At 35.8% G+C, this 72089-nt stretch overlaps 1 protein-coding gene across 3 annotated transcripts; it reads left to right on the plus strand.

Annotated features, from left to right (window-relative positions):
* The first annotated feature begins 32076 nt into the window (after positions 1-32076).
* Positions 32077-47725, plus strand: ETAA1 (ETAA1 activator of ATR kinase). 3 transcript variants are annotated; one of them, XM_068565103.1, is made up of 7 exons: positions 32077-32492; positions 33584-33712; positions 33985-34061; positions 37163-37275; positions 37538-39582; positions 45019-45173; positions 47121-47725. In XM_068565103.1, exons 1-6 carry the CDS (start codon positions 32186-32188, stop codon positions 45144-45146), a joined length of 2799 nt encoding a protein of 932 aa, XP_068421204.1. In that variant the 5' UTR covers positions 32077-32185; the 3' UTR covers positions 45147-45173; positions 47121-47725. The 3 variants fall into 3 exon arrangements, with proteins under 3 accessions (XP_068421204.1, XP_068421203.1, XP_068421205.1); XM_068565102.1 differs by lacking the exon at positions 47121-47725 and having other exon boundaries at positions 45019-45452; XM_068565104.1 differs by lacking the exon at positions 47121-47725 and having other exon boundaries at positions 32077-32408; positions 45019-45452.
* The last annotated feature ends 24364 nt before the right edge of the window (positions 47726-72089 follow it).

Consider the following 72089-nt stretch of genomic DNA (forward strand, 5'->3'; position numbering starts at 1 on the left):
TAGAGAGAGAAGAGCAGTTAGTAACACACTATAAAAAGAAACTTTCAAGGAACAAAAGAAAGGTCATGAAATTTAAAATAGGAGAGTATAAGTTTTTAAAAAAACTAAATAGATTTGTTAGGAAGTTAAATTTAGGAGAACTTTAGGAAATCTCCCAGAAAGAGGAAGAAAAATAAAATAGAAAGGAGGAAAAAAATAAGAAAGCTTGTGTGTTTGGTTTAAATATTGTCTTGTTTTCATCAATAAATAAATGTACAGGTTTTAAAAAGACAAATTGTACTAAAAGTTTTATACCAACAACAAAAAAAATTATCAGTTCCCTTACCCACTTTTTCCTCCTCCCTACTTGGTGATTTCACTTTGACTCTTACAGCTGTTTCTTGTTGGCATTTACCTAACTTTCTGTGCTTAAATAATATGCATATTTTGCTGTGTTTAGATACATCAATTTGGGACATAATCTAATTACTTTCTTATTATGGTAGTGGGGCATTTTATTCTCTTATATTCCCATCCTCTCTGCTTCTCCTGCTCCATGATTCCAATGTAGTTGTATTCATTTTTTAGATTAAATCGATACCCAGTTATGTCTATGTAAATATTACTCACAGCTGAGCACTGTACAATGAATATATTTCCTTTCTTATATTTTTCTGAAGTTAATTATCACCATGTTTTTTTTTTTATTGAGGTACAACTTACACACCATAATATGCACCCATCATTACAATTCAACATACAACTCAATGAATTTTAGTAAATTTATAGGGTTGTGCAACTATCACCACAATCTAGCTTTGGAACATTTCCATCACCCCAGAAAACTCTTTCGTGTCTGTTTACAGTCAGCCCCTGCTCCCACTCCCAGCCCCAGGCATCCACTCATCTGTTTTCTGTCTCTATAAATTTGCCTTTTTTGGAAACTTCATATAAATGAAATCATGCAACATGTAGTCTTTTGTATCTGGCTTCTTTCACTTAGCGTAATATTTTGAGATTCATTATGTTGTAGCCTGTATCTGTAGTTCGTTCCTTTTTATTGATGAATAGTATTCTATTTTATGCATATACAACACTTTGTTAATCCACTCACCAGCTGATGGATATTTGGATTGTTTCCACTTTTTGGCTACTATAAATAATGCTGCTGTTAACATATGCATGCAAGCCTTGTATGACTTGTGTTTTCATTTCCCTTGGATAAATACCTAGGCATGGATTTCTGAATTATATAGTAAGTTTACATTTAATGTTTTAAGAAACCGCCGATCTGTTTTCCAAAGTAACTGTCTAATTTTACACTCACACAAGCAACGTATGGGTGTTCCAGTTACTCCATCTACTCACCTACACTCGAAATTGTCAGTCTTTTTGTTTAAAGCCATTTTAGTGGGTGTATAGCAGTATCTCATTTTAATTCATATTTTTCTAATGACTCATTATTTTGAGCCTCTTATCCTGGGCTTATGATCTTTTTGATGAAATGTCTATGCAAATCTGTTGCCTACTGTATTAGTTTTTCATTGCTGCCATAATAAATTACTGCAAATGTGGCCGCTTAAAATACTACATTTATTATCTCACAGTCTCTGTAGGTGAGAAGTCCATTCTGGCTCAGCTGGGTCTCCTGCTTAGGGTCTCACAAGGCTGTAATTAAATTATCAACAGGACAACAGGATGTGTCCCTTACTGCATGCTCTAGGAAAGAATCCTCTTTCAAGATCACTCAGCTTGCTGGCCAAATTCAGTTCTTAGTGGTTGTAAGACCAAGGTCTCTGTTTCCTTGTTAACTGTCATCCACGGACCAGTCTTTGCTTCTAAATGCTGCCTGAATTCCTTTTATTCTTTCTCTGTGGCCCCTGCCAGCAACAAGGAGTTTCTTTCCCCTCACACTTCAAATCTCTCTGCCTCTATCTTTTCTTTCTAGCTCATCCTTTTTTTTTTTTTTTAGAATATACCAAATGCATAAACTTTTATTCGCTAAACAATTTCAGTGCCTGAATTTTTGCGATAGTTTTTTTTTTTAACATCTTTATTGGAGTATAATTGCTTTACAATGGTGTGTTAGTTTCTGCTTTATAACAAAGTGAATCAGTTATACATATACATATGCCCCCATATCTCTTCCCTCTTGTGTCTCCCTCCCTCCCACCCTCCCTATCCCACCCCTCTAGGTGGTCACAAAGCACCGAGCTGATCTCCCTGTGCTATGCGGCTGATTTCCACTAGCTAGCTATTTTATGTTTGGTAGTATATATATGTCCATGCCACTCTCTCACTTTCTCCAGGCTTCCCCTTCCCCTTCCCCGTATCCTCAATCTCATTCTCTAGTAGGTCTGTGTCTTTATTCCCGTCTTGCCCCTAGGTTCTTCATGACCTTTTTTTTTTTTTTTTTTTTTTGATTCCATATAAACGTGTTAGCATACAGTATTTGTTATTCCCTTTCTGACTTACTTCACTTTGTATGACAGATTCTAGGTCCATCGACCTCACTACAAATAACTCAATTTCGTTTCTTTTTATGGCTGAGTAATATTCCATTGTATATATGTGCCACATCTTTATCCATTCATCTGTCGATGGACACTTAGGTTGCTTCCATGTCCTGGCTATTGTAAATAGAGCTTCAGTGAACATTGTGGTACATGACTCTTTTTGAATTATGGTTTGCTCAGGGTATATGCCCAGTAGTGGGATTGCTGGGTCATATGGTAGTTGTATTTCTAGTTTTTTAAGGAACCTTCATACTGTTCTCCATAGTGGCTGTGTCAATTTACATTACCACCAACAGTGCAAGAGGGTTCCCTTTTCTCCACACCCTCTCCAGCAATTATTGTTTGTAGATTTTTTGATGATGGCCATTCTGACCAGTATGAGATGATATCTCATTGTAGTTTTGATTTGCATTTCTCTAATGATTAATTATGTTGAGCATTCTTTCACATGTTTGTTGGCAATCTGTATATCTTCTTTGGAGAAATGCCTATTTAGGGTTTCTGCCCATTTTTGGATTGGGCTGTTTGTTTTTTTGATATCGAGCTGCATGAGCTGCTTGTAAATTTTGGAGATTAATCCTTTGTCAGTTGCTTCATTTGCAAGTATTTTCTCCCATTCTGAGGGTTGTCTTTTCATCTTGGTTATGGTTTCCTTTGCTATGCAAAAGCTTTTAAGTTTCATTAGGTCGCATTTGTTTATTTTTGTTTTTATTTCCATTTCTCTAGGAGGGGGGTCAAAAAGGATCTTGCTGTTATTTATGTCATAGAGTGTTCTGCCTATGTTTTCCACTAAGAGTTTGATAGTGTCAGGCCTTACATTTAGGTCTTTAATACATTTTGAGTTTACTTTTGTGTATGGTGTTAGGGAGTTTCTACTTTCATTCTTTTACATGTAGCTGTCCAGTTTTCCCAGCACCACTTATTGAAGAGGCTTTCTTTCCTCCACTGTATATTCTTGCCTCCTTTATCAAAGATAAGGTGACCATATGTGTGTGGGTTTATCTCTGGGCTTTCTATCCTGTTCCATTGATCTATATTTCTGTTTTTGTGCCAGTACCTTCCTGTCTTGATTATTGTAGCTTTGTAGTATAGTCTGAAGTCAGGGAGCCTGATTCTTCCAGCTCTGTTTTTCTTTCTCAAGATTGCTTTGGCTATTCGGGGTCATTTGTGTTTCCATACAAATTGTGCAATTTTTTGTTCTAGTTCTGTGAAAAATGCCAGTGGTAGTTTGATAGGGATTGCATTGAATCTGTAGATTGTTTTGGGTAGTGTAGTCATTTTCACAGTATTGATTCTTCCAATCCAAGAACATGGTATATCTCTCCATCTATTTGTATCATCTTTAATTTCTTTCACCAGTGTCTTATAATTTTCTGCATACAGGTCTTTTGTCTCCTTAGGTAGGTTTATTCCTAGATATTTTATTCTTTTTGTTGCAATGGTAAATGGGAGTGTTTTCTTAATTTCACTTTCAGATTTTTCATCATTAGTGTATAGAAATGCAAGAGATTTCTGTGCCTTAATTTTGTATCCTGCTACTTTACCAAATTCATTGATTAGCTCTAGTAGTTTTCTGGTAGCACCTTTAGGATTCTCTATGTATAGTATCATGTTATCTGCAAACAGTGACAGCTTTACTTCTTCTTTTCTGATTTGGATTCCTTTTATTTCTTTTTCTTCTCTGATTGCTGTGACTAAAACTTCGAAAACTATCTTGAATAATAGTGGTAAGAGTGGGCAAACTTGTCTAGTTCCTAATCTTAGGGGAAATGATTTCAGTTTTTCACCACTGAGGACGATGTTGGCTGTGGCTTTGTCATATATGGCCTTTATTATGTTGAGGAAAGTTCCCTCTATACCTACTTTCTGGAGGGTTTTTATGATAAATGGGTGTTGAATTTTGTCAAAAGCTTTCTCTGCATCTATTGAGATGATCATATGGTTTTCCTCCTTCAGTTTCTTAATATGGTGTGTCACATTGTTTGATTTGCGTATATTGAAGCCTCCTTGCATTCCTGGGATAAACCCCACTTGGTCATGGTGTATGATCCTTTTAATGTGCTGTTGGATTCTGTTTGCTAGTATTTTGTTGAGGACTTTTGCATCTATGTTCATCAGTGATATTGCCCTGTAGTTTTCTTTCTTTGTGACATCTTTGTCTGGTTGTGGTATCAGGGTGATGGTGGCCTCGTAGAATGAGTTTGGGAGTGTTCCTCCCTCTGCTATATTTTGGAAGAGTTTGAGAAGGATAGGTGTCAGCTCTTCTATAAATGTTTGATAGAATTCACCAGTGAAGCCATCTGGTCCTGGGTTTTTGTTTGTTGGAAGATTTTTAAACACAGTTTCAATTTCAGTGCTTGTGATTGGTCTGTTCATATTTTCTATTTCTTCCTGGTTCAGTCTCAGAAGGTTGTGCATTTCTAAGAATTTGTCCATTTTTTCCAGGTTGTCCATTTTATTGCCATATAGTTGCTTGTAGTAATCTCTCATGATCCTTTGTATTTCTGCAGTGTCAGTTGTTACTTCTCCTTTTTCATTTCTAATTCTATTGGTTTGAGTCTTCTCCCTTTTTTTCTTGATGAGTCTGGCTAATGGTTTATCAATTTTGTTTACCTTCTCAAAGAACCAGCTTTTAGTTTTATTGATCTTTGCTATTGTTTCCTTCATTTCTTTTTCATTTATTTCTGCTCTGATCTTTATGATTTCTTTCCTACTGCTAACTTTGGGGTTTTCTTGTTCTTCTTTCTCTAATTGCCTTTAGGTGTAAGGTTAAGTTGTTTATTTGAGATGTTTCTTGTTTCTTAAGGTAGGATTGTATTGCTATAAACTTCCCTCTTAGAACTGCTTTTGCTGCATCCCATAGGTTTTGGGTCGTTGTGTTTTCACTGTCATTTGTTTCTAGGTATTTTTTTATTTCCTCTTTGATTTCTTCAGTGATATCTTGGTTATTAAGTAGTGTATTGTTTAGCCTCCGTGTGTTTGTAATTTTTACTGATTTTTTCCTGTAATTGATATCTAGTCTCATAGCATTGTGGTCAGAAAAGGTACTTGATATCATTTCAATTTTCTTAAATTTACCAAGGCTTGATTTGTGACCCAAGATATGATCTATCCTGGAGAATGTTCCATGAGCACTTGAGAAGAAAGTGTATTCTGTTGGTTTTGGATGGAGTGTCCTATAAATATCAATTAAGTCCATCTTGTTTAATGTATCATTTAAAGCTTGTGTTTCCTTATTTATTTTCATTTTGGATGATCTCTCCATTGGTGAAAGTGGGGTATTAAAGTCCCCTGCTATGATAGTGTTACTTTCGATTTCCCCTTTCATGGCCGTTAGTATTTGCCTTACGTATTGAGGTGCTCCTATGTTGGGTGCATAAATATTTACAATTGTTATATCTTCTTCTTGGATTTATCCCTTGATCATTTTGTAGTGTCTTTCTTTGTCTCTTGTAATAGTCTTTGTTTTAAAGTCTATTTTGTCTGATATGAGAATTGCTACACCAGCTTTCTTTTGATTTCCATTTGCATGGAATATCTTTTTCCATCCCCTTACTTACATTCTGTATGTTTCCTTAGGTCTGAAGTGGGTCTCTTTTCGACAGCATATATACGGGTCTTGTTTTTGTATTCATTCAACCTGTCTATGTCTTTTTTTTTTTTTTTTTTAATTTATTTATTTATTTATTTTTTTATTTTATGGCTGTGTTGGGTCTTCGTTTCTATGCGAGGGCTTTCTCTAGTTGTGGCAAGCGGGGGCCACTCTTCATCACGGTGCGCGGGCCTCTCACTATCCCGGCCTCTCTTTGTTGCAGAGCACAGGCTCCAGATGCGCAGGCTCAGTAATTGTGGCTCATGGGCCCAGTTGCTCCGCGGCATGTGGGATCTTCCCAGACCAGGGCTCGAACCCGTGTGCCCTGCATTGGCAGGCAGATTCTCAACCACTGCGCCACCAGGGAAGCCCCCAGTCTATGTCTTTTTGTTGGAACATTTAATCCAGTTACATTTAAGGTGATTATCGATATGTATATTCCTATTAGCATTTTCTTAATTGTTTTGGGTTTGTTATTGTATGTCTTTTCCTTCTCTTGTGTTTCCTGCCAAGAGAAATTCCTTTAGCATTTGTTGTAAAGCTGGTTTGGTGGTGCTGAATTCTCTTAGCCTTTGCTTGTCTGTAAAGTTTTTAATTTCTCTGTCAAATCTGAATGAGATCCTTGCTCGGTAGAGTAATCTTCGTTGTAGGTTTTTCTCCTTCATCACTTTAAATATGTCCTGCCACTCCCTTCTGGCTTGCAGAGTTTCTGCTGAAAGATCAGCTATTAACCTTATGAGGATTCCCTTGTGTGTTATTTGTTGTTTTTCCCTTGCTGCTTTTAATATTTTTTCTTTGTATTTAATTTTTGATAGTTTGATTAATATGTGTTTTGGCATGTTTCTCCTTAGATTTATCCTGTATGGGACTCTCTGTGTTTCCTGGACTTGATTGACTATTTCCTTTCCCATATTAGGGAAGTTTTCAACTATAATCTCTTCAAATATTTTCTCAGTCTCTTCCTTTTTCTCTTCTTCTTCTGGGACCCCTATAATTCGAATGTTGGTGTGTTTAATGTTGCCTCAGAGGTCTCTGAGACTGCCCTCAATTCTTTTCATTCTGTTTTCTTTATTCTGCTCTGCAGTAGTTATTTCCACTATTTTATCTTCCAGGTCACTTATCCGTTCTTCTGCCTCATTTATTTTGCTATTGATCCCTTCTAGTGAAATTTTAATTTCATTTATTGTGTTGTTCTTCACTGTTTGTTTGCTCTTTAGTTCTTCTTTGTCCTTGTTAAACGTTTTTTGTATTTTCTCCATTCTATTTGCAAGATTTTGGATCATCTTTACTATCATAACTCTGAATTCTTTTTCAGGTAGACTGCCTATTTCCTCTTCATTTGTTAGGTCTGGTGAGTTTTTGCCTTGTTTCTTCATCTCCTGTGTGTTTCTCTGTCTTCTCATTTTGCTTAACTTACTGTGTTTGGGGACTTCTTTTCATAGGCTGCAGGTTGGTAGTTCCCGTTGTTTTTGGTATCTGCCCCCAGTGGCTAAGGTTGCTTCAGTGGGTTTTGTAGGCTTCCTGGTGGAGGGGACTAGTGCCTGTGTTCTGGTGGATGAGGCTGGATCTTGTCTTTCTGGTGGGCAGGTCCATGTCTGGTAGTGTGTTTTGGGGTATCTGTGGCCTTATATTTTATGCAGTCTCTCTGCTAACGGGTGGGTTTGTGTTCCTGTCTTGCTAGTTGTTTGGCATAGGGTGTCCAGCACTGTAACTTGCTGGTCGTTGAGTGGAGCTGGGTGTTGGTGTTGGGATGGAGATCTCTGGGAGATTTTCACCGTTTGATATTATGTGGAGCTGAGAGGTCACTTGTGGACCAGTGTCCTGAACTTGGCTTTCCCAGTTCAGAGGCACAGCCCTGACACCTGGCTGGAGCACCAAGAGCCAGTCATCCACACGGCTCAAAATAAAAGGGAAGAAGGAAAGAAAGAAAGAAAGAAAGAAAGAAAGAAAGAAAGAAAGAAAGAAAGAAAGAAAGAAAAAACAAAATAAAGTAAAATAAAATAAAGTTATTAAAATAAAAACTAAAAAATAATTATTAAAAAAAAATTTTAAGTAATAAAAAAAAAAACGACAGAAAGAAAGAAGAGAGCAACCAAACCAAAAAAACATATCCACCAATGATAAGAAGTGCTAAAAACTATACTAAAAAAACATAAACAAAAAAAAAACTGGACAGATAGAACCCTAGGACAAATGGTAAAAGCAAAGCTATACAGACAAAATCACACACAGAAGCATACACATACACACTCACAAAAAGAGAAAATGGGAAAAAAAAATATATATATATCGTTGCTCCCAAAGTCCACCTCCTCAATTTGGGATTCTTCAGTCTATTCAGGTATTCTACAGATGCAGGGTACATCTAGTTGATTGTGGAGCTTTAATCCGCTGCTCCTGAGGCTGCTGGGAGAAATTTCGCTTTCTCTTCTTTGTTCACAAAGTTCCCGGGGTTCAGCGTTGGATTTGGCCCTGCCTCTGCGTGTAGGTCACCTGAGGGCATCTGTTCCCGCCCAGACAGGACGGGGTTAAAGGAGCAGCTGCTTTGGGGGCTCTGGCTCACTCAGGCCAGGGGGAGGGAGGGTATGGAGGAGGCGGGGCAAGCCTGCGGCGGCAGAGGCCGGCGTGACGTTGCACCAGCCTGAGGCGCGCCGTATGTTCTCCCGGGGAAGTTGTCCCTGGATCACGGGACCCTGGCAGTGGCAGGCTGCACAGGCTCCCGGGAGGGGCGGTGTGGAGAGTGACCTGTGCTCGCACACAGGCTTCTTGGTGGCTGCAGCAGCAGCCTTAGCATCACATGCCCGTCTCTGGTGTCCACACTGATAGCCGCGGCTCGCGCCCGTCTCTGGAGCTCGTTTAGGCGGCGCTCTGAATCCCCTCTCCTTGTGCACCAGAGAACAAAGAGGCAAGAAAACGTCTCTTGCCTCTTCGGCTGCTGCAGACCTTTTCCCGGACTCCCTCCTGGCTAGCTGTGGCGCACTAGCCCCTTCAGGCTGTGTTCACGCGCCAACCCCAGTCCTCTCCCTGGGATCCGACCGAAGTCCGAGCCTCAGCCCCCAGCCCCCGCCCGCCCTGGCAGGTGAGCAGACAAGCCTCTCGGGCTGGTGAGTGCTGGTCGGCACCAATCCTCTGTGCGGGAATCTCTCCGCTTTGCCCTCTGCACCCCTGTTGCTGCGCTCTCCTCCGTGGCTCCGAAGCTCCCCACCTCCACCACCCGATGTTTCCGCCCACGAAGGGGCTTCCTAGTGTGTGGAAACCTTTCCTCCTTCACAGCTCCCTCCCACTGGCGCAGGTCCCTTCCCTATTCTTTGTCTCTATTTTTTCTTTTTTCTTTTGCCCTAGCCAGTTATGTGGGAAGTTTCTTGCCTTTTGGGAAGTCTGAGGTCTTCTGCCAGTGTTCAGTAGGTGTTCTGTAGGAGCTGTGCCACATGTAGATGTATTTCTAATGTATTTGTGGGGAGGAAGGTGATCTCCACTTCTTACTCTTCTGCCGTCTTGAAGCTCCCCCAGCTCATCTTTTTGATGCTAGCTTTTATGGGCTAGTATGATTAGATTGGGACCACCCAGGTAATCTAGCATAATATACCTGTATTATAGTCCATAACCTTAATTACATCAGCAAAATCCCTTATACCAAGTACTATAACATATTCACAAATTTCAGGGATTGGAGCATGGATATTGTGGGGAGGGGTGTTGCCTAAATCATCCACTTTTAAATGGCTTGTTAGTCTTATTAATGAGTTGTAAAAGTGCTTATATATTCTGGATTCAAGTCTGTTAGCAGAAATTCACAAACTTTTTCTGTACATGGAAAGATAGTAAATATTTTATGTTTTGTATGTCATATAGGATCGCTTTTGCATATTCTTCTTTTTTAAACAACCCTTTAAAAATATAAAAGCCGTTCTTAGCTCATGGGTCTTACAAAAACAGGCTGCAGGCCATAGTTTGCCAACCCCTGAGATGTGATTTGCAAATATTTTCTCCAAGTTGGTGGCTTGTCTTTTTAAATTTTCTTACTGTTGTCTTTGGAAGAGTGTAGTAGACAGACTTAAAATGGCCCTCATAACCCCTGCCTCCTGTTATTGGTGCTTTGGTTAAATCTCTCCCCTTGAAAATGGTGGGACCTGTGACTTGCTTCTCACCAATGAGATGTGGCAAAGGTGGTTCCATGTACACAATTGAAGAGTATAGCACCTATTTTGCCAGACCTTTCTTTCTCCTGCTACAGACCCTCTCTCTCTCTCTCTCTCTCTCTCTTTCTCTCTTGTTCTCGCTCTCCTTCCTGGCTTTGAAGGAGCAAGATGCCATGAATCCTTTAGTCCTCAGGTACTGGATACTGTCAACAGTCCTCCAAGTTGGGAAAGAGACCTTCCCTAGTTGACTTTCAGATGCAACCTCAACCTTGGCTGACACCTTGATCACAGTCTTGTAAGACCCTAAGCAAAAGACCCAACTGAACTATGTCCTGATTTCTGACTTAGAGAAGTTGTGGACTAATAAGTATATGTTTTAAGCCACTAATGTTGCAGTAATTTGTTACACAGTATGGAATACTAATACAAAAAACAAATGTCCTTAAGTCTACTGTATCGCTTTTTTTCTCTTGATAGCATACCTAAGAGATCTTTGCCTAACTCAAAGTCACAAAGATTTCCTACAGTGTTTTCTTCTAGGTGTTTTAGAGTTTTAGTTCCTACATTTAGATGTATCAACTATTTAGAGTTAACTTATATGTATGCTGTGAGATAAGGGTCTAAGATCATTTTTTTAAACATGTGGGTAACTAGTTCTCCAAGCATCATTTGTTGCAAAGAATCTCCTTTCCTTCATTAAACTGCTTTAGAACCTTTGCTGAAAGTCAATTAATTATAAAAGTAAGGGTTTATTTCTGAACTCTCATTCTGTTTTGTTGATCCATATGTTTATCCTTACCCAAATACTCCATTGTCTTGATTACCATAGATTTATAGTGAGTTTCATAATCAGGTATTCCAACTCCTCCAAATTTAGTCTTCCTTTTCAAAATTTCATTGGTTAGTTCTTTGTGTTTCCATATAATTTTAGAAGCACCTTGTCAATTTCTACCCAAAATAAATAAATAAATAAAGCCTCGTGGGATTTTGATAAAGATTTTCTTGAATCTAAGAATTGCCATCTTAACAATATTGAGTCATTCAGTCTAGAACATAAAATGTCTCTCAATTTTCATTTCTGTCAGCATTTATTTCAATTTTCATTTCTGTCAGCAATGCCTTGTGATTTTCTGTGAATAAGACTTGTTCTTTCGTTGCATTTATTCTAAATGTTTTATTCTTTTTGATGCTATCAGGAATGAAATTTCATGCTCCAATTCTTCATTGCCAGAATATATAAAAAAAATTCATCTTTGCCTATTTATCTTGTATCCTGTGACCTTGAACTCATTTACTAGTCCTAATATTTTATTTTAATATTCCTTAGGAGTTTCTACATTCAGGATCATGTTGTCTTCAAAAAAGGCAGTTTTACTTCTTCCTTTTGCTTTTCTATATGCTTTTAATTTCTTTGTCTTGTCTTATTGTACTGCCTAGAGTCTGCAGCACAATGTTGAATAGAACAGGTGAGAGTGGATATCTTTGCCTTTGCCCTAATCTTAGAGACAAAACACTAAGTCTTTCACAATTTAGTATAATGTTAGCCAAAGGTTTTTGTACATGTCCTTTTTCACATTGAGAAAGTTCCCTGGTATTCCCAATTTGTTGAATATAGATGAAAATTTCTCAAAAAACCCCACAAAAACCTAGCAAATGAAACCCAACAACATATAAAAAAGGGATACTATGACTAACTGGGATTTATTTATCACAGAAATAACCTTATATTTTCATCTATATTCAAGTTAGATATTGATCTGTAGTTTTCTTTTCCTGAGATATTTTATGTGTCTTTGGTATAAGGATAAAACTAGCCTCATAACATTGGGAAGTATCCCCTTTTCCTCTACTTTCTGGATATCTATTTTCTGGCAGAATTTGTGAAGTGTTGGTATTATTTCTTATTTAAATGTTTAACACATTTTACCAGAGAAGATATCTGGGCCTGAGCTTTTCTTTCTGGATTTTTGATTACTAATTCAATTTCTTTACCTGTTGTTCTGTTCAGATATTCTACAGCTTCTTAAGTTTGTTTCAGTAGTTTGTGTCTTTCTAGGAAATTATCTGCTTCATCTAAGTTTCCTTACAATTCTTTTAATTTGTGTCATCTCTATTTATCTTGGTCAAACTGTCTCAGGGGTCAACATAGTATGTATAGCTTAGTGGTCAGCCAGTGATTGGCCTCAAACACCTTGAGTCAGTCAGGCTCACACCCTGCTCAGTGACCTGTTTTGGGGTTAGGAGCAAATCCACATTTCAGGCAGTTGGAATCTTTGATCTTGACATTACACTCTGTCATTCACTTTCAGGTCTTCTCTGTATAGGCACATGGCCTCAGAGTCAGCCATTGATGTCTGAGGACCTTCGCTAGCTCTTCTAGAGCTGTCTGATTTTTTGGAATCCACTTGCTAAATTTCTGGTTAGATTATAGGTCTGCCACTCACTCCAACCAGGATTACAACCTCAGGCTTACATTGCAGGGTCGTGGCCCACATCATTCTCTTCCTATCAAGGTTACTACTATTGCCGGCAATACTACTTTGTGTGAGTTTTTTTGCCCTCCCCTTCAAATCAAGTCAGCCCCTTTAGCAGTCCCTTCTGGTTTTATAGCTAGCCTCACCCTGTACAAATACCATGCCAAATGAGCTGAAGGACTGGATGGGAATAGCTCCAGGAAAGGATGGCACAGACTTCTACTGCTCTTACCTGAAATTCGGCATTTTTTTTTTACTAATAAATATTATACTTCTCAATTTATTGTTTGCCTTTGTTTGATTCCCAGAGCCCTGAATTTTTTATTTTTTTTTGAAAAAAAAATTTGTAAGTTTTATACTTATTTTGGGAAGATAGGATTTACCAACCTAATTGTTTTGCCATAACTGGACATTCCTGCCCAGGCCACCTGGCATCCCAGATACCTCTCTGTTTTCATTTCTTTTGTTTTTCCTTAAATGTATTGCTAATTGTCCATACATTGCCAATAGTTGGAATAATTTTTCACCAGAAAGCAATCTCTCTCTTTTAACGTTTTATTTTTGGAGTCTTCCATTCCGAGAATTTCCATTCTACTTTTATCTACAGAAAAAATTAATTGCACCATTAATATCACTTTTTAATTATCTTAGGAATTCCCTATACTCATCTCCTGATTTAGATTGCTCCTGAATCTTAAGACTTTCTCTTTTTTGGTTTATTCTCTTGTTTTGGTGGAACACAATGTCCAGTAGAGCTTTTTTTTTTTTTTCCTGTTAAAAATAATGCTTTTTCAGAAAGAATGGTGATGGCAATCCTCAACATGCCATCTTTTGTAATCACTCTGCTCTAAGCTATGACTTCCTCAGACTGTTGTTTGGCTGGGTGGAATTTTTGTTGCCGTTTTGCTAAGTGGGCAATGCAATTTGAAATAAATAGCCTAACTGTTAGTGAAAATAGAGTGAGGAGAGAGAAGAAAAAGACCCAGAAATAAAGTCTTTCTTTGTCAGTGATTTTTAAAATTAGAGTTGCATTCTTTTGTATATATATATTTTAAAAATTGCTGATTCTGGCCTCGAGTGGTTTCAAGACCAAAGAACAGAGTACCCAAGGAAACACATACATTCTCATTAGAGAAACGTGAAAATTATAAGATTGAACCAAAAATTTACAACAGTCCATCATAACAACACATCAGTATAGATCTTTGCCTAAAAAGGAAGTTCAAGATACCAAGAGTAGAACTTTACCAAGACTTAGATTAGTTCTAACACATCATGCTTGTCAGCAGCATTCTCCAAATTTGCCTAACTCAAATCCAGACAAAGGAAAAGAAGATTCTCATAGCTATGGAGGCCATAAGTAGAGCCATGTGCCCTGAAAATGATGGGACTGGTTATGTCTTGGAGAAGGGGAAAAAGATGAGGCAGTGCCTTTGGCAAATAATTTTATCCACTCCAGAATTGCTGGAGAATGCTTCAGAATTGCTTCTAACATTTCAAAGCAGGGCAGGGATGAATTGACAGTTATTCTCTTATATTCAGGATGTAATTTGAACCTGAAATGTCTCGGCAGCCATCTCCTGGTTTTTATCCAGAATATCCACACTGATGTCACTCAAGAAAAATTCCAAGTTTATGAACATCTTTTGAAAACTCTAACAGCTACCAGCAGCTTTGAAATGGTAAAAGAGTTTATTTGCTGAACAAAACTTCAATTGGATGGACCATCTGGGTACCTAAGGTGCAGATGGAGTTCCTGCAATGATTAACCACACATTTATTTTTACTTCTACAGTGAAGATGGAAGTTGTACACACAGTACTGAGGATCATTATGTGCTCCGCTGGACTACATTGGCACCAAGGTGCTGTCTACATCCTATATGAAGATTGTCTTCTGCAATGAAAATCATTTTATCAGTGCCAGGGATAAATTTACTACCTTTTCAAGAGGTTTAGTCAAGAACTGAAGGTATAATATTAAGTTCTTAATTACACAAAAGTTCATTAGATTTCACAGAAAAGTCTTAAAATGCTTTCTTTGAAGTCTGGACACATTTTTGTTGTTGATAATGGAGTATCTGTTTGCCTTTGTTTACATTTTAAAGCAAAGAACATTCTCAGAAACATCTAAAGGGAGATTTATTTTGGCCTGGCTCACTTCAAAGATAACTTGGGTCCATATAAATGAGGTAAACCCTTCCCTTTAAGACAGTAGTCAGCATGTTCAGCTATAAAGTCTTAACCAACCTGCAAAGTCAACAGGGCCCATAACACCCAAATGTTTACAAAGTCTTGGACTAAGCAACAAGATAGACAATGAAGGGGCCAAGGCCTACTTGGTCTCCATGTGTAAGTCAACTTTTTCCATCTTATTCACTCTTTTAATACTATGTGCCTCTTCTTCATAATACTTGCCATGATTGTAACTTTACATTTTTAATGGTCCTTTTGATGGGCCAACTTAGCTATAGTCTCCAGTTATTCAATGTCAGTGCTGTTGTGGATGTATTTTGTAGATGTGATTCAAGTTCATAATCAGTTGACTTGAAGTAGGGAGATTATCTTAGATGATCTGGGTGGATCTGATTCACGGAGCTGAAAGGCCTGAAAAGCAAAGCTGAGGTTTCCCTAAAGAAGAAGAAATTTCTGTGTGTGGATAGCAGCTTCAGCCCATGCCTGAGACTGTCCAGCCTGTCCTTTCTGATAGCCTGCCCTACAAATTTCAGACTCGCCTAACTAGCCCACACAATCAAGTAAGCCAACTCCTTGCAAGAAACTTCTTAATATATATCTTCTACTGGTTCTCTCTCTGGTCAAACCCTGACTCTTATAACACTGTTGTGTGATTCTTTGGTAAATACATGTTTTACTTTCTGGACTGTAAAATTCAAGGCAGAGACAGTACTATTTTTATTTACGTATTTATTATTTGTCAACTATGGTATTCCATGGTATGGAATAATGCCCAAGTTACAAAATTCACTCAAAAAAAAAATGTTTGCTGAATGAGTAATTACAGATTGATAGATTTCTGTATTTTTAACTAAACTATAACCCTTAAATAGAACTGAAAACAGGATTATATCTTCCAAATCTCTGGAACAAATACAAATGAAAAAGTACATAGTTCATCCAGTAAAAGGTAGATAATAAGAAAAAGAACAAGAAGCATAACCTTAGAAAAATATAAAAATTTCAAAAGTAAATAAAAAAAGATTAATTATAACAATTAATGGATATTGATTTTAAAATCCTTATTAAGAAAAAGGAAATGCTGGGACTTCCCTGGTAGCACAGTGGTTAAGAATTCTCCTGCCAATGCAGGTGACACAGGTTTGATCCCTGGTCTGGGAAGATCCCACATGCCACAGAGCAACTAAGCCCGCGAGCCACAACTACTGAGCCTGCATGCCACAACTACTGAAGCCCGTGTGCCTAGAGCCCATGCTCCACAAGAGAACCACTGCAATGAGAAGCCCGCACAATGCAACAAAGAGTAGCCCTCATTTGCTGCAGCTAGAGAAAGCCTGTATGCAGCAATGAAGACCAAACACAGCCAAAAATAAATAAATTTTTAATAAAAAGAGAAAGAAAAAAATGCTTAGATTTAGTTTTATAAAAATCCAACTGTTGCTTGTAAGAAAGATATCTAAAACAAAAATTTTAAGAGTTTTAAAAGAATGAGATGGTCAGCAATATTTCCAAAAAATGTTAAAAAAGCAGAAGCAGTGATATTAATATTGACAAGGAAATACCCAGAAAGAAAAAGAAAAGCATATATGGGATAAAGAGAATGCATTTATAAGATTAAAAAGAGATATAAGAATTAGGAATTATGTGTCAGTTTATAAAAATATTAAAAGTTCATATTGATAAAAATAGAAGACATGGACAGAAATATGACTTTAGTTGAGATCCTTTATAAACCATTATTATAAGTTTATAAAACATCAAATAAATTTAATGATGAAAAATTAATTAAGAAAGATAGATTATATGACATATATTTTGATCTATGACAAACATACAATACTTTCTTTAAAGTGTCTGAAAAATATAATTTCTTCATTTTCTAGAAATAAAGAATATCTCAGTAAACTTCAAAAAATGGATACTTTACTGGCCACTTTCTTTGATCATAATGAAATAAAATAAAGCATAACAAAAAAACCCACTAAAAATTAATAGTAAAAAATCAGACAAATATTTCTAATCCTTTGGGAATTAAAATAATTTCTCCCAAATAACCACTGGCTAAAAATAAAGTGAAATGCAAAATGAAATAGCATATAAAAAGGTAAGGCATTCAACCAAAATCTATATTTAAAAATAGAATCAAAAGTTTGCATTAATTTTTTCAATTAGCAAAATAAATAGAGAAAATGCACTAATCATTGACCTTAAGATATTAGAAAAGGAACAACTACAATAATATTCTGAGGAAAATAGAGGGTAGAAAGTAATGATGGCTATGTTAAGATAGTAAATTAGAAAACAGGAAAAACAAGATAGATAAAGCCATGGTCTACTTCTCTGAGAAAAAACTAATGCAATTATAATTCTTTAATAAATCTAATAAAAAGAGATTGTGAAGAATATGGAGATAATTTTCATCTGTGTAATTGTGTTCAATTCTACATAAATAAAATTAACGATCTTGGGACTTCCCTGGTGGTCCAGTGGTTAAGACTCTGCACTTCCAATGCAGGGGGCCTGGGTTCAATCCCTGGTCGGGGAACTAGATCCCACATGCCGCAACTAAGAGTTCGCATGCTGCAACTAAAGATCTCGCATGCCGCAATGAAGATCCTGCATGCCCCCGCAACTAAGACCCGATGCAGCCAAATAAATAAATAAATATATTTTTTAAAATAAATAAATAAATAAAATTAACAATCTTGATGACAAGGAAGAAATCGAAAATCTAAGCTTTAAGGAAAATTTTAAGTTATCATTAAATAACTTCCCCCAAAGACTATAGACTCAGATAATGGAAATCTCAGTTTACTTTATGGATAAATTATTTTAATCTTCTAAGAAATTAATAATTCCCACACAATGTAAATTATTCTACAACATAACAAAATATGGAAGGATTCCCCGTGTACCAAATAAATTAGGAATTAGTCTGGGGAATAAGAGGCTTAGAAGTTCCTAGATAGGTGACATTTGATGACCCTCTCAAACCCAGGTTCCTATAAAATGAGAACAGTAACAGTACAAACTTCATAAAATGTCTGTGCAATTTAAATTGGATAATTCTTGTAAACCACAACTTAGTAGATTCCCAGGGACACAGTGTAAACTCTATAAGGTTTTTTCAGCTAGAATAACCCTGATATAAAAACTTGTTAAATATAATGCTGAAGTCAACAACACACCAATTTAGTTAATGAGAAATGATGGACAAATCTAAATAAAATATACGCAATCAAATTTAATAGCCTATTAGAGAATAATCAAGCATAAATGCAATGACAATTTAGTATTAGGCCATGTGCTCATGCAATGAGTTCAGCTACATTGATGTACCAAATAAGGAAAACATTATCACATAAAGAGCCTATGCCTGATAGCATCTTATAAGTGAGGAAGGAAAGTAAGATATCTCTCTAATATGATAAATCAACAACTTCTTAATGATGAAACACTAGAAACATGGCCACTGAAATTACAAGGAACACACAAATGGCTGCCATATCCAGTTTCATTCAGGATAAAAGTGTAGCTAGTCAAAAAAAATCTACATGTCCAAATTGCTATTACAGGTAAAGGTGGCCACGTGACACAGTTCTAGCTGGTAACCTGTAAACAGAAATCCCTAGGTGAAGCTTGAGGGAAGGGGGTGAAGAGCGAGTAGTGGAGGGGAGATATAGGTGGAGCCTATTCCTCCTCCTCCCAGGGAACATGGAACAGTCACAGGAATATGAAGCCCCAACTAAGGACTGAGGAGCAAAAAAATTCAAGGAGCCTGAGTTCCCAAGGTATTACACAACCAAGGTGCTAGGCCTGGGTGGCTTAGCTCTAGACAGGCCTTCAGTTCCTTACCATCAATATTCATCAAACCTTTACTCCTTTAAACCAGTCATTCTGAGTGTGGTTCCTAGACCAGCAGCATCAGTATCATCTGTCAACTTGTTAGAAATCCAAATTCTTGGACACTACCCCAGACCTACTGAATCAAAAACTCTGGAGGAGAAGCCCAACAATCTAGGTTTTAATAAGCCCTCCAGGGGATTTAAGCCACTATCCTTCAGGGCTCTCCAAAAGCCAAATTCAATTCTACCTTAAAATATATTCTGCTGATGAACATGCTGAGAAAATTCACTAGTCTCTCAGGAAAAAAAAATTAAGTTAGATATTTACTTTATACAGAAAATTGAATTTCACATGGATTCAAGATTATATACATATGCAGATATGTGTATATACACATTATATATATACCTGAAAGGTAATTTTTGTGGTTCTTTTTGTCTTTGAGTTGTGGAAAGATATTATAAGCATAAAGGAAAGAAAGCAAATCTGAATAAAAGTATCAATAAATTTAACCAACTAAACTTTTAGAGTAAATTTTAAAGCAAGAACACACATTCATATGCAGCTTTTGGCAGGAAAGAGCTCTCTGCAGGAGGCCCTTTCTTCTAGACACTAACCTTAAATCAGGCAACCCCATGCTCTACTCTTCTCTGCCCCAAGCACACCGTTCAAATCTTCTAATCACACAATACCTTGCCTAATGTATTGGTTCTTTCCATAGATCAAAGTAGTAGAAATGAAGAGTAAGTAATTAACAGACGACCAGATCTCTTCCCTAGCTTCCCCTTCAGTAATCTCCTGAACAAACTGTGTGAACAAGATAACATCTAAAGAAAAATCAGAAGTCCACAAGCCTGCACACAGTGGCAGATGGCAACAACTCTGACCCCCCTATCTCAATGATAGCTTTTATGGCTGAGCAGAATCTTCAGAGATGGTTTTTGGGGGACCCTGAGTCCACTATCTCCCCAGATTGCTGGCATTCTGATGAAAAGCAACTTTCCTTTCTACCAACATTTCTCTCTCTCTCTCATTTATTTTTGAGCAGAAAGCAGTGGGACCTAAGTTCAGTAACGCAAACACAGTCATCTTTAAAAGGCAACTGGCACACATAAAGTTTTTTAGAAAATACAACAAAGGACTGCCATTCTTTCTATACAAACAATAGCATAAACAAGTAAAAATTTTAAGAATAAATGAAAAGGCCCATAATATAATGTAGTATCAAATGAAAGCAATCCATATATGCTAATATATACTATGCACATATGTGAGTATATGTATTTATATCAGTATATATATTAAACATACATACACCTGTATCCACAAGGAAATAGTCCAATATTAACAGTAGTTATCTCTGAATTATGACATTAACTAAATTTTTAATTTTTCTATAACTTCCAAATTTTCTACAATGAACATGAATTGTCTTTAATATCAGAAAAATATATGCATGAAACATTGTATGTCATGAATGTGAACAACAGGCTTGAGAATAGATAGCATGTTAGGACTGAAGGGCCTAATTGCTAAGAATGGGTCTCCAAGACATAGTACATAAAATTGCAGAATAGAATAAGAGATTTGCTATGTTTTTAATAATTACTGTACTTAAAAAATTACACCCTGAAATGGCAATTTTTTCTCCCTAGTTTCCTCGAGTTGGAAGCTTACCTAACCAAATTTCACTCTTGGCCTCACCAAAACTCACTGGCCCCTCCTCCACTGTGTAGCTTGGTACCTTTAGGAATGTATCCAGAACAATGAGTAGTCTGGGGTCTCCTTTTCTGAGTGAAATCAGGAACAATCTCATCCCTTATCTCATTCTCTCTGGCTGTTGAGTTTCCCATCCTGCCTTGTTCTCTGTCCCTTTTCTAGTGTCTGCCGCCTGTTTAAGTCACTGTTCACTCTACCCTCTTGTCTTTCAGTCTTCAAGCTTCACTTCTCTGGCTTTAATCCCTACTGATTTGGCATTTCCATGGACTAACAGTTCAACAGTGGCCAAGCCCTGAACTTTCCATGCAAGTGGTGTTCTGGTAAATGGTTAACAACTAGCTCCCTCTGAAAAAAAAAAGAAAAATTGATACAGATACAGCCAGAAGGCACACACACACATTTATTATATATTACTACTGATATGAAGGATACTTCATATCACATAATTTCCAAATAATAATAAAATATACAATACTCTTTATCATGAATTCAATATAGTTAATTAAATCTCACAGAATGCTTTTGTAGATTTTTGTTAAACTCTTATATTCATAGCCAGCCTAAGGCTTTGATTGAGGAGCAAGAGGGTAGTTCCGACATGAATGATGGTTGATATATTCCTTTAAGTTAATGAGAAAATAGAACACTGAAGATCTATGTAGGAAGTTCAATAGTTTCTCAATGATCTGAGTGACTTATTTACTCAATCAGAGAATTTTCTTTGAATTCTGGGAGAATATTCCCTCAATTTTTTGTGTTATTCACACCTTACTTGTTATTGTCAAAGCATTCTTTGAAGTGTAATCTGCGTTTTTCTCCATCACTTTCTAAGATCTAGACAATCAGCAAACAGTAAATCAAGCCTTGATCTGTAGTGTTTTATCAGTTTCTATGGGGTGAGTTTTCCCATCATGGCTGATTTCATGCTGCTATGGTAGCATCACTGAATGTGGAGTTGAAAAGAGAGGAGTAATGACAGTAATGGCCATGGTGTTTCCACCGTATAGACACAATGGGTACAGATAAGCTCAAAAGCATAGATTATAGCTAAATAATTACCGATGGTGAGTTCTGAATATTTATTAACTTTGTTTTTAATATAATTTAGTAGATGTTTACATAGATTAATTTTTAATAATGGCTTTCAAAATTCCTGAAATGTTGTTTTCAACATTTCAGGGACCCAGCTCCCCTGTGTTTCCCCAGAAAAGTGCTTTTCATCATTTGTATATTAATAAAGGGGACTGTGGAATATATACATTCATAAGTAGCCTGAATATCTTCCATCTTGCTAATGTGTTCTTCCAAGAAGAAGACAAATACTGCAGAGCATCTGGGAAACGTATTGGAAATTTGGATCATTGGCTGCATAAGCCTTAATCTATTCAAGCAGTAGGCTCATTTGAGAAGCTCAGTCCCTGGCCCTCATATTCAGCCTACACATTTGTAAGAGGATAGTGCTCATGAAGGGGGTCCATGGCAGGAGGTTACTGAAGGGTCACTGAAATTCAAGCTGGGTTGTCTTGGAAAGCCAATGGATGTGTGGAGTAAGAAGCCAAAAAGACTCCTTTCTACTTCGACTGTGGCTGTACTGTTATTCTTACACATAGGTTTAGATTCTGGTCAAGTAGGGACAATAAGAAAGAATAAAAATTATTGAGAGAGTACTTGTTCTGTGCTAAACACCACGCTAAATGCTATACATACATCATTTTTATAGTTCTTAAAATGACCTTGGATGGTAAGGATTATTATTCCCACTTACAGCCAGAAAACTGAGAGACAGAGCAATTAGGGGATTTGCCCAGGATCACCCATAGAGCAAGCAATAAACTAGGATGTGAAACTGCTGGGTACCTCCAAAGCCAATGCTTTGCTATACCACCTCCTTCTCAGTCTGGAGATGCAGGGCTTTTGAGACCCATTAATAAAAACGTGGACGGTGTCCATTCATTCTTCAACATTAGTCATTAATCCATTAACCAAATATCCTTAGTATACTCCTGTTTTCAGCTGAAATTGTTCATAGTATCCCTTTTCACTATCAGAGGTGTCGTAGTTTGAGTGTTAAATTAAACGGTCCCTCTATATTTAGAAGGACATGTTCTGTGTGTAAGCAGAAACAGAGGCAAGTTGTGTCTCTGCCCTGACTGCAGTGGGTCCAAGATGGCAGCAGCACAAAACCAGCCTCTGCTCTGTTCTTCTCCACCTTACTAGATCAAGTCTGCACAGCTTGCAAGTCTGCACCTCTCCAGGGGCCCTACACTTTCATGTGCATGGGTAAAGGGGAAGAACGAAATTTTCCAAACACAATTTCAGTAGTAATTAGAATGTGTGGGTATGACTTTTGACCTCTGAGATCACCTTCACTGAATCCCACTACCTACTACTACATCATCCTACTACTACATCATCCTACTACTACTTTCTCAACTTGAATGAGTGATTCCCCCTCACCCCACCTGACTTCCTGTGGAGATCTAGTCCTGACAGTCACAAGCAACTTTCTCCATGTCACACTGGAAAAGCACAAGTTTTCCCTCCTACAAAACCCAGGGGATACCTGTAAAAGGGGAAGTCCCTCAAAAAGATCAAGATTATCTAACGCTTCTGAGATGTGAAGTCAACCATGCTCATTTTACAGCAGTATTCTTAGATTATTAAATATAACTCCAGAGAAGAGAAAAGATAAAGTAAAATTTGGAAAACTTTCCAAGGAAACATTAAAAAAAATATTGTGGAGAACTAGACAAAAATAAAGGTGTCTTAACTGATTATTTGTAGATTAGCTGTTAGCTATTCTTAAAGCATGTGTAAATTGAAGGCTTTCTTCTTGTGACTGTATCAAGTGAACCCTAAGCTTAAAAAGATATCAACACAAATAATCCACTTTTAAATCTTGAAAATTATACAATCTCTTTCTCTGTAGATGAACATTATATTAAGAAAAATTATTTATCATATTAATAGCAAATGTTTTCACAACTTTAAATATGTTCTGTGTAGTCATAATTAAATTAAGATCTTCAAACACAGGCTAGTTTTTTTGATTTGAATGAAAGAAACAATCTATGGGCTATATAAGAGTAATATTTTTTGGCCTTTACCACCAGGAAAACATCTGGTTTTCTGGTCTTAAAATAAACTTATTACTGGTTTTCTTATAAGGGTCAAGAAAAAATCCAGAAAACATCAGCCGAAACAGAAAAACCATCTCTCCTGACATTGCCTAGAGCAGTAACACAAGTAAACATGCGTGTGCACGCGCGTGTGTGAAATATATGTGTGATGTTGCTGCTTTTCCTGGAATGTTTTCTCATTCCTCTCTTGCTAATACAGTTTTAATTCTTAAATATTAATGCAATCAAGGAACTAATCCCTATGGATTATACCTTAAACACAAGGGATGGCTCATAGTGATATTAAGTTGAAATTTAACACTTAGAGACTAAAGAATAATACTGTGGTCAAGTCACAAAATAGATATTGCCATAAAAATGTTTAAACTAACTACCATGGCATATTACATTTATTCTTTTCTGCTATCGATAGCTACTTGTATTGGGCTGGAATAAATGACCACATTTCTTTACCAGTATGGTCTTAATGAAAAATTATAGATTATGATTATATTCTTTTGCCAAGTGAGGACTCATGGTTTACTTTTTTATGTCTTGACATCAATAAGAAAAGAAAAACTAGGTTTTTCAAATAAAAAAGTTTATTTGAAATCTCCTATTCTTATTAATAGCTTCTTTCTAAAGTATGAAATATATCTTTTTATTGATATTAGGATAATTTTTCATAACTTTTCCTAAACCTTACCTCAAAATGTTTTAGAACATGAGGCAGACTGGAATATGAAATAACTTTAACAAATCGCTGGATAATAGAGACTGATTGCAAAACTCCATAAGAGTTAGCACCGTACCAAGAGCCCAGGATACAATTCTGGCTCTGCCATCTAGGACAGGGGTGGGCAAGCTGCTGCCTATGGACCAAATACAGCCTGGGGCTTGTTTTTGCAGGGCTCTCTACCTAGAATGGTTTTCAAAGAGTAAACAAGTCCCAAAAGAATATACAACTAAGATAGTATACGGCCTGCAAAGCCTAAAATATTTACCATGTGACCTTTTACAGGATTTCCCCTGGTCTAGAAGGTCACAATTTTGTCAGGGAAATGATATTTGCCTATGTCCAATAATTAATGAGAAACAGAAATTATATAGAATAAACTGAAGGTAAGGTGGGAATTTAGAGAAGAGACATTAATCATTGTGGACCAAAATTACTAGGGAAATTACTAGGTGCAGAGAGTCACCTCTCAAACTTTCTTGTGATCATGAATGACCTGGGGATCTTGTAACCATGCAGATTCTGATTCAGCAAGTCTGGGACAGATTCTGCATTTCTAACAAGCTCCCTGGTGATACCCCGGTTGCTCTTCCACATACTACATTTTAAATAATGAGCATTTAGAGGACAGTGAAGGTTTGGAAATGCCAAGAGTAGCAGGTAAAAGGTCCTGCCTGTTGCTGCACTTAGAAGCCATGGTAACAGGCTTAAGAAAATAGTTCAACAGCAGAATAAATGTACCTGTGTTTTCCATATGTTTCTTGCCAATGAGATGACAACCTCCAGGGCCCACTTTTCCCCAACACTGTTACCCGGATTATTGATACTAGACCAAAGCCACATTCATATGAAATATACCAATCATTCTTTCCAGAAGTCTGAAAGACAGGAAAAACCCTGTTGAAAGGAAAAATTTCTTACCCTGGGAACTGAATCGACATGAGTAGAGTTAGTTTTGTAATATAGACTTTGCAATTTAACTACCTTCTTGTCTATCCTTTTACATTCAAACTGATCTAAAATGTTATTTATAACTTTAATATGTTTTCAATGCTGTAATTTCATTCCTAAACAATCAAAAGCCATTCTCGGCTCTGACCAGAAGATTCTGTATAAATAACCATTCACAAAAGGAAACATTTGCATGTAGGACACTTCAAGCACCCCTAAGCATGCATTTGGCTAGGCTAACTAAAACACTATTAACAGTAGTAAAAATATTAAGAAGACTTTATTTTTACAGTAAATAAAGAAATTTGTAATAGTCACAGATACAGTTTAGGAGTGTTTTAAAATTATGGTGGCAGAGTGAATGATGTGAATCCTGTTGCTTGAAGAAGAGTCAAGGGCAGTCTTTAAAATCAGGCCATCTTCCTGGTGTTCATAACCGCAAAGACACGTGGATGATGACCGAATTCCATTACAGCCAGGGAAAAGAAAGTTATTAACTTTGAATAAGACATTTTGGGGCTGTTCAGATTTTTTTCCCCCAAGGTTCCACTTAAAGCAGCAGAGAAAAGTATCTTTTTAAATTACCTCCATGACACCCACAGACATTATTCCTGGGTAGATACAGGCCCAATGGGGGTTGGTGCCTGAAATGATCAGTGGGGTTGAATTCACTTAGTGGCACTGCTAAGTGGTGCCTGCGGAAACCACGGTGTGCAAAATATATGCCCCACTCCAGAATCTGAGTAACTTGCTCTGCTTTCTCCTAACAACATCCCCAGACTGAACTCCCGATTGTCACTCAGTTAGAAAGGGTCCCTTCCTCCAGTGAAGCTCCCTTTCCCAACAACTTTCTGATTTCTCAGCCTTAGTAAGTTGCCCCAGGCTTTCTTTTCCTGTAACATTTACAGCTTGGCTTCATTTTTAAACCTGTAACCTATATATAGTGTAGGACTCTCTGAGTCCAGTTCTGAGTGCAATCACTGAATTGGGAGGCTTAAAATTGATGAAAGGTTTGAAAAATAGGTAAGATGAGGAAATGCTGAAGGAAATGAGGTTACTTAAACTGGAGAAAAGAGCATGAGACCTAAGAAAATCAGTGGTATGCTATAGCCAACTCATCCTAGCTATTAAATTTTTAGGAATTTTCTGAGCTGATTGTTAAACACAACCATTAATCACAGGTAAATTATATAAACATATATTACAAACAAAAGTAATACAAAGGAGCACAGGAAATTTTGGGGGGTGATGGTTATGTGTATTATCTTGATTGTGGTGAAGATTTCAGGAAGTATGTTGAGTACTGTAGAGTGATGGCTAGAACGTTGTAAATCTTATTTATTCCATTGTAAAATTTTATGTAAGATTTATCATAAGCCCATTGTTAGTAATTAAACCCTTCATTTCTCTTATGGTATCTATTCTTTCATAGAAAGCGGTAGAAATTTGGAATCTCTATTTTGGAGTGGGGAAGCATGCATTCTCCTAATCAATGAGATTTGTCACTTTATCATGTGACATTGAAAGCTCCTGGTGACCACAGGTTCATGGTGGCACAGTTGGGAACCTCTCCAACAAACTCAATAACTCAGGGGTAGGAGCTAAGAAAGTTAGTGGCATGACTGATCTAAAGTTTGAGGCCAGCAAGGAAAACGTACTGGCAGGTTGAGAGGTGAGGAAATTGAGGAAACATAAAACAGGTTATTCTGGAGTACGGGCTGGAAAGACAAACAAATACGGTCCATAGTTTCTAAACTTTTAGGTATTTGTAAAATAGTGAGCCAAGAAAAGTTTTTAAAAAATGATTTGAAACAACAGCTGGTGCCCACTATAATTTGTCTCAGGTTCAAATGAATCACTAAAATATTTTAGCTCCCAACTCCATCTTTCAATGGGATTCTGTTACATTCTATTTTGAACTTTTTGAAATAATATTCCTTTAACTTATTATTTTTAAAAAACTGCTCAAATCATTTATAATTAAGCATGATTTTGCCAAAGTTCATAGCAACCTTCTTGTCCTTAAGAATGGTTTTGGTATCACGCTTTGCAAACAGCAATTAAAATAAAAGCATTCTGCAGCGGGTATTTCTCTGTTCCCAATTTGTGCCTTCTAATAAAAATTGAGAAACAATTAGACCATAACCCTTAAGCCAAAGCTTTGTTTTAGTTCAGCTTTTGTGGCTATAAGGAATACAGACTTACTGGCATTAGCTAGCTCAAGGAAAGGAAGTTTACTGTAAGGGCTCTCATTGAAAAAGAAAAGGAAATGATTGGAATTACAATAGCACCTGGTCTTAGGGACCCTGGAGCTGAGTGGTTGTTCAGTTTCCAGTATCTGAGATCTACAAATATTCATCCCAATGATCCTGACACTGCTTCTTTTGGTTCCACTATTAGAAGGTTTCCTCAGAGTTTCTGCCTCCCCCCACCCCCCATGTTTTTGCGCAGGGCCCTCTAGCAAATTCTTACTTCAAACCTCCGAGAGGAAATATGATTGTCTCAGTGTATCTTTTTGTAACAGTCAGAGGTGGAGAGTCAACCTATGGATTGGCTCCCAAAGTCAAGAGCCCATCTCTACTCCAATCAGGGATCACCTGGGCAGCAGAGGCTCTCCATGGAGTAACTCCCCCAGAAGAGAGATAGACATGGTAGGTGATTTTAACTACAATTGCCAGCAGCAAGGAACTACTGTATAGCACAGGGAGCTATATTCAATATCTTGTGATAACCTATAATGGAAAAGAATCTAAAAACTGAAACTAACACATTGTAAATCAACTATACTTCAATGAAAAAATTTACTAGTTAGTTAATTAATTTTAAAAAGTTGCCAGTAGGTCAGGGCTGAGGAAAAATGGGCCCAGTGCTTACCCAAGTGCATTCTGGGGTATATTTAAGAAACACAGTAACAATACTATTAAAAAAATTCTCTAGTCATTTTGTTGCCTATTCAGATTCTGTCAATTGCATCCTGATAGATTTGGAGCTGGGGTAGAGCTCTGTACACAAAGTGTGCTGTGTAATAGGACATTATGATTTTAATTTTTTTTTTTCTTGAAACAAAGACCTCTTAGAATTGGCCATTGATCCGGAAGATAATATTATTATAATATAAGTGACAAGGCAATCACTCCACAAAAAAGCTCCTTAGAAAGGCTCTCAATGTCTCAAATTTTTGCTTAATAATCACTGTTAAACTTATGGATAATTTCTGCAGGTAAAACAAGTCAGAGTTTAACTCTGGTTTATTAAAAAGTTTTTAGTTGTACTAAAACTTACTTATATGTACATGTTGTTCAAATGCCTAGAAACGTTATTTTGGCGTTTTGAATCATATTGCATTCAGATGTCTACAAGACTTTTCTTTTGTTTATTAAAACATTTTATCCAGAAGTTAAATGTACTGTATTCACTTCAGTTATATTCAGGAAGAACGTTTAATTTGAACTATGTTTAGAACTGTAACAGATTGTGTGAATTAAGTAATTTTAAAACTAAAACTTATGATAGTTTCCTACCACATAATGATTACAGATTACAGCCATCCTGGGGGTGCTAAGGTAACAACACATGTCTGTTTTTTGAGCTCGAGTTTTTCCTTTTTACAAGGGTTACCTGGGCACTATAGAATTTGGATAGTTAGGGGAAATTATTCATTGCTATTTTATTTGCAATATTAACATGCTTTAAAGGATTACTACATGGTTATTACTCCTATAAGCATTATTAAATTCTTCAAACTCTAAGTGTGAGTTAGACGTTTTTAGGATAAATTCGGTCTTAGATAGCTATGATGCCATTTATTTAAGAAAGTGTTGTAGTAGACATTTGAGGTTTTTTATTCTGCTTCTGGAATTCTTGGTCAGTTGAGAGGTAGGAGAGATCCCCGAGAAAAATTACAGTATTCCTATTAATTTAGACAATTAGAGGCTCGAGAAGTTAATTTGAATTTTAAGAGATGTGACCTCCCAAGCAGTCATATCCAGTTAAAAATGTATAAAACCAAATAATGGTTTTAAAATATGTAGATTAAAAACAATCAGACAGGAAGGAAGGGGATAGGGCACAACCATTAAAAGAATGACATAAGATACTACAAAAACTGGTTAGACCCAACTAGGCCCAAGGTGGCAGAAGATTTGACTTCCAGTAGACCTTGAACCTCATTGAAATACATTAGCTAAAGGACACACCCACCAGCACCATGACAGGTGCCATGACAGTTCCGAGGCCGACCATAAAAGGCCAAAAAGTGGGCTGTGGCCCAATTCCTGGAAATCCCTGCTCCTTCCCCAAAATAGTTAGAATATTCCTTCCATTCATTAGCCTGTGAAATTACCTAGCCCATAAAAACTAACCATCTCCACACCTTGGGGCACTCCCACTTTCTGAGATGGTCTGCATTCTGCCTAGGGAATGTGTATCTCTCTAAATAAACTTGCTTTCATTTTACTTTGGCTCTTGAATGTTTTCCTGCGCAAAGGACCCTCAGTTGGTGGCCCATCCCAGGAACTTGCTTGAGACCTGGGACATGACCTTTCTCTCCCTCCCTCTTCTCCTACAACAATGGCAAGAGAAATATTAGTAGAAAGTCAAGTGCTGAGGAAAAAGAAAATAATTATTTGATCACGATGTTTTACATAACTGCTAGAACCTCAAATTTAGGTCTAGGATTCCTGTCAGCCTGACTAAAGAATAAAAACAGAGTAAATTACAAAAAAGCAATATAAATCAGTTCTTCAGTAGAAACAAAGATTTTTCCTTACATTAAAATTTTAGAACATTTTTATTGATAAATATAACATGTATACAGGAAAGTAAACAAAATGACATGTTCAGCTCAATAAATTATCACAAAACCAGCAACTAGAACAAGACAATGAACAAAACCAACACATCAGATACTTCCCCTCCCTCTTGGCTTCTAATCATTGCCTCTTCTCCCTTCCCCAAAGTAACCATTATCCTGACTTTTATGGTAATCACTTTCTTGATTGTTCTTTATAATTTTATCACTTAAGCTTACATCCCTATACAATATAGTTTAATTTTGCCTATTGGAATTTATGTAAATGGAGTTATATAGTATTCTTGCAGAGGAAGGAGTAGGGGAGTCTGGCTTCTTTTGCTCAAGTTTATGTTTATGAGATTTTTTTCCTTGTTGTTGAAAGGAGCTGTAGTTTTTCATTTTCATTACTACGTAGCATTTTGTTGAGCAAATATAGCTCAATATATTTACCCACTCTACTGCTGAAGGGTATTGGGTTGGCTTCCAGTTTAGGGTAATTTTGAATTTACCTGCTAAAACCATTTTTATAAAATGTATCTTGATGCACAAGTCCATGAATTTCCATTGGTTATAGCCCTAGGAATGGAACTGCTTAATCAAAACCCGTTTTCCAAATTGTTGGACCAAGTCATACCCTCACCAGCAGTTCCGTGACAGTTCCCATTGATTGGGGCCTCTGGCTCTGTGTTAGCTGTGGCTGTGGTTTCATCACTGTTTTACTTACTTGATACCCACCCTTATTGTCGGTCTTTTTAATTTTAGCTATTCTGATGGGTGTAAAAGAGTATCATATTGTGGTTTTAATTTTCATTTTCCTCATTACAAATGAGGTTGAGCAAGTTTTGAGCAAACAAACTTTAGACAAGTTTATTGATCACTTTGATTTTCTTTTGCAGAGACTGCTAAAGCATTATATCTGACCCATTTTTCTTAACAGTGGTCAATCATTTCCTCAGTGATTTACATCTGTTCTTCATATATTTTATATATGGGCCCTTAATTTTGCATATTGTAAATATCTTCTCCCAATTTGTGCCTTGCCTTTCATTCTCTTTAATGTCTTTGGACAGACAGAAGTTCTTAAGTTATGAATTTAATGTAGCCACATTTATAATTATTTTCTTTATAGTTGGTGACTTTTTGTTCCATTTAAAATTCATTTTCTGTAATGAAGACAATTTATGCCACACTGTCTTAACTAACTGGTAGAGATCCAACTTTATTGTTTTTCAGGAGATCTTCAAGAGTTCCTTGGATAATTTTAGCCTTTTGCATTTCCATGTTCATTTTAAAATAAACTTGCCATATTACACACATAGATACACACACCTACTGCCATTTTGAATGGACTTGCATTGAATCTATAGATAAATTTGGGAAGAACATCATAACAATATTGAGTCTTGCAACCTATGAACATAGTATAATTCTCCATTTATCAGGTCTTCAATTTCTTTCAAAAATATTTCATAATTCTCTCTGTAGGGGTGTTGCAATCTGGTTAAATCTATTCCTAGTTAATTGATACCTTGTATGCTACTATAAATCATATATTTTTTAAAAGTCAATGTTACATTTATTATTAATCTATTGAAACATGATTGATCTTCGAATATTGACTTCATATCAGCAACTCTGTTAATTTATGAATTTAATAGCTTTTCCTACATGTTTTGATTTTCTATGCACATATCCTCCATGAAAGAAGTTTCATGCCTTCCTTCCTAATCTATACCTTGTATTTCCTCTTCTTCGAAATATTAAACCCCACAAGAACCTGAATTCGAGTAAACTCAATACAAAGATGCCAGTGGATTCTTTCCACATCGCATGCTCTCACTCAGCTATGGTGGCCAGACGGCTGTCCCTTAACAACCAGTTCCTATCCTGACGAATCCCAGCAGAGTAGAGCAGGTTCGCGATGCGGGCTTCCGAAGCGCCCGCTTGCACCCTGGCCGCCCCGCCCCTCGTCCGGACGCAGCCAATCAGAACCCGCCTCTTACGAGCGTCCCACCGGCCAAAATGGCGGCGGCCGTTGGTGTGGGGTCTCGGTTGTAGTTCCGTTGCTCTACTCCTCCCGTTGCAAAATGTGAAAGGAGAAGCGGCTGGTGGAGGGCGTCCTACGCAATGAGTCGGCGAAGGAAATATGGGGACAGCCCTGGCCTGAAGAACACGCCGCGCAAAGCGGCGGCGACTGAGGAATGCAGCTCGGTGGTCGAAACGGGGAAGAGGCGGCTGAGGTCGGCCCGCGGTTCAGGGCCCTGTGGGGCTGGAGAGAGGCCTCCCCGGCCCCTGCCGCAGCAAGAGCAGCCTCCAGTAGCCGCTTCGTGCAGTAAAAGTAACCCCGAGGGTGAGACGTGGGCAGCGGGGCCTCCCTGGGCTTCGGTGCCGCAGCTTCAGAAGCCAGCTCGTGACCGGGAAACCCCGGGTGCAGGTGGGAGTGGAGTCTGAAGTTGTGTTTTCTTTCCCTGGGCTTCTCCCTCGTGAGTCCAAACTTAACGCGACACCACTCCCCCAGGGCTTTCATCCCCGAGTGTGAGCACTGCCCCGTTAGGCGTGACAACCCACTTGTCGCTCCTGCCACAGGAATAGATTGGGGGGTTTACCTGTTGGAGGGAGGAAGGCTAATTTGTAGGCTCTCCTCCAGGCATCAACAGTGGCAGAGCGAGGAGATATAATATCTTGTGCCTTCTGCTTATTCCTACGGCAGTTATTTCCCCTTAAACTTTTTGCCCTGATCTGACTTAGAGAAGGGGCCGTGTGGAATATATAGCTATCTCTATCCTCAAAGCCTTGGTGATGTCTCAACTCGTTATGAATAAACCGGAAGTTCCTTTGTATAATGTCCCTCATAGTAGGAAACCAAGGGCCCCTGAGTATTTCATTCTGATCACTTTTTGGTGTTCAATTTTTTCTAATAAATCCTGGTAGGAATTGAAACTCATATAAGAGCTCTTTCCTAGAGCATGTTCTTAAAATACAGCTTTTTTTTTTTTTTACCTTACTTGTTTTTAGTTTGACAAAGCAATTGCAGAATAAACAAAAACAAAAAGTGATACTAGGCAAAACTTAACCAAGAAATGGCTCACTAAAGCTTTTTGAAGTAATTAGGGTAAGTTGGATAGAGTTGGCAACAGGAAGCTAAACAGAGACTTTTTCTGAAGTTTCTGTTGAAATGCTTTTGATTTTTGAAATGTATCTGAAAATTACAGGTGGTTCCCAAAACCTCTTAGTTCCAGGGGTAATGAATGGAATGACTAAGTTATACAGTATTGTACATTTATAGAGCTATTAGATTGTCTTAAAATACTTGCTATTTACAATGTCAAACTTATGAAGTACTACAGGGATTTTATGTGAAACATTTCAATTGTGGCTAAAGTAATATAATCATCTCTGGGAAAGAAATTTATAATTGGACTCTAAAAAAAATTTAGTCTAAGCTGGTATTTAACATCGGGGTATTATGAAGTAAAGTAATGCTTTAAAATGCAACAATTGTTATTTTAATCTTTTTTTATGTAGAAATGTATGAAACACCAAAGAGAATGCTGCAAATGGATTTATTGTCATCTACCTTCAGTTCTCCTAATGATCCAGATGGACAGAATGATATCTTTTGGGATCAGAATTCTCCAATGACAAAACAGTTAGGTAAGTTGTTAAAACATTTTTATCTGGGTGAATATTTGATTAATGATTAGGATTTAACTGTAGAATCTCAGTCGGGTATCCACATCAGGAACTTTTATACAGCAAATGTTTTTCGAGAATATTAAGTGATCATGTTGCTGTGATATGCGTGTAATGTCAGAATGCATAGTGATCTAAGCCATGCTAATTAAAATTGTGTTCTAAGACGTGACCACTATTTTTAAAAATTAGTTTTTTGTTTTTAATTTATAGAAATGTCTTTGTTTCTTTAGGTAAAGGAAGAAAAAAGCAGATTTACACCACAGATAGTGATGAAATCTCACATATTGTTAAGCGTATTGCTCCTCAGGTAAATATCAGTATTTTATAGTTTATTTTAAAACAGTGAAAATATGCCACTAAGTTTTTTTTTAATAGTTCATTTATGTGAAAAATATTTCATCTTATTCAATTCTCTTTTCTAAAAACAGAGCAGCAAAGATTATTTTTACCTTTTCTACCACTGGAATGCATGTTTTGAAAAAAGGACCATAATTTAAAATTGGTAATATATATTTTCCTAAGCATATATATATACTTTTTTAGAATGATGATTTTTAACTAGAGCTTTGTGTTTATTTTGTTTTTAATGTTATTTAACAATATATGGTATCATTTTCCAAGTTACTAAAAGAGTAGAATCAGACAATAAAAGTTTAAACTTCTAAGTTTTTTGTGATGGGTATTTTTTTTTCCTGTCTGTAGCACACCTTTTCCTCGTTGAAACTGCTTTTATTAATACTTGTTGGCTTATAATATCATCAAGAAACATAAAAATGGAAAAAACATTGGATTTGGAGTTAGTTCTCAGTCTGCCTCCTATGCTGGATGACCCTAAGCAAGTCACTTAAACTCTCAGAACTTTAGTTCATTCAGCCATTAAAATAGAATTATTACTTGTATTGCTCTCTTTCTTGGATTATTATGATGACTGAATTGGATAAAAATTCTATGTAAACTACAGAGCACTACAAATGCTAGGTTAAAGTTAATTATGATAGTTAACTTATTTGCTATAAAAGAACTGTATTCAAAAATTTCTTCTTTATTTCAGCTCTTGTAATGCTTGAGTGTAAGAGAAGTATAAGTTTAGGTCAACCTCTGTTCTGGACCTCTTTCCTTTCTCTTTTTCTTATTTAGCAACATTTAAATCCAGAAAACATCCAGTTTTTGCTTAGTGTTTTCTCCATAGGAAGTTTAGTATTTTTCCTTGAAATGCTCTTGGATAGTGACTATATGTTGACCATAAACAAGAGATGACACTGGCCCAAACTGTGGTTGCAAGGATCACCATCATCCAGGTGGAGGAGACAGGAAATAAAGTTTTTCTTAGCAACTATAAAACATCCAGAATTACAACTAACACAGTCAAAACAACTCTGTTGCTACTAGCTCAACATTCCATGTTTGACATGTCATAGAAATGCATTTTACATACAGTTCATTAGTTAAATAGCCTTTATACCATACACTACTTGCTTCATAAGTTAACAATAGATCTTCATTAATTGTGGGTTTCACATGAAAGAAGCATTATAAAATGTGTTTGGGCTGGCCAGCCTCAATAGTGATAAAAAGAGAGTTGAGTAAATTATTGGACTCTTTACCTAAGTGGGCTGGAAATAGTAGCTCACATAAAGAAATGGCAACAGTATGCAAGTGGTAACTTCTGTATAAGAAAAAGTACAGTGAAATTAGTTGCTTTTAAATATTACCATTTTCACCTGAGCACTTTTAAAGCACATAAATCTTTGGTAATATCAAGGTCTTCTTAAGAACTTGTCATTTTCTCAGAATGACATATTCATGTTGTTTATTTTTAGGTGAGTTACCCTCCTCAAATAATTATTTAAGTCACCTTAATAGTTCCAGAGATGACATTTTTTAAAATTTGTACTTTTAATTGGTCAGTCATTTTGCTTTCTTCAGGGATACTTTTTGTATAATGTTGTTCTGTGAAGATGGTGTATATTTTTCCATCATTTTTACAACTCTGCACAGTATACTCTAGGATATGTGCTTAGATACCTTTTACAGTACCTGGATCGTAATTATTGTAATTATGTAAGTATTGATGAGGAAATTTTAAAAATATAACATTTACAAATACTATAAAAAATATATAGGACCCATGTATATATATAACTAGATGTATAAAGTTATCATACTTTTATATTCTAAAAATGGAATGAATTTAAAATTACTTGGTAAATGGACCAAAAAAAAATCCATAATTAAATCATTAAGAATGTTATTTTTCCCTAAATTCAAGATTGTTGAAACAAAAGGGAAAATATGTATTGCGTCTAAAATCAAAATTATTGCTTTCCTTGGGTATTTTGCAAAGCTAAAATCTACTAGGTTCAACTGGACATCTAAGAAAACTGCTTGTTGATTGAGGATTTTGAAGTACCAAGTTGTAGGTATCTTTTCACCTAACTTTCTAGTGAATAAACATGAACTGGCATCTTTATGCTCAGCATTTTGCTAGATGCTGAACTATCAGGAATAGTCCTTGCCTTCAAGTAATCTATAATCTAGTGATAAGATTATTTTAATTTGTGTGATAGTTGCTTGTTTATGCTCATTCTAGGTACTATAAAAATAGAGTAGAAAATGATTAACTTGTTTAATTTATTGGTTTGGTTTGTAACTAATACACAATTTATTCTCTAATTTTATGCATGATCAACTGACTGAAGGGTATAGCAGAAAGATCCAGGACTAAAATGGCTTTTTTCTAGCCTTAATACTGTTAAACTTCTTTACCTGCTTTCTCTACTTACTTTTTGTTCTTATCCCTCATTCACAGCATCAGTTCTAACCTTGCACTTATCTCTAACTTGGTCCTGATTTAATTCTAAGTTGTCTTAATTCTACCTAAGTGTTGTCAGTTAAGGTCAACATGGATTGTCCCAACTTTAGATAAGCATTATAATGGGGATAGGGAAATTTTGGAGAATCAGGTGATACAGAAAATACTCCATATGTATCTCTCTTTATTCAAAATTCTAATGATTCCTGCTACATGGGTTATTTCTGATACTAATGTTTATTTTATGAATATCTTGTGACAACTGAAATAAGTTGTTCGGTTTTCTTTTGATAAAAACATGTGCTTTTACTATTGAATATGCATTTCCTAATTAATTAAATTCTTAAAAACAAAATTTTTTTGAAAATAAGGAATTCCCAATTCTGAGTGTTTTCATTCCCAGAAACATAAATAGATCACTTCTTGCAGCTTGTTAGTGCTGTCCTCCATCTTCTCATTGTTTTGGAGTTTGTTTAGTAGCTATCACCTTACCAGAAATTATTGCTTTAAGAAAATAATTCAGCATAATTAAAGTGGATTTTTGGTTGGTTGGTTTTGGTACTTTTACACCTCTTTTTTTTCCCCTTCTGCCAAAGGATGAGAAACCAACAACAGACTCCATGCTGGGCGTGTGGATTGGTGCAACTGCTATTCCTTGCACTCCTAGTGTAGCAAAAGGAAAATCAAGAGCAAAACTCAGCTGTGCAAAGTAAGTTCAAACTTTGCAGTTTTTCTAACATTCAGTGAAGTAAATATTTTTAATATTCTGTTTTGGTTTTGTGAATATGTCAAAATGGTTATAAATTATTTTCCTAAATTTTGACATGTAAAATTTTGACTTAAAATAATTATAATATCAGTATGTGTTAAAACTTTTGAGTTTTAACATTAAAATATGTTAAATAACAACTGAATATTTATGACTTTTAGAACTTTACTTAGTTGTAATTTTTAAAATGTTTGTTTAATAGGTTAAAATCACAAAATCAGGAGGAGGAACTTATGAAATTGGCTAAGCAATTTGATAAAAATATGGAAGAGCTAGATGTGATTCAAGAGCAAAACAAGAGAAATCATGATCTTATCCAGATGATTTCAGAAGCAGAGACTTTAAGTAATTACAGAGATAGCGTACAGACGCAGTTGCTACATGATATAGTTCCTGAAATCGATAATGCTATGATAAAGAAACCAGTGAAAGAAAACAGGATATTTGTAGTAAATGATCAAAATAGCAGTCAGAAGCCATTTGACCAAAACGCTGAAGCAGCCTTTATCGCCATTTTTGATGGTTCTACTCAGAAATGTAGTGGACGGTTAAGCCAAGATCTGTCAGATGCTTTCTTGAACACCAGTAATACTACCTTTGGAAAGAAAAACGCTTTGAAAGAGGAGAACATCATTACTAATGAAACTCTGGTCACTGAAAAACTGCCAAATAAAACCAAAGGATCACTTTCTCGTCAAGTAGATAATCCTGGAATGACAAAATCACATGTGACTTCCTGTACTAAGGAACCAGGAGCTTTTAATAAGCACATTGATACATTTACTACCAGTGATTTTGAGGATGATTGGGAAAACTTACTAAATAATGAACCTTTTGTTATGCAAAATATTGAAATGTCGGAACTTTTCCCTGCCCCTGAAACAGCCCAGATTACTGATCAAAAGGAAATTTGTACCTTTAACAGTAAAAATGGTAAAAGTAAGTCAGGAATGAATACAAGTCTAGATACCAGGTTAAGAGATTCAAAAATTTTACAACATCTTCCTTCAAAGACATGGAACAGTGAATTAACAGATGCTGCAAAATACAGATTTTCACCAAAGCCGAATGATAAACCAAATAAATTATCATCCACTGGAAATAAATTGGAGAAATCTTTTAATACAATTGTTGTTCAAGACAAAATTCAAGACTGTGCAGTTGCATCTAATCTGGCAAAAGTAAATGAAGATACTCATATTAAATTTACTTCTAATGTAAATGCTTCTGAAAAAAAGTCTACTTTGAACCCAGGATGTTCTAATGAACAAAAAAATAAGTCCATTTTTAATCAGTCTTTGAAGGCACCTACTAATGTCGAGCCTTTAGGCTCTGCAACTTTGGGCAATAAAACCAGTGTTTGTAACCCAAATCAGACTAATGCGTCAAAGCTTAGTTCTTTCTTTGATGATTGGAATGATACATCATTTACCAATGAAATTGTTAAAGCCTGTCATCACTTAGAGAATACCTGGGAAGCAGATGATGTAGATGATGATTTATTATACCAAGCATGTGATGATATTGAAAGACTAACTCAGGAACAAGACATTAGAGTGGACAGCAAGACATCAGAAAGTGTACTTGGGATCAATAATAGTTCTAAACATGGAGCCAAAAACGTGTTTACTACACCTAAACAAGGAAGTCAGTTGGTGCAGTCAAAGCATTTGAATCTGAACAGCGTTTCAGTGCAAACATCTTCATTGACAGATAGCTTACAAATAAATAAATCAATGAAGATGGAGAAAAGGGAAATTTGTGGAAATTCTCCCGGATTTTTAGGTGCCACGACAAATTTGACTATATATTCTAAGAACTCAAATTGTCAGATCAATAATCTGCATGTCTCTTGGAATAACACTGATGTTCCAAAACAAGTGAATAGTTCCAAATCGGTTCTTACAGGAAGTTCAAGTTTGAGTGTGAGTTCAGATCATATGAGTACAGAAATTGCTGCTAATAAGAAGAAATTGAGTACTCCACATCTATCGCATAGCACCGTAACAGATGAAGCTCAGAGTGACCTTAACAGAACAGTGAGATTTTCTAAGTACACGTTTATAAAGATGAAAAATTCTCAGATTCTTTCTCAGTTTAATAACAATTGTATAACAGGAAGTATTTCTGGTACCAAAATCACACAGGGTTTGCAGAAAAATAAAACTGTCAACCCATTATGTGGGAAGGCTGTTCAACAGCAGTCTTTGGTGAAATTTTCTGAATCTTTGAAACAAACTTCAAAAGGTATGTATGAAATAATTTTCTTTGAAAAGTAACCAAACTAGTTATTTGTTGTATTGAATTTGCATAACATACAAGTTAAAAAAACTGTGATGTTTAACTAGAAGTCTTAAAGTGATTCTTAAAAATAATGCTGGAATATACAAACACTGGGTGATTTATGTTTTTAAAAGACTGCATCGAATTCTTTGCCAACATTTAATACAGTGACTAGTGTATAGTAGGCGCTCGATAAGTATGTGTTGAATGTTTTCTGAATCATTTCCTGGAAAATTTTACTTATAGATTCTTGTATTATTGTGTGAAGATTCCTTGTGTTCACTAAATATCTTATTGTTTTAAAATTTGAATAATCTTACTCCTGTGTTAGCAGAATATTGAGGTGAACAATATTTGAAGATTTAGAGCATTCTAATTAAATGCCTTTGCTAGAATACCATCTGATATAAAACTGTTAGTTATGATGGTTAGAATTGTTATTTACTTACTCAGTACATCCTGTGATCTTTGATTCTTTCCAGTTCTTTTCCCCAGTTCTCCTTTCTATCAAGTTCCATTGTTTCTACCTCAAAAAATATATCTGAAAACTGTACACTTTTCTCACTGTCTCCTGCTGCCACCTTTATCCAAGCCAACGTTTCCTGACTGGACTACTACAGTTCTTTTACCTGTTCCCTGTCAATTCTAGTCTCCAAACAGCAGAATCATCTTTTAAAACAAGATAAAAAATAAAAACAAAGATGGCATTTGTCTGCTTAAAGACAACCTTCAGCCACTGTCCATCCTATTTCAAATAAATCCAGACTTTACCCTGTGATCTACAAGGCCCTGGATTATCTCTCCTTAAGCTTCCTGTCCTCTTTTTTTGCCTTACCTATTAGGCTTCAGCTATGTCAGCTGTATTTCAGTTCCTCAAACAGAATAGGTTCTTTTCTAGTTCAGGAGCTTTGACTGCTAGGCCCAGCTAACTCTGCTTCCCAGCATGTGACCCCCACCCCTCCTTTGGCTGGTGCGTTTTTTTTTTTAAATAAATTTATTTATTTATTTATTTGTGGCTGCGTTGGGTCTTCATTGTTGCACGCGGTCTTTCTCCAGTTGCGGCGAGCAGGGGCTACTTTTTGTTGTGGAGCATGGGCTTCTCATTGTGGTGGCTTCTCTTGTTGCAGAGCATGGGCTCTAGGCACGTGAGCGTCAGTAGTTGTGGTGTGTGGGCTCAGTAGTTGTGGCTTGCGGGCTCTAGAGCGCAGGCTCAGTAGTTGTGGTGCGTGGGCTTAGTTGCTCCGTGGCATGTGGGATCTTCCCGGACCAGGGCTTGAACCCATGTCCCCTGCACTGGCAGGTGGATTCTTAACCACTGCGCCACTAGGGAAGTCCAGTTGGTGCTTTTTTATCCTTAGGTTTCAGTTTCAGTATTGATATTACTATCTCACAGAAGCCTTCCTTCAACAGTCTATAAATGCTGTCCTTGTTATTTTCAGTCATCTCTCTTATTTCCTTCATTTCTTTTATCACAGTTTGCAATCAAATATTGATAACTGTCTGTCTCATCAGTGAATACCTAGGCCTACCACAGCAGCTGCCAGTTAGATGTTTAATAAATATTTGAATGAACATCATGCAATATAATGTGAAAAGTCTGTCATTCACTGACACTGTAGTAGTTTTTAAAAGGGAATATTTCTGGCATAACTACATGTGCTTCTTAATGCCCAGGGCTGTTCACCAGAAACCTAGTGCCCCCACATGCATACGCCAAATCTGCTGGCTCTTTTCTGTTTATCCTTTAAAACCCAGTGCATTTCTAACCACGCAGAGTGATTAAGATTCGCTTTCTCTGGGTTTCTCCAATACCCAGTGCTAACTTCTGTTACAGCATTTACTATGCTAGCTTGTAATGATAGATTTCCTTAATCAGTCTCCCTCACTTGGGGCTAAACATTAGGATTCTTACCTATTATGTAGATCAATGCTGCTATGGTAAGGGAGTTTTTAGTTTCTTTTAACATGATTGTTGTCTGTTTAGATGATGCTTTTGTTGGCATTATTGCTACAACTTTCCTATTTAAGTGATCCTTCCCTTTAAAAAAAATTGTAACAGTAATATGTAGTTTTATAAAAATAAAACAGTATAGATTAATTTGAAGTAAAAAGGTAAGTCCTCTATTTCTCCTTTCCTCCAACCATTCCTCAGGGAAATTATATAGTATACACTATCTGGCAACTTGGTTTTGCTTTCACTTAATCCATTGTAACTATCTTTTCCTGTTAGTACATATAGATTTGCTTTAGTCCTTTGAGTGACTACATAGTATGTCATTATATGGATGTACCATAATTTATTTAACTGTTTCTCTGTTGATGGAGGTTTAGTTTGATTGAAGTTTTTTGCATTATAAACAACAGTACAGTCCTCCAGTGAATATTCTTCTACATAAATTTACACACACTTGTGTGATTGTATGTTAATTACTGAAAATTTATGTAAGGTTCAGAATGTTTTAAATTTTGATGGATATCTCCAAATCGTCCCCCCAATCGCATCAATTTATATTCTTATCAACACTGACAATGAATACTTCTCTACATTGTCACCGAAACTAGAAACGTTGAAGCTTTAAAATTGTTGTCAGTCTATAATAGTCTAAACATTTAAGTTTATGTTTAAATAAGTGTAATTAATTGAAGCATGTTTCCAACATGAATTTATTTACTTATAGTTGTAATTCCATTAAAAACTAAATCTCTCTGGAATATTTGAGTTTTTCCAAAACTCCTGTCTTATCTGCATTTTTTTATGGATGGATAATCTGCCTTTCAGTTTACTTTACAATTTTTCTGTTAAGTTTATTGATAGTGCCTGATATTCTAATTAATATTAACGTTGTTGATATTTTCTGTTGTTTCTATTTCCTCTTACTTTGGTATAGCAAGCTGCTCTCCAGGAAATATCTTTGAAACAAAACCCTTCTAACCACCTCATTGCTTTAAGCTAGGTTTGGCTAACTGTGGCCTGTCCAAATCCAGCCTGTATAGCCTGTTTTTGTACAGCCAGCATACTAAGATGAGTTTCACATTTTATTTGTTTATTTATTTTTGGCCGCATTGGTTCTTCATTGCTGCGAGCGGGCTTTCTCTAGTTGTGGCGAGCAGGGGCTACTCTAAGTTGCGGTGCGTGGGCTTCTCATTGCGATTGGCTTCTGTTATTGCAGAGCACGGGCTCTAGACGTGCGGGCTTCAGTAGTTGCAGGACGCAGGCTCAGTAGTTGCGGCACACGGGCTCTAGGGCACGTGGGCTTCAGTACTTGTGGCGCGTGGGTTCAGTAGTTGGGGCTCGCAGGCTCTAGAGCGTAGTCTCAGTAGTTGTGGCGCATGGGCTTAGTTGCTCCGCAGCATGTGGGATCTTCCCGGACCAGGGATTGAACCCATGTTCGTTGCATTGGCAAGCGGATTCTTAACCACTGCACCACCAGGGAAGTCCCACTTTCACATTTTAAGTGGTTGAAAAAAATCAAAAGAAGAATAATACTTCATGACTTTCGAAAACTATATGGAATTCATACTTCATTGTCCATAAACAAAGTTTTATTTGAACACAGCCACATCATTTACTTATATGTATCGTCCATTGCTGTTTTCATGCTACAAGGACAGAACTGAACAGTTGCAACAAGAAATCACATGCCTCTTAAAGGTTAACATACTTTCTGGCCTTTTACAGAAGAAAAAAGTTTTCTGACCCCTGCTTTGGGATTAAGATTAAAAAGAGCCACTCTTGCTTTGTACCTCGCAATAGTTTGAGACCTTGCTATGTGTTTTTATTGCAGATTGTGTTAAAGGAACTGCTGATGGGAGAAATGAATGACTCTGTTGAAATCAAATTTGCCTAATGAGACTTTATTAATATCACAAAACCAGCTGTAAGGCCAGTTTTAGGGAGCTATGTTCTTTTCTGCCATCATGGATTATTAACCTATTTTCCTTCCAAATTTATGGTCAACTAATGTAAATTGTGTGTGTGTATTCTGAGTTTCTTGTGTTTCTCAGCTTTCAGGCTAAAATAATAGATAAATTAGTCAAGCAAATTTTAAAGTACATTTGAGTATTATTCTCTAAGAAAAAATAGGTACAGTCTGTGAGATAATTGATTTAGAAAATAAAAGGCAACAGAATCATCCAGGGAGTTTGAGATATATGTCTCTTACCCTGAACACCTTCTATCATTTCTGATTATACTGAGGAAGGAAGGGGAGACAGATGGTATATTTTGAGTAAATATATACCTTAGTTAACAAGAGAAATGTCATAACAACTAAGTTCTGAACCTCTGTCTAGATGTCAGTGTAAATAATATTTCTCTGCTGACAGTGCTGCAAATTCTTATTTACTTCTCTGAAAGGTAGATTTTACAACATAAACAGTTTTACCAATACACGGTCACTTAAATATGTATTAGGATGATGGGCTTGATTTTAAAACATTATTTAAATGAGAAAATAGGTTTGATAATTTTAAAGTTTGATTTTTATAGCATTACATAGATAATCTAATATTTTAGCCCAGTGTGACTTAACTGTGGAATTAATTTTATTAGAACTCAGAATTTTGGTAGAGGCAGAATTGGATGTGTTATTAAAATAGAACTTTCTCATTTTCATTTATCTAATTTAAAACATTGTTTATTTTATAGTAGGCTTATCTGAAGTATACACTAAAGTGTGTTGCATAAGAATATATCAGAATGATTCATATTTTATATATTAAAAGACATTCATATTGAAAATTTTATTCAGATATCCTGCTTCTTGAAATAGTTTTCCAATGTTTGTAGAAAATATATCTTCCGAATAAAAATATAATATCTGACAGTGAGTTACATGTTTATTGACATGATAGATTTCACTCTATTACTCCAAAATATTTTTCCTGGATAGCTGAAATGAAAATCTTGGAGTTCTATAGAGGAAAAAAAGTAGGAGTAGGAATATTAACATAGGATATCTTATAGTAAAAATATACTCTTTGAGGTGTTGGTACCTAATTTAATGCATTATATTTTGACTACTTTTCTGTTACAATTTATATAACATTTAAAATTCCAATTTGTTTTTAAAATATATTAATTTATTGGTTATATAAATTAGATGTCATTGTTTACAAAAATTATTTGCTGGGTAGTCAAAATGTACAGGTTTTAATCAAATGGATTTTATCTCACTGTGAAAAGAGTGCATCAAACAGATTGATCAGTGCTTGATTTTATTTTGGCCTAGAGCCTTGTACTGTACTGTATCTGTACTTGTAGTCTTATATTTAGTAAAGTATAGTTTAATAACGAAACCAATGTAGCAAATCTGGGTAATAAAAAAGTAAAAATTAAAACTTATTCAGAACAACTATATAGTCTGTAAAGCTAATATCTATATTTGGTTTCATTTTTAGAGGAAGAAGAGAAAAATAGAAAGTATTCTCCTGAAGAAATTCAGAGAAAAAGACAAGAAGCACTGGTTCGAAGAATGGCCAAAGCACAGGCATCATCTGTAAAGAAAGACAGCTCCCACTTAACTTGATTTCTTTAATGAAATGTTACTTCGGAGGTAACAAAGACAGTTGATAACTATCTATGATAGGAAATATTTTTTCTTGATTTCTCTATGAGAAATTTAATGCTGAGTTATAAAGCATGGACTTCTACTTTATTTAATAAATCAGTGTTTACAATGGTCAATGAAACCTTTCCTTGGAGATGTATGTGAAAGTAATTGCATGTAAGTTTTGGAAATTCAGGAAAGTTAGCAATTATGTAGTAGAATCATACAGAGGAAACTAGTTTTATTTTTAAATACTGTGATTGCAGAGGATCATCAAAAAATAGATAATCCACTTAATTTTTATTGTAATAAGTCTTCCTAATACAAAGCTTCAACTTACTAATAGAGACTATTTCTTCATAGCTTTATTTTCAATAACTGTTCCTTAAGGTTTTTATACGTTTCTGAATTTTAATTAATACTTCCATATTCTTAGGAACATGTTTGGTAGGAAATAAAGGACTTCATAAGAAAATTACTATTTTCAATTCCTAGTTTGTAATAGATGTGAATTTAAAATTTTCTAAAATGTAGTACATTTTGGAAACTTCCCACCATTTTTGGGGAAAATGCTGATTTAAGAAGTTTAGTTTTGAAAGAAGAATGTGGATTAGCTATATAAGTAGTGTACCATCAGTAACATTTAGAACTGTCAGAAACTTTAGATATCATCTGGTCCAGCTTCTTCACTGTATAGGTGAGAAATGAATACTGTTATTCCAAAAGTCAGAAGGCAAGTTGGAGCTGTGCTAGGATTAGAATGATGTCTTTCATTCTAGTGGATACCTAGGCAAATGGTACCATTTGCTTCAGAGTATTAATTAGTACCTAAAATAACTTGTTTGTGGGCGCATTAATTATTTTATAGTATAAAACTTAAAAAAGTAACTAAAATACATTAAGCGACTGATAATAATGCTTATTGTTTCTTGTATTAAATTAACCATTCCAGGATATAAAAAATGAGAATCTTTTTTCAATTTTCCTATAACTATGTAATTTTCCCTTGATTAATTTACTGACTTTGCTAATTTGTTCTTCTCTGTTACTCTCTTTTTAATTTTTGCTTGTTTGGAATTTGCAAAGCCAGAAGTAAAAATCTTAGCTGAGGGCATAAGGACGGTAAGAAAGCTTTATTTATCCCAAATGGCTTTAGGAGACCTGACGAAACTTATAAATGTGAAACACCTATGAGGGTGTTCACCACTATTCAGGTATCTTAGAGCTATGATAATATCAAAGTAATTAAATGCATTTTAAGGTATTGCTTTATAGAGATACATAATTTTGAAAATTGTATTTTCATATAAACAGTGGAGTAACACATTCTAGTTAATGTTTATTATTTGCCTAAGAATATATAAAAAAGTATCTAAATAAATATAGGTAGTTTTTCTATGTAAGAAAATGAAGAGCTGAGAATCTATTTATCTTTTTCTAAACTGGCTTCACTGTGTTCTTACTACTCTTTGGATATCTCTACTTTTGCTTAAGCTCCCCCCTGCCTACCACTTGATCTCTCTAGAATGGCTTTAGCCTATTCTGTCCAATCATTAAGACTTAGCCCAATAAATTTCAGTTGCTGTGACAATTGTACCCGACCATCCTTACTGGAATTGATTTCTTTTCTCTTATCACTGTGGTACTTATGTCTTATATCTTTTGTTGGACAATTCTATAATGCCTTATATGTTATTCAGTTGTATATGTATTCTAGTAATATTTCTAAAAGTTCTTTGTTTGAATCTCTTCCATAATTTTGTCATATTCTCAATACAGCCTATGCTACTATTTACTTAACAGTTTTCTTTAAAGTGACCCCTTTTCTCTTTAAAGGCTGACTTATAGTACTTAGGGATGGGGGTGGAAGAGTGGCCCAGCAAATCTGAGCCTGAACACGCTCTTCACAGTTGCCTTTTCTATCCTGATTCCTTTTCTTTTTTTTTTTTTTAGATTCTCAGAATTTATTCATAACTGAAAGTATGTACCTTTTGACCAACATCGGTGGGTTGATTTTAATTGACACCTAGGACAACAGGTTGTTCTAACTGAGAATTCCCACGGCAAGGACAGTGAGCTAGCATTTGTTCGGAAAGGCCTCACTCTGGCTGTTCATCTATATTATCTCTGATCTACACTTGAGGCTTTGCTAATTTGTATAATGAACATTTAAAATGTCTTTTCAGTTGCAAAATTAGTGCTTGTTATTAGCTTGTGAATGTTAAAAGTGGGCTTTCAATGGTCAGATTACTGGGGTTCAGGATATATACACCAACTGAACTATTTAGGGAAATCCCTGCACTGGCATGGATTAAACTGCAGCCAGCCTATCCTGAGGGATGGCTCAGACAGACATGTATTTACACCTCTGTGTCATAGAGTAAGTACATATCCTTAATGTCATTAGATAATGCCAAGCTGTTTCCTATAAATGTGCACCTTTTACAGTTCCATCACTCTTTAAAATGCTTGACAATCTGTTGGCTGTGTACTAACATCTTATTGTGGTTTTAATTGGCAATTTCCCTACTACTAGTAAAATAGAGCCCTTTTTCATATGTTTATATACCATCTGAATTTGCTCAATTATGAGTTGCTTGTATAGACACTTTTCTGTTGGGTTGCCCGTTTTTGTTTTTTGTTTTTTGTTTTTTTCACACACACACACTGTATTTTTACAAGAAATAAATAAACTGACACCAAGCATTGTAAATGGATGACCACAACAAAAGCAACAATGATTGCAATTACCAAACACTAAACACACTCATACTATGTCATAATATTGACATTCAGTCCAGTAATCCACCACTGTAACAGCTCCTTTACTTTGCAGTGAAAATTGATTTGTATATTTTTTGCCTCTGAGTCCTTGTGGAATTTTTTTTTTTTTTTTTTTTATTCAAACAGAAAGTCACAAAAATTATAATCATCCTCATCAGGTCACTCAGTCCCATGTAATTAATTTTTTTTCATCTTGATCTTTTGTTAGCACTTTTATGAATTCATCAGTTTTCCATTAGAGTTCTGAAAATGCTTATTCATTCAGTTCAGCAGTATAGTCAGTTACCAGAAACCTGTACTTGTCAGAGTCTTTTCCATGAATTCCTTGAAGATGAAACCCTTTTATAGGAACATTTTTGCGAAAGCATCAGAGTACACCCAGAACTGTCTGTAAATGACAAAAGACTTAAAAACGACCACGGCTAAAGGTTTGATGCAAGTTCATAATAATGCAATTGACAAGGAAATATAGTTATTTCTGGGATATACATTTTAAAGTAATAACTAGAATTATGACTTATAACATTATACCAGAACATATAAGATTTTTAGAAATTTCATGTAATGTCTGAAACATTTATATTAACATATTTCCATACAACTAACCCAAAGAAAGTTTAGTATTAGTTGTTTCTTTTGTTTGTTTGTGTTTTTTATACTGCAGGTTCTTATTAGTCATCAATTTTATACACATCAGTGTATACGTGTCAATCCCAATCGCCCAATTCAGCACACCACCATCCCCACCCCACCGCAGTTTTCCCCCCTTGGTGGCCATACATTTGTTCTCTACATCTGTGTCTCAACTTCTGCCCTGCAAACCGGTTCATCTGTACCATTTTTCTAGGTTCCACATACATGCGTTAATATACGATATTTGTTTTTCTCTTTCTGACTTAATTCACTCTGTATGACAGTCTCTAGATCCATCCACATCTCAACAAATGACTCAGTTTCGTTCCTTTTTATGGCTGAGTAATATTCCATTGTATATATGTACCACATCTTCTTTATCCATTCATCTGTCGATGGGCATTTAGGTTGCTTCCATGACCTGGCTATTGTAAATAGTGCTGCAGTGAACATCGGGGTGCATGTGTCTTTTTTTTTAAAGATTTATTGATTTATTGATCGATTGATTGATTGCTATGTTGGGTCTTCGTTTCTGTGCTAGGGCTTTCTCTAGTTGAGGCAAGCGGGGGCCACTCTTCATCGCGGTGCGCGGGCCTCTCACTATCGTGGCCTCTCTTGTTGCGGAGCACAGGCTCCAGACGCGCAGGCTCAGTAGTTGTGGCTCACGGGCCTAGTTGCTCCGTGGCATGTGGGATCTTCCCAGACCAGGGCGCGAACCCGTGTCCCCTGCATTAGCAGGCAGATTCTCAACCACTGCGCCACCAGGGAAGCCCCGCATGTGTCTTTTTGAATTATGGTTTTCTCTGGGTATATGCCCAGCAGTGGGATTGCTGGATCATATGGTAATTCTATTTTTAGTTTTTTAAGGAACCTCCATACTGTTCTCCATAGTGGCTGTATCAGTTTACATTCCCACCAACAGTGCAAGAGGGTTCCCTTTTCTCCACACCCTCTCCAGCAATTTGTTGTTTGTAGATTTTCTGATGATGCCCATTCTAACTGGTGTGAGGTGATACCTCATTGTAGTTTTGATTTGCATTTCTCTACTAATTAGTGATGTTGAGCAGCTTTTCATGTGCTTCTTGGCCACCTGTATGTCTTCTTTGGAGAAATGTCTATTTAGGTCTTCTGCCCATTTTTGGATTGGGTTGTTAGTTTCTTTAATATTGAGCTGCATGAGCTGTTTATATATTTTGGAGACTAATCCTTTGTCTGTTGCTTTGTTTGCAAATATTTTCTCCCATTCTGAGGGTTGTCTTTTCGTCTTGTTTATGGTTTCTTTTGCTGTGGAAAAGCTTTGAAGTTTCATTAGGTCCCATTTGTTTATTTTTGTTTTTGTTTCCATTACTCTAGGAGGTGGATCAAAAGAGATATTGCTGTGACTTATGTCAAAGAGTGTTCTTCCTATGTTTTCCTCTAAGAGTTTTATAGTGTCCAGTCTGATATTTAGCTCTCGAATCCATTTTGAGTTTATTTTGGTGTATGGTGTTAGGGAGTGTTCTAATTTCATTCTTTTACGTGGCGCTGTCCAGTTTTCCCAGCACCACTTATTGAGGAGACAGTCTTTTCTCCATTGTATATCTTTGCCTCCTTTGTCATAGATTAGTTGACCATAGGTGCGTGGGTTTATCTCTGGGCTTTCTATCTTGTTCCATTGATCTATGTTTCTGTTTTTGTGCCAGTACCATATTGTCTTGATTACTGTAGCTTTGTAGTATAGTGTAAAGTCAGGGAGTCTGATTCCTCCAGCTCCGTTTTTTTCCCTCAAGACTGCTCTTGCTATTCGGGGTCTTTTGTGTCTCCATACAAATTTTAAGATGATTTGTGATAGTTCTGTAAAAAATGCCATTGTTAATTTGATAGGGATTGCATTGAATCTGTAGATTGCTTTGGGTGGTATGGTCATTTTCACAATATTGATTCTTCTAATCTAAGAACATGGTATCTCTCTCCATCTGTTAGTATCATCTTTAATTTCTTTCATCAGTGTCTTATAGTTTTCTGCATACAGGTCTTTTGTCTCCCTAGGTAGGTTTATTCCTTGGTATTTTATTCTTTTTGTTGCAGTGGTAAATGGGAGTGTTTCCATAATTTCTCTTTCAGATTTTTCATCATTAGTGTATAGGAGTGCAAGAAATTTCTGTGCATTAATTTTGTATCCTGCAACTTAACCAAATTCATTGATTAGCTCTAGTAGTTTTCTGGTGGCATTTTTAGGATTCTCGATGTATAGTATCATGTCATCTGCAAATAGTGACAGCTTTACTTCTTTTCTGATTTGTATTCCTTTTATTTCTTTTTCTTCTCTGATTGCCGTGGCTAGGACTTCCAAAACTATGTTGAATAATAGTGGTGAGAGTGGACATCCTTGTCTCGTTCCTAATCTTAGAGGAAATGCTTTCAGTTTTTCACCATTGAGAATGATGTTTGCTGTGGGTTTGTCCTATATGGCCTTTATTATGTTGAGGTAGGTCCCCTCTATGCCCACTTTCTGGAGAGTTTTTATCATAAATGGGTGTTGAATTTTGTCAAAAGAGTTTTCTGCATCTATTGAGATGATCATATGGTTTCTCTTCTTCAGTTTGTTAATATGGTGTATCACATTGATTGATTTGCATATATTGAAGAATCCTTGCATCCCTGGGATAAATCCCACTTGATCATGGTGTATGATCCTTTTAATGTGTTGTTGGGTTCTGTTTGTTACTATTTTGTTGAGGATTTTTGCATCTATTTTCATCAGTGATATTGGTCTCTAATTTTCTTTTTTTGTAGTATCTTTGTCTGGTTTTGGTATCAGGGTGATGGTGGCCTCATAGAATGAGTTTGGGAGTGTTCCTTCCTCTGCAAATTTTTGGAAGAGTTTGAGAAGGATGGGTGTTAGCTCTTCTCTAAATGTTTGGTAGAATTCACCTGTGAAGCCATCTGGTCCTGGACTTCTGTTTGTTGGAAGATTTTTAATCACAATTTCAATTTCATTACTTGTGATTGGTCTGTTCATATTTTCTGTTTCTTCCTGGTTCCATCTTGGAAGGTTATACCTTTCTAAGAATTTGTCCATTTCCTCCAGGTTGTCCATTTTATTGGCATAGAGTTGCTTGTAGTAGTCTCTTAGGATGCTTTGTATTTCTGTGGTGTCTGTTGTAACTTCTCCTTTTTCATTTTAATTTTATTGATTTGAGTCCTCTCCCTCTTTTTCTTGATGAGTCCTGCTAATGGTTTATCAATTTTGTTTATCTTCTCAAAGAACCAGCTTTTAGTTTCACTGATCTTTGCTATTGTTTTCTTTGTTTCCATTTCATTTATTTCTGCTCTGATCTTTATGGTTTCTTTCCTTCTGCTAACTTTGGGTTTTGTTTGTTCTTCTTTCTCTAGTTCCTTTAGGTGTAAGGTTAGATTGTTTACTTGAGATTTTTCTTGTTTCTTGAGGTAGGCTTGTATAGTTATAAACTTCCCTCTTAGAACTGCTTTTGCTGTATCCCATAGGTTGTGGATTGTCATGTTTTCATTGTCATTTGTCTAGGTATTTTTTGATTTCCTCTTTGATTTCTTCAGTGATCTCTTGGTTGTTTAGTAACGTATTGTTTAGCTTCCATGTGTTTGTGTTTTTTACGTTTTTTCCCCTGTAATTCATTTTTAATCTCATAGCGTTGTGGTCAGAAAAGATGCTTGATATGATTTCAATTTTCTTAAATTTACTGAGGCTTGATTTGTGACCCAAGATGTGATCCATCCTGGAGAATGTTCCGTACGCACTTGAGAAGAAAGTGTAATCTGCTGTTTTTGGATGGAATGCCCTATAGATATCAATTAAATCTATCTGGTCTATTGTGTCATTTAGAGCTTCTGTTTCCTTATTTATTTTCATTTTGGATGATCTGTCCATTGGTGTAAGTGAGGTGTTAAAGTCCCCCACTATTACTGTGTTACTGTCGATTTCCTCTTTATAGCTGTTAGCAGTTGCCTTATGTATTGAGGTGCTCCTATGTTGGGTGCATATGTATTTAAAATTGTTATATCTTCTTCTTGGATTGATCCCCTGATCATTATGTAGTGTCCTTCCTTGTCTCTTGTAACATTCTTTATTTTAAAGTCTATTTTATCTGATATGAGTATAGCTACTCCAGCTTTCTTTTGATTTCCATTTGCATGGAATATCTTTTTCCATCCCCTCACTTTCAGTCTGTATATGTCCCTAGGTCTGAAGTGGGTCTCTTGCAGACAGCATATATATTGGTCTTGTTTTTGTATCCATTCAGCAAGCCTGTGTCTTTTCGTTGGCGCATTTAATCCATTCACGTTTAAGGTAATTATTGATATGTATGTTCTTATGACCATTTTCTTAATTGTTTTGTGTTCGTTGTTGTAGATCCTTTTCTTCTCTTGTGTTTCCCACTTAGAGAAGTTCCTTTAGCATTTGTTGTGGAGGTGGTTTGGTGGTGCTGATTTCTCTTAGCTTTTGCTTGTCTGTAAAGCTTTTGATTTCTCCATCGAATCTGAACGAGATCCTTGCCAGGTAATCTTGGTTGTAGGTTCTTCCCTTTCATCACTTTAAGTATATCATGCCACTCCCTTCTGGCTTGTAGAGTTTCTGCTGAGAAATCAGCTGTTAACCTTATGGGAGTTCACTTGTATGTTATTTTTCGTTTTTCCCTTGTTGCTTTCAGTAATTTTTCTTTGTCTTTAATTTTTGCCAATTTGATTACTATGTGTCTCAGCGTGTTTCTCCTTGGATCTATCCTGTATGGGACTCGCTGCGCTTACTGGACTTGGGTGGCTATTTCCTTTCCCATGTTAGGGAAGTTTTCGACTATAATCTCTTCAAATATTTTCTCTGGTCCTTTCTCTCTCCCTTCTCCTTCTGGTACCCCTATAATGCGAAAGTTGTTGTGTTCATTGTTGTCCCAGAGGTCTCTTAGGCTGTCTTCATTTCTTTTCATTCTTTTTTTTTTTTATTCTGTTCCGCAGCAGTGAATTCCACCATTCTGTCTTCCAGGTCACTTGTCCGTTCTTCTGCCTCAGTTATTCTGCTATTGATTCCTTCTAGTGTAGTTTTCATTTCAGTTATTATATTGTTCATCTATGTTTGTTCTTTAATTCTTCTAGGTCTTTGTTAAACATTTCTTGCATCTTCTCGATCTTTGCCTCCATTCTTTTTCCGAGGTCCTGGATCATCTTCACTATCATTATTCTGAATTCTTTTTCTGGAAGGTTGCCTATCTCCACTTCATTTAGTTGTTTTTCTGGGGTTTTATCTTGTTCCTTCATCTGGTACATAGCCCTCTGCCTTTTCACCTTGTCTATCTTTCTGTGAATGTGGTTTTTGTTCCACAGGCTGCAGGATCGTAATTCTTCTTGCTTCTGCTGTCTGCCCTCTGGTGGATGAAGCTATCTAAGAGGCTTATGCAAGTTTCCTGATGGGAGGGACTGGTGGTGGGTAGAGGTGACTGTTGTGCTGGTGGGCGGAGCTCAGTAAAACTTTAATCCACTTGACTGCTGATGGGTGGGGCTGGGTTCCCTCCCTGTTGGTTGTTTGGCCTGAGGCAACCCAACACTGGAGCCTACCTGGGCTCTTTGGTGGGGCTAATGACAGACTCTGGGAGGGCTCATGCCAAGGAGTACTTCCCAGAACTTCTGCTGTCAGTGTCCTTCTCCCCACGGTGAGCCACAGCCACCCCCCGCCTCCACAGGAGACCCTCCAGCACTAGCAGGTAGGTCTGGTTCAGTCTCCCCTGGGGTCACTGCTCCTTCCCCTTGGTTCCGATGTGCACACTACTTTGTGTGTGCCCTCCAAGAGTGGAGTCTCTTTTTCCCCCAGTCCTGTCAAAGTCCTGCACTCAATTCCCCCTAGGCTTCAAAGTCTGATTCTCTAGGAATTCCTTCTCCTGTTGCCGGACCCCCAGGTTGGGAAGCCTGACATGGGTCTCAGAACCTTCACTGCAGTGGGTGGACTTCTGTGGTATAAGTGCTCGGCAGTCTGTGAGTCACCCACCCAACAGTTATGGGATTTGATTTTACTGTGATTGAGCCCCTCCTATCGTCTCATTGTGGCTTCTCCTTTGTCTTTGGATGTGGGGTATCTTTTTTGGTGAGTTCCAGTGTCTTCCTGTTGATGATTGTGCAGCAGCTAGTTGTGATTCTGGTGTTCTCGCAAGAGGGAGTGACAGCACATCCTTCTACTCCACCATCTTGTTTCTTCGGGTTGCCCGTCTGATTCCTCTTTTTTAGCTGTTGTTGGAAACAGTAGGAGTTGAGTAGCCCATTAATGAACACAGAGGACTGCTTAGATAGTGTGTCTAGCTTGGCTTTTTCCAATCTCTAGGGAATCTGTTTTCAAACAGGAAGGGACAGCAGCTGGTAGGTCTGGCAGTTCTATTCCATCTCAAGCTCTGCTGCTGTTCATGCATCTAAAGGTTGGCTGCAGATAAACTGATGATAATAATGCTATTATTGCAGGAAAGCCTACAGAATAGAGCCTATCATTACTCTTTCTTGCTGCAAACAGTCAATTCTGATCCCAGGAAAACTTGGATTGCTTATTACAGACAGTGGTATGCATGCATGTACCACGCCTTGGGAAACACTGCTTATATCATTATACTGTGTTATCACTAATTTTTAAGTTCCTGAGAACAGAGGCACCTTACTCATCTCTGTCTATCCAATGCTGATATTCAGTGGTTACTTATTAAATGTCAGATGAATTTAAATAGATTCTGGTGGCAGAGAGTCTGCCTTGCCTGACTTGAAGCATTTTGAGTCTGATTCCCTGAACTTTAGAGTTGGAAAATGTTTCTAGAAACAGTTTAACACTGATTCTTATAATTGATAATTTATGTAGAATATGAGCATGGTTTTCATTTTTTTGTTGGGTGTAGTGATCAGAATCACTTGTGGGACTCAAGAACAAAACAACAAACTTATGTCTTTATGCTTTCCCTTAGACTTCATAAATGAGTACATTAGGGGTAGATTTCTGTGTGTATATTTTTAAAGTCCATTGGCTAAAGCCAACAGGGTTGAGAAGAAATTATAATTACTAAACTTACATAACAGTTGCTAAATGTTTTATTTACCATGCATAGTTTTAAGAAATTCACATTTAACTAAAGACCATGTAAATAACACTTTTTACCACCATTTGACAAATAGAGAAACTGAAGTAAGCACATTAAGTGACTTTCTCAAGGTCACACAATTAGAAAGATGTTGGAGCTGGAGTTTGCATTCAAGCAGTGTTATTCCAAATATTATCTTAACCACTGTCATTCATGGAAACTATTCATAAAAACCAGTGGTTTGTGGAAATTATCTGTATGCACAGAAAGAATTGTAGCATTTCAAGCATGTGTGCCAAAAAACTCACTAGAATTCTATAGCTTAATTTTATAGCACAGGAGAATTTTCTTCCAATCTCGAATGCTATTACAGATGACTCCGGTACTTTATGTGTATGCGAGTGGGTGGGTTGGTATTGATTATATGAATACACAGAGGTCACTTTTTTTTTTTCCACTCAACTATTAAACAAAAGAATAGAGAAATTCATAAAATGTATAGCTATTTTAAATGTCTTCATTTTACTTCACTATTTTAGGAACTTCTGGGTGTTCTGGCTTTAAATCTACTGGGGAAAACTTAATTGCCAAGATGTAATGGCATACTCCAAGCTTCTAGTAAAACTGATCCCGGTAGTAAAATTAAGGTTTCTGGTTAGGTACACACTATATAGAATAGTGGTATTCTGCATTTAATTTGTTATAATACGTTGTTATGGTTGAAGTATATGAACAAAGTCCCATATCACACAAATATGTAGTTGGGCAAAGAAGCACTGAAATAATCTTTTCATGTCATTGTAGATACTCTCTTTTGATATTACACAAAAACTTGGGAAGTGGTAGTTTCTTAAAAGTTAGGTGTAATTTCTGTTTCTAGCCATGATGGAGAACAAGGACTGCATGTTCCTTCCTGCTGAAACAACCAAATAAAAAACAGAGAAACTACATGGAAAAGTGAACTTCAAGACACTAGGCCTCAGACAGTGAGGAAAATTGGCAAACAAACAAATGGAGCCTTACAATTTTCCCAGCTTACTGACTTGAGGGAACTTCCAGGTCATGAGGCAAGGAAGCGGAATGGAGGAAGAGCCAAGTAGACTCCTTGAGTTGAGGAAATGGAGCTAAGAGTCTAGGAAAACCAAGATAGCTAGAGTTCACAGGGCAGAGAACCAGTGAGGAGAGAACACAGATCTCTAGTTATCTGTAGATGGTCCCTTTGAGAATTAAATGCAGTCCAGATCAGCATGTGTATGTGAGGAAGCAGGCTGGAGAAAGAGCCATCTGAAAGGGTTAGAGGGCTCATGTGGGTCTAGTAACAATGCCCATTCTTAGCAGCCACTGTTTACTGGGTAGTACTTGCCTCAGTAGTAGGGAATAATTAGCCCTAGACTGCACTGCTCTGGCTCCACCCCAACAAATCATAAAACTAAGATTCAAAAGGATCAAACTATTCTCAAGTAAAAACTGTGTCCCAGAACAAAGCTCAAAAGTATTTATAGCAATACTTTTATAGAAATACAAAAATGCCCAACATCTATGAGAAAAAATTCACAATGGCTGTCATCTATTAAAGATCAGTAGGCATGCAAAGAAGCAAGAAAACACAACCCATAAGAAGGAGAATAATCAATTGAAACTAGCCTAGGTCTTATACAGATGTTAGAATTAGCAGGTAAGGATATTAAAAAGTTAAAATTGTTATGTACAAAAAGTTTAGAAATTTTGGAGGGTATTAAAAAGACCGAAATCAAACTTCTAGAGTTGAAAACTATAATTTCCAAGGTGAAAAATACACTAGATGGGATGAATGGCAAATTAGACATTGCAGAAGAAAAGATTAGTGAACTTGACATATCAATAGGAACTATCCAAAATGAAATGGAAGAAAAAAAAAAATGAGTGAATTGTGGAACAACTTCAGGTAGCCTGGTATATGGTTGATTAAAGTCCCTGCAGGAGGGAGGGGTGGAGAGTATAAAAAATATTTGAGTAAATCATGGCCTAAAAAATTTCAAACCTTTTGAAAACTATTAACCCACAAATCTAAGAATTCAGTGAACCCCAAGCACAAGAAATATGAAGAAAACTATACCAAACTACATAACCAGTGTAAAATCATAAAAGCAGCTAAAGGAAGAAAAAGAGCAGAGGACCAAAGATGAGTATAACATCAGAATTCTCATCAGAAACAATCTGAGAACAATGGAGAAACACGTTTAAAGTACTAACATTTTTTTAAAGTGTATATAGAATTATATAACTAGCAAAATGTCTTTCAAAAGCAAAGATGAGACTAAGTTTTCAGACATAAAAAGCCTGAAAGAATGCATCACTGCATTCACTACAAGAAATACTGAAGTCTTTCAGGCAGACAAAATGATATTAGATGAAAATGTGGATTTACATGAAGGAATGATGAACACTGGAAGTGATAAACGCATGGGTTAATATATAAGAATTTTTAAAATTTATTTAAATCTCTTTAAAAGATAATTACTTAAAAATAACAGTGTTGAGGGTTTTTTAATGTGTAAAAATTAAAATATGACAATAGTATAAAGGCCAGGAGAAAAAAGAAAGATTAGGCAGCCCTAGTTTTGCACATTTTTGACATATATGGGGTTCAGTTAGATGACACCAATTCCCTAACAACACAGTTCAAATTTTTGTGAACACAGTATATTTGCTGTGAATACTTTCATAAAAGTCCAAACTTTACAGTTAGCTTAGTCCACATATCACTACTTAAATAGCAGATGTGGATCATGATGCGTGACCTATCTTTCAAAGTATGTTAGTGATTTGTCACCACACACGGGATTCGGTTCATATGCGATGAGCAATGCTTGTAGTTTTGCCTCCTTGTGTCCTAGTGATAGCCCATGTGACATTTTACAAAAATGGGTAATTGAAAGAAATTAACCAACAAAGATGAAAATGCAGCAAATAAAAAATAATATTGGAAGTGAAATTCAAATCAAATGTAAATTGAGTTATAGAATAAATATCTGTTCATGGGAATGTTGGCACTACCACCTTTCAGGAGTTCCCAAATATGCAGCCAGAAACACAGAATGAAGGCAAGCTTAACATAAATTAAGAGAAATTAACATGATTAAAAGAATGAAGATGTCCCTGAGGAAGTGATGCTGGCCAAAAAACAAAAAAAAAAACCCAACTTTGTATTATGGGAACTCTCAGGGCCATCTTATAACATTAAAAGTACAAAGTTTAAAACGTCAGAAGTTAATCATTCAAATTTAGAAGCAGTAAGATAATTCACCAAGGCATAGAAAAGATCCTCATAACCTATGTGAGAGGAAGAAAACAAACACATTTTCTATGCTTTTAATTATAGTGTACTAAAAACAATTTTTTTCTATTTTTAAAATTTTCGTAGATGTTTACAACTAACACTGAGATCTTTTAGTTTTTTAATAAACATTTTTGAAGGTCATGAGACAATTGTAAATTTTCCCATTGATTATTAAGATTGCTTTCCATGGGTTTCAACATTCACAGTCATTGTTATGGTCCTGCATTATGTGCAAAGCATCAACTGCCTATATACTGCGGTATAGTTCTTATACCGTACGTGAAGTGGTATAGTATCACATGAAGGTAAACTGTGATAAAGATGTATACTATAAACCTTAAAGCAATTATTAAAATAACAAAGTGAAGTCAACACAGAAGATAAAATGGAATAGTTAAAAAAAAAAAACTAAAGGCAGAAAAAGTAGAAAAGACATGGAACAATGCATAATGTAATAGCATTATGACAAACTGAAATCTAACCATATTAATAATCACGTAAAATGTAAATTGCCTAAACACTAATTAAAAGGCAGAGATGGTCAGATTGGATTAAAAAAAAAAAAAAAGACACAACTCTATGCTCCCTACAAGAAATACATTTAAATGAATATAGTGACACAAATAGGTTAAATGTAAAAAAGATGGCACATTTTTATTATGCTAACACTAGTCAAAAGAAATCTTGGGCTTCTCTGGTGGCGCAGTGGTTGAGAATCTGCCTGCCAATGCAGGGGACACAGGTTCGAGCCCTGGTCTTGGAATATCCCACATGCCACGGAGCAACTGGGTCCATGAGCCACAATTACTGAGCCTGCGCGTCTGGACCCTGTGCTCTGCAACAAGAGAGGCCACAATAGTGAGAGGCCCGCGCACCGCGATGAAGAGTGGCCCCCGCTTGCCACAACTAGAGAAAGCCCTCGCACAGAAACAAAGACCCAACACAGCCAAAAATAAATAAATTTTTAAAAATTAAATAATAATAATAAAAATAGTGAAAATAAACAGGTGATGTAATAATGTAAAAAAAGAAATCTTGACTAGCTATATTAATATCAAAGAAAATTTTATAGCAAAGAACATTACCATTGATGAAGGTCATGTCATAATAAAAAGTGATCAATCAAGAGGACATACCTATCCCAAATGTTTGTGGACCTAGTAACAGCTTTAAAACTCATGGAATAGAAACTGATAGAACTGCAAGGAGAAATGGATAAATCCACAATTACTGTCTGAGATTTGAATACCCCCTCATTAATTGACAGAATCAATAGAAAAATGGGCAAGAATGGAATAGACTTAAGCAAAACTATCAACCAAGTTGACCTGATTAATGTTTATGGAACACTCCACACCCAATAGTAGTAGAATACACATTCTCATGAACACATGCACAACGTATCAGGATATGACATATTCTGGACCATATAAGTCTCAGTTTAAAAGTATTCTAGTCAAAGTATTAGTATCTCTGATATTAATAGAATTAAATTAGAAGTAAATTACAAAAGGATCCCTAGAAAATCCTCAAATATTTGGAAACAACATGTCTCTAAATCACCCAATAACTTAAAAAAGGGGGGTGGATTATAAAACATTTTGAAATGAATGAAAATGAAAACACAACATACAATATGATATGCTGCTAAAGAAGTACTTAGGGATGCTAAACATGGTAAAAAACAAGAAAGGTTTCAAATCAATTACCTCAGCCTCCTGCCTAAGAGACTAGAAAAAGAAAAGCAAATTAAAACCAAAATAAGCAGAATAAAGGAAATAAAGACCAAAGCAGATTCAATAAAATATTTTTAAAAAGCTAGAAAAAATGAAATAAAAAAATCAGTTCTTTGAGAAGATCAATAAAATTGATAGATTTTTAGTAAAACTGATCAGAGAAAAGAGAGGACACAAATTACCAATATCAGGAATGAGAGGTGATGTAACTACAGATTCTACTGGTAGTAAAAGGATGATAAGGGAATATTATGAACAACTTTATGCCAATAGATTTGACAGCATAGATGAAATGGACAAATTCCTTAGAAGTCACAAATTACCAAAGCTCATTTAAGAAGAAATAGATAACCCAACAGCTCTATATTTATTAAATTGATATTGTAGTTTAAAACCTTAGAGAAAGGTTTCTTTCTTTAAGAAAACTCCAGGCCAGTTGGCTTCACTACTATATTTTACCAAACATTCAGGACAAAAATAAGACCAATTCTACACAAACTCTTCCAGAGAACTGAAGAGGATGGACTGTTTCCCAACTCATTCTATGAGGTGAGCATTATCCAAATATTAAAACTTGAAGAAGACAATAATAGAAAACTAAAGACCGATATATTTAATGAACATAATTACAAAAATTCTAAACAAAATTTTAGCAAAGCAAATCCAACATTATGTAAAAAGAATGATGCATCATGACCAAATGGCAGCATTTACCCCAAGAATGCAGGGTTGGTTCAGCATTTGAAAGCAAACAATGAAATTCACTATATTAACAACTGTAAAAGAAAAATAATACGATGAATAGATTGGAAGGAAGTTTACTCAACCTGATTAAGGGCATCTACAAAAAAGTACAAGTAACATGATAATGGTGAAAATCTGAATGTTTTTCTGCTAAGATTGGGAATAAAAAATGTCTCCTTTTACCATGTCTATTCAGTGTTGTACTGGAGGTTCTTATTAAGGCAAGAGAAAGAAATGAAAATCACCAAGATTGAGAAGAAGATACATAACTTTTTATTTGCAGAAAATATGGTCATCTATTCAGAAAGTCAATGTAATCTACAAAAAAAAAAACAATGCTGCTAGAAATAATGTTTACCAAACATTATATAGGATGTATATATCCTATATAACAGGATATAACATCAATATGCAAAAGTAGATTACATTTCTATATACTAGCAACAAATGAAATTGAAAGTTAAAAATATTATTCACAAATGCTTTTAAAAATGTGAAGTACTTAGGGATAAATCTAACAAAAGATACGAAAGACCTGTACACTGAAAACTATAAAAAAATGGCTAAAAGAAATTAAAGACCTAAATAAATGAAGAGATAGATGTACCATGTACCATGTTCATGAAGACAGTTCTCCCCAAAGTAAGCTATAGATTAATCCCAATCATAATATTATGATATCAACACAAACCCAATCATATCAACAGCCAATTTTTTTGTAGAAACTGACTTTAAAATTCATATGGAAATGCAAAGGACCTAGAATTGCCAAAAGCGACCTTGTAAAAGAATAAAATTGGAACACTCGCATTACCTGATTTCAAGATTTGTAAATAAAGCTACAGAAATCAAGACAGTGTGGTAGTGGCCTAAAGATAGACAAATAGACCAATAAAATAGATAGTTTGTAAGTAGACTCACACTTATGTGGAAAATTGCATTTTGACAAAGGTACAAAAGCAACTCAGTAGAGAAAGAATAATCTTCAATAAATTATGCTGTAACAATTGAACATATGCCAAAAAAAAACCCACTTTCAATTCATATCTCATGCTATACAAAAATTAGTTTAAAATGCATCATAAACCTAAATATAAAACTTAGAACTATAAACCTCCTATAAGAAAACAGAAGAAACTGTGTGACCTTGGATTACCCAAAGTTGTTTTATATATGACACCAAAAACAATCCATAAAAGAACAAATTGATAAATAGGAATTTATCAAAATTAAGGTACTTCTGCTCTTCAAAGGACACTGTTAATATTTTCATCAAGGGGGAAAATACTATTTAATGGGGAAAGAATAATCAGATGATGCTAGGACAACTGAATATTGACATGCAAAAGAATTAAATTTGACTACTACCTCACACCATATAAAAAAATTACTCAGAATGGATCACCAACCTAAATGTAAGAGCTAAAATTATAAAACTTTTAGAAGAAAACATAGGAGTGAATCTTGAGGTAATAGTTTCTTAGATATGGCACAAAAATCACATGACAAAAAATAGATAATTTACATCAAAATTTTAAAATTTTGTGCTTCAAAAAATACCATCAAAAAAGAAAAAGAAAAAAGGACAACCCACGACTAGGAGAAAAATCTTTGCAAATCACATACTGATTAAGGACTTGTATCCAGAATATATAAATTACTCTAAGAACTCAACCTTAAAAAAAAACTCAATAAAAAAGGGAGGGGAGAGCAAAGATTTGAACAGCTAATTCATCAAGATATACAGATGGCATATAAGCACATGAAAAGATCTTCATCATCAACAGTCATTAGGGAAATGAAAATTAAAACTTTAGTGAGATACCACCATACACATATCAGAATGATTAAAATTAAAAACACTATGTCAAGTATTGGTAACATCTGGAGAGACTGGAATTCTCATATGCTTCTGATGGCAATGTAAACTGATAAAAACCATTTAGAAAACAGTTTTATGATTTATATGAAACTCTAGTAAAAGAAAACTACCATATTGTGGCAGAAAGCAGATAGTAATTGCTTGGGGATGAGATCAGAGAAGAATGGATGGAAGGGATTAAAAAGAGAATTTTGGGGGATGATGAATATGTTTACTATTTGATTTTGGTGACCTTGTCATGACTGTATATGTATTATACTTCAAAACTGGTTAAATTATACAATTTAAGTATGTGCAGTTTACTGTATGCCAATTATACCTCAAAGCTGTTTATTAAAAATAAAATTAGTTGTATCTGTACACTCATGTTCGTAGCAGTATTATTCACAATAGCTAAAACATGGAAGCAACCCAGGTGTCCATCAATGGGTGAATGGATAAGCAAAATGTGCTATATACATACAATGGAGTATTATCCAGCCTCAAAAAGGAAGGAAATTCTGACATATGCTTCAACATGAATGATCCTGAAGATCATTATGCTAAGTGAAACAAGTCACAAAAAGACAAATACTGTATGATTCCGTTTATATGAAATACTTAGATTAGTCAAAATCATTGAGACAGCCCTGACTGCAAACTATACTGTGAAGCTACAGTAATCAAAACAGTATGATACTGACACAGAAACAGACACAAAGATCATTGGAACAGAACAGAGAACCCCAAAATAAACCCACACTTATATGGTCAATCTACAACAAAGGAGGTAAGAATAGACAATGAGGAAAAGACAATGTCTTTAATAAATGGTATTGGGAAAACTGGACAGCTACATGCAAAAGAATCAAACTGGATTACTTCCTCTCGCCGTATACAAAAATGAACTCAAAATGGATTAAAGACTTAAATGTAAGGCCTGAAATAATAGAACTCCTAAAAGAAAACATAGGCAGTACACCCTTTGACATTAGTCTTAGCAATATTTTTTTTTGATATGTCTCTGCAAACAAAGGAAACAAAACCAAAGTAAACAAATGGGACTACATCAAACTAAAAAGCTTTTGCACAGTGAAGGAAACTGTCAACATAATGAAAAGTCAGCCTACTGAAGGAGAGAAGATATTTGTAAACAATATATCTGATAAGGGATTAATATCCAAAATATATAAAGAACTCATACATTCAACATCAAAAAAACAAAGGACCTGATTTTAAAAATGGGTGGAGGACCTGAATAGACATTTTTCCAAAGAAGATGTATAGATGGCCAAGGGACACATGAAAAGATGCTCAACATCATTAATCATCAGAGAAATGCAAATCAAAACCACAATGAGATATCACCTCATACCTGTCAGAATGGCAGACATCAAAAAGACCACAAATAACAAATGTTGGCAAGGATGTGGAGAAAAGGGAACCCTCATGCACTATGGGTGAGAATGTAAATTGGTGTAGCCACTATGGAAAGCAGTACGGAGACTCCCCAAAAAATTAAAACTAGAACTACCACACAATTTGGCAATTTCACTCCTGGGTGTTTATTGGAAGAAAATAAAAACACTAATTCAAAAAGGTATATGCACGCCAATGTTCTTTGCAGTATTTTTTTACAATAGCCTAGATATGGGAGCAACCTAAGTGCCCATCAATACATGAACGGGTAAAGACAATGTGGTATCTCTATAGATATAGAATATTATATATCTATATATCTATATATATAGATATATTCTACTGTGTGTATATATGTGTATACACACATATATATGCACACTCACACACAATGGAATATTAGCCCACAAAAATGAAATCTTGCCATTTGTGACAACATGTATGGATCTGTGGGATATTGTGCTAAGTAAAATAAGTCAGACAGAGAAAAATATATTGAACTTTCACTCATGTGTGATTCCACATCCAATATAAAAACCAAAACAAACAAAACCAGACACATAGATACAGAAAACAAACAGGTGTTTGCCAGAAGAAAGAAGGGTGAGGGGGTGGGTGAAATAGGTGAAGGGGATTAGGAGGTACAAACTTCCAGTTATGTAATAAATAAGTCACGGGGATGTAATACACAGCATAAGGAATATGGTCACTAATATTGTAGTAAGTTTGTATGGGGACACATGGTTACTAGACTTATCATTGTGATCATAATGTATGCAGATGTCAAATCATTATGTAACTAACGTAACTGAAACTAACATAATATGGTCCGTCAACTATATTTCAATTTTTAACAAAACCATAGAGACAGAAAGTAGAATGGTGGTTGCCAAGGACTGGGAGTAGGAAGGAATGGATAGTTATTGTCTAATGGGTTTAGAGTTGCAGTTTTACAAGATGATAAAAGTTCTGGAGATGGCTGGTAGTTGTGATGAGAGAACAGCTATTTTGAGTTGTTGCCTGGTCATTTAACGGTATGACAACTCTGCTCACATCCAGAGTCTGGATATTTAGATAAGGACCTGAGCTTAGAATTCTTACCACAAGTTCCCAGTTTGCTTTCCCCTGGGCACCTTTTAAAATAACCACTTAGAGTTGATCCAGCAAAAAGTTAGTGACCTCCACCCCCACCACCTTATAGTAATGGTGCTTGCTACCCTGCTCTCTTATCTCCTGCTCACTCGTGAGCGGGGACAGAGGACTTCCCTTCCCCTGGCTCTTTGCACCCAGCCGCCCTTTTTCTGGGATCTGTAAGTAATAAATCTTGTGACCTTACTTCCTTTGTGTGAATGTATTGAAACTGAGCCTTCAGTCAAAGGACCCTGGGGTTTTTACTTCCCCAAAGTGGGAGCTGGGATGCTGAGTGAGCCACCTGCCAACCCTGTGTGGGTGGCTTGTGTCTTCTTCATTCAGGTCGTAATCTGCATTATCCTTAATTGGCTGCACAACGTTATGAATGCATTTTATACCACTGAACTTACCACTTAAAATGGTTAAGATGATAGATTTTAAGTTATGTATAATTTACTGCAATAAAAAAAGTGGAAATAAGTAAATAAAATTAGTTGCGATGTAGAATCTGAAGCCAGATCAATTAATTTTCTATACTCTGGTATATTAAAATCAATTGGTCTATATTGTACTTTAAAGAGATCTTTTATACATGTGTAGTATATCATCACACAATGGTCACTTGGAAAACACTGGTTCACTGAGGTATGCCGATCATCAAAATGCTGACATGTCATATACAACCACCTTTCTGTGCTATTGCCACTAATCTCAGGAAATGTCTTACATGTGTCAAAAAGCTGTCAAACTCATGGTGACTGATACAAGTTTTCCAAGGTTCTAAATTTTGCTTGAAAGCTTGAATTTTATCATTGACAACAAAAATAATGTCCATTGTTTTCCTTGAAGTAACAGGCTACCTTTTTCTTTTTTGAGACAGTGTCTGCTAAATACCTAAATCTGAATAACCATACTGTGTCATTCATCCAAGTAAAAATGGTATTCCTTGTAAAAAATAAGCTTATCCAGCTTGTACCACTGATTGAGGCAACATTACACACCGGTATGTGGCCACAAGGCTTCTTATATACTTCCCATTTGGTCTCCCAGAATGTTAAAAAGGCATACACTCAAGGGTTGAAATTTGTTAAAATTGATAATTATTGCTTCATTGCAGGCATTAAGTGAAATGCCTTTTGTTTTGTCTTTAACTGCAAGTGTATGGCAGTGACAAATACAATGAGTACTAGTACACTTTGTGGCTCCTCTTTTGACATTTACTACAGTGCTAGTAGTTTTACCCACCTTTGCTTTCAAACCCCTAGTGTAAATACAAACACAGTGAAAAAGGAAATAATGTCTTACTACTATTATGAAAACAGTTTTGACTTCACATACACTCTGAAAAAATCTCTTGAGGACTCCATGGGATCTGAAGACCACATTTTGAGAACCATTGCTACAGAGTATACCATGCCAAAATTAGAAACAACAGACCAGAATTCCATTCGGCAATATGAATAAGCATTAATGGTTCTAGGAGGTGGGGGGAGTAGATATATATCTATTATATGATACTTTATGGAAACATTAAAAATATATACACATAATACATGTTTAAAAGAACATTAAAGGATACATATCAAACACATTAGAGAGGCTACTGTGGGGTTGAGAAACATTGTTTTCAGCAACAGCAATTGCTAGGTCAATTTTTATGTTTTTTAACATCTCAGGCCAATTTTGGGTTTTTGCATTACTGTCTAAGGAGTATTGAAATAGTTGCAGTAGTTCCTAAATATTGATGAAAATCTGGCAATGGAAAGGAACACTTAAGAACAACAAAAAAAGGAAGAGTTAAGAAATGAGCTATGGGAATATGAGTCAAAATGCAAAATCCTAACTACATACTTATTTTCTTCCTCTCCTCTTGGGTAGTACCAGTAATGAAATCTAATGGTTTGTATTCTTTTTGTTGTTGATGTTACATGTTTTCAAATATGAGAGACATTTGTGCTCAGTTCATTCTTTTGAGTACAGCCCCAGAGTCTATTGCTTTATAGCACCCACCCAAACTTCCTTTTTTGAGGAGAAATTTTTTTGTCTATTGACAGCTTATCTGAACTGTGATTCTTTGTCACATAATGAGAGCCTGAGTGGCAGAACTCTAGAACTCTTTACTTGATAACGTAGCTTATATTTGGACCAAACTGATTGATGGTGAGTGAAGGATTATTTCTTTTTCTCACTACTGTCATCAATCTGCATTTAGAGAAAGGGAATGCTCAGAGATCCTGCAGGTTCCTAACAGCTAATACGAAGCTTTCAAAGAAGATGCTCTTTATAACTACCTGATGATTGAAGAAATCCTTACCTCTAATCCTTTCTCTAGTAAGAAGTCTTACTCCATAATTGTTTTACCCATACATAGTTCCATTTTCTAATATTTTTGCATCTATTTTACTTCCCTGAACCCTCTTGCAATGTTAAGTCCTTCCAGATGGAGCACACCAGGTGGAACTAACATCAATCATAAATATTAATGTACTAGGTACAGAAGGCAGACTTAGTACACTGGCAGGAGTGGGGAACATTTGAGTCATTACTGGTTTTCAGATAGTTTTGCTACGTGCTTTGCGAGTTCAATGTCATTTAATTGTCACAACTGCACAGTGGCGTTATTCCCAGGTCAGAGATGAGACAATAGGGACTCAATTTTACTTCCTGAGCTATACTCAGTTTTAAGACCAGTTCAGGTTGACTCCAGATCTCATGCTCCATCCACAGTAATTATTTTCTACTTCATATTTTCCACAGTCACCATTATTATTCTTTTAATATTCAGCCATTCTTTTGCTGTGATTTGTTTATGGTGTTGCACAGGCCTTCTACTTTTTTTCAATACAACTAGACTATTATATTAAAAGGATGAACATTTTAAATGTTTAATAGAAAACATTTCCTTCTTTGGTATGAAAAAGTTAGTAGTATCTTCTAAATGCAAATACAGACAACATTGTTTAAGTGCTAAAGATATCCTGGACCATTTATTACATCTCCAAGTCTGGGAATACTCTCTGTAGGACAGAGTGAAACAGATGGACAAAACTCCTTGACACTGTTTAGTTACCTCAGATTTCTTTGTGGTTTAGTGTAATTTTAGCTCCCAAAAGACATGCAAGGAATACAAAATTCTAAGGGAGGAATGATTAAAATGAGGTTTAAAATAGGCTGTTTTCATTTGACAAGACATTTAAGAATATTTAAAAATAAAATTTACTCTTAAAAATACTACCTGATTACTTGCCCGACTCCCTAGCATTATAGTTGTTTTTGTTTTCATTAAGCAGTATTTAAAATACATTCAGGGAAAGGAAATAAGGGACCTAGCAAATATGTGAAGTATTTGAGTAAAGTATATTAAATTTAGAGAAAAATATGCATTTTAATATGCATTTTACGGCTTTAAGATATGAGACATGCAAATCATTGTCTCTATATCCCAATACACAGAGAAGGAAATTTAAGCCCTGGGGCCACTAGTGCTTTAAACTCATGGGAAGAGAAACTCCACATCTCTAAGCAGTAATTATTACCAAAACTGTTGAAATGTCATTTCTAGTAGTTGGCAATGGTTTGTTCAGAAAGAGAGCCATAGTTCTAGGCTCTCTCGACAGTTTCAGCACTTGTGAGTATATCCTTTACTGATGAGCTTGTTCAAATAATTCATCAAGCTGTAAATCCTCTGCTTTGAATTTCAATTGGCAATGATATTTTTCCACAATGTGTGGTAGTGCACTTAAAAACACAAAAGATTTATGTTAATAATTACATCTTTTAATTAGTTCTGCCATTGCACTTTTTGTGTTATCAGTGGCATAGGGAAAAAAAAATACATTTTTGAGGGGTGGAACGCTGAGACAGTATAGCTTACTTTTATTTATAACAAGATGTTTGTAGAGAAAAAAAATTTCAGGTAGAAGCACTCGACTAATTATTTAACTATTTCCAAGTATTTTAAAATCAAAATTAAGTCAATAGATAAAATATTAACTGATTTTTTAATGTCTTAAATTTTATTTTTGTGAATTGTCACCTATACATGAAACAAAATCTATTTTTTTATTATTTCTGCTTCCATTACTGACTTATTCTGTTTTCTTAGGCATACCCTTAGTATTTTCCTGCCTCAGAGTTCTGATATACACAAAGGGAATTACATTTATTATTTTTTAATATATTTATTATATTTATTATTCACTTTCATTTGTACCTCACATTGCAGGGTCATTTTTTAAAACAGCTAATTGCTAACACTATTTGGGCACTGGCATATGCATTTTACATGTATTATTTCATTTAATTCAGTGAAGAAGATATTGTCACATTTTTTTAGATAAGGAAATACATAAACATAAGGAAACATGAAGTGGTTAACTAGTTCAAGGTCACATAGCTTAGCTTACACATGACAGAGCCAGAATTCGAACCAGGCTGGCACAAGTGTTCACTCTCTTAACCACTACTCTATTATTTACAATGGAAAATGTGATGTCCACATCTTATATATGAGAAAATTGAGACTCAAATGAGGTTTAGTGACTCAGTCAAGGTTATATTCAAGGCTAGAACCAGTACTAGAACCCAGACCTTCCCAATATCATCCTACTTAATTTTGTACTAGATCATGCTGTTGGTCTGAACCTCTTTTCTGTTTAGAGTTAAGAAATTTAAAAATTGCTTATACATCTATAATATTCTCAGATCTTCACCTGCTCAAGAGTCTATTTTTAAAATATATTTGATTAAAATATGCAATAAATAATATAAATAATTTGGCTATATTCAAAAGCCTGAAATATAACTTCCATGTTCCAAAACGCTATCTAAAATAATATTTTATGGATTTATTTTTACTCTTGATTTTATATTTTAAAAAATTATGTTACTTTTAGTAAACCCATGACTAAAATTTTTTCCTCAGTTTTTCACAGCAGTTCTATTGGCATACTTTTTTCAATAAAGTTTCCTATCAATACCTAAAATTGTTCATAAATATGTAATAAAAACTCAAGACAACAAAATGTTTTCAGAATTATATTTTCAGCATTATTTTTAAAATCAACAAACATTTACTAAGAACTTTGTGTTCTTATTTGGGGTGTTTTGACTTTGATCTTCAGCAGTTTGACTATGATATCTGTAGGCTTGATTTTATTCATATTTATCTTGTTTCAGATTCACTGAGGTGCTTGGATAGTAAAATTTTGTCTTTCAGCAAATTTGGAAAGTTTTCGCTCATTACTCCTTTATATGTTTTTCTTCATTTTCTTTCTCTCTTTTTCTTCTGGAACTCCAATTACCCTTTTGATACTGTACTACAAGTACTTGAGGCTCTTTATACTTTATTTCCACCTTTTTTCCTCTCTCTTCTTCAGATTGAATATTTTTTACCGATCTTCAAGTTAACTGAATATTTTTACTGTTATCTTCATGTAGCTATTTAATCCATCATATAAATTTTTAAAATTGCACTTCTTAGTTCTAAAATTTCCATTTGTTTCTTTTTTTTATAATTTCTTTGCTAATTTTCCTATCATTTTATTCACTACAAGCACATTTTCATTTATATATTTGAGCATGGTTTTAATAGCCACTTTAAAATCCTTGTTTGATTATGGTAACGTACTGACCATCTTACAGTTGGCCCCTGTGGATTATCTTTTTTCTGGAGATTAAGATACATTTCCTGGCTCTTCATATGTCAAATAATTTTGGATTGTATCCTAGAAAGTGTGTTGGTTACGTTGCAGAGACTGAATTTGGTTATATTCCTCTGAATAGTCTTGATGTTTTTGTTTTAGCAGGCAGTTAGTTTGGTTAGACTCAGACAGCAACCTCTGCCTTGCCTGTGGTGGGTTGCAGCTCAGGTGTGTCTCAATTTACACTCCTTTCAATCAGCTCAGCACATGTGTGGTTCTAGGGACAGCCAGAGATTTGGGCAGAGTTTATACACAGAATTTTGGATTTGCCCTATCTGGCTCCCTCCTTTCTGATATTCTCTTTCTGGCAACTATGCTTACCTTGTCTCCTTCCCTTGGTTCCTCTCTACAGGAAAATGGCAGACATTTTCTCAGGATTTTAGCCACTTTTCACTGTGCCACAACTGTGTTTGACCTCAGAGTGAAGTCTCAAATAGAGAAAATTCATCTTCTGAAGATTATTGCCTCCAATTCTTAGTTTCCCTCTAAAATCTGTCTGCTTTTGTCAACTCAACTCTTTAGAACCTTTAGGTGG

The sequence above is a fragment of the Eschrichtius robustus genome, chromosome 15, assembly GCF_028021215.1.
Source record: "Eschrichtius robustus isolate mEscRob2 chromosome 15, mEscRob2.pri, whole genome shotgun sequence".
Classification (NCBI taxonomy): domain Eukaryota; kingdom Metazoa; phylum Chordata; class Mammalia; order Artiodactyla; family Eschrichtiidae; genus Eschrichtius; species Eschrichtius robustus.

Coding starts and splice junctions, on each gene's coding strand:
- ETAA1 (XM_068565103.1), top strand. CDS start 32,186: ATGAGTCGGCGAAGGAAATATGGGGACAGCCCTGGCCTGAAGAACACG. Junction 33,713..33,984: donor TCCAATGACAAAACAGTTAG/GTAAGTTGTTAA, acceptor TTGTTTCTTTAG/GTAAAGGAAGAAAAAAGCAG. Junction 39,583..45,018: donor TTTGAAACAAACTTCAAAAG/GTATGTATGAAA, acceptor TTTCATTTTTAG/AGGAAGAAGAGAAAAATAGA.